The sequence below is a fragment of the Folsomia candida genome, unplaced genomic scaffold, assembly GCF_002217175.1.
Source record: "Folsomia candida strain VU population unplaced genomic scaffold, ASM221717v1 Fcan01_Sc040, whole genome shotgun sequence".
In the NCBI taxonomy this organism is placed as follows: domain Eukaryota; kingdom Metazoa; phylum Arthropoda; class Collembola; order Entomobryomorpha; family Isotomidae; genus Folsomia; species Folsomia candida.
Window position 1 is genome coordinate 155476 of NW_019091232.1, and position 72089 is coordinate 227564.

Here is a 72089-nt window from a genome sequence, read left to right on the forward strand (position 1 = left end):
TAGTGTCATAATGCCTCGCAAAAAAATTAGTGCAAAAGAAAGAATGCGGAGAAAAAGAGAACACGAAGAGTTCCGGAGAACAGAAGCCGCGAAAAATGCAGTTGCGCAAAAATTACAAAGGATGGATGAAAACCTAAGACAGCAAGAGCAACAAAGAGATGCAGCGGGACGAGCCGAGCGCAGAAAGGATTCCATCTACCGTGAAGCGGAAAAAGAGCGGGACAGGATTGACCACTCTACCCGTCGAGCGGACGAGGCTTATCGCGATGCGCAAAATGAGCGGAATAAATTGGAACATGCTACCCGCCGAGGAAACGAGGATTATCGCGACGCGAAAAATGAGCGGAATCGGATGGAACATGGTACCCGCCGAGAAGACGAAACTTTCAAACAGGCCGAACAGCAGCAAAACACAATTAAAAAAGCAATTTCACGTCATAAGGCTCAGACCAATTTTGATATTTTGTGTAAATCTTTCCATTGTGAGATACTTGATCAACCTAAATGGATATGTGGTTCGTGTGGAGGTCTTTGGTATCGATCATCTATGCATCCGACAACAATGGAAGTCGTGAGGAAACTTCATCCCAAGAAACCTTTCACCCATCTAAAAGTGGATGGCAAGTACTTCTTATGTGGCACATGTCACGATTCGCTGAAGAGTGGTGACGTGCCCAGGTTGTGTATGTCAAACGGACTGTATTTTCCTCCCATTCCACATCAATTACAGAGCATGACTAGCTTAGAGGAACGTTTGGTTGCATTGAGGCTACCGTTTGCTCAGATTAGATCGTTAGGGAGCGACCGTCAGTACGGAATCCGAGGGGGGGTAGTAAACGTTCCAAACGACATGGACATAGTCGCCAAAGTTATTCCCCGCCGATTTGATGAGACGAGTACAGTACAGGTTCAATTGAAGCGCCGCATGACTTATAAACATCCATACATGTTCCAAACAATTCGACCATACAAAGTTTTCCATGCAGCAAATTATTTAGTATGTACCGAATTGTATAAAAAGGAAAAGGTATTTCTATCCTCAGACTGGGCTAATAGTGTTTCAACAGACACAGTAGAATATATAGTAAACCCAAGCGATGCTACTCAAAGTTATACAGACATAGAAAATATTAAAGACTTATCTATCAGTGACAAAGCCGAAACTGAAGACAATGATCCACCGTTAACGGAAACTCTAATGCAAGAAGATCAACTAATCATGGCAGTGGCACCTGGGGAAGGAATGCGCCCGTTGTCTTTACTTATGGATCTCGACGCCGAAGAGTTATCTTTTCCATCCATTTACTGCGGCATCAAACGAAAACTGAATCCAGAAGCTAACTTGTCATATAGTGATATTGCAAAGTCCGAACTACGCAGATTTGATCCACGCTGCAGACGAGCAGACAATATCTTATATAGCTACCGTCTCGTTCAAACTCATAGGATCGCTAGTAACATAAACATATGTCTTCGAAAAAAGAAAAAGCGTGGGATCGTGACTGTTGGAAACCTACTTAACAAGCAATGTGTCCAGAGCTTAATTCAACACGATGACGGGTATCGGCTTTTGTCAAACATTGTCAACTCACCGTCATATTTGGAAGAGAAGAAGAAGGACGTAATGGCCATGATTCGTCAACTTGGACTCCCAACATTTTTCATTACAACATCAGCTGCAGAGACGAAATGGCCCGAGTTGATCTCCATGCTCCATAATAGGAAGTATGGGACCGTGTTAACTAATGAAGAAGTTTCTAATATGAAGTTCGATGCTAAAGCGGATCTCATAAGACATGACCCGATAGGATGTGTAATGGCTTACGACAGACGGGAGAAGGCAATGGACAGATTTTTGATCAAGCCAGTGGGTGGAATCTTTCATCCTTATGTACACCAGGACTTCTTTAAAAGGAAAGAAGTTCAACAACGCGGGTCAATTCACACACATAGAATGGATTGGATTAAGGATGCTCCGACGTTTGACAAAGAAAATTCGCTAACTCACCAAGCTTGTTGTGAATTCATAGATGAATTCATAACCTGCAAGAAAGATGAATCCGATGACATGAAGGAAGTCCTGGCATACCAAATCCACAACCATTCACATACTTGCGAAGACAAACGACGAGGATGTAGGTTCGGTTTTCCAATTGCACCTATGAGGACGACAAGAATACTACTTCCGTTACCTGCGAACCAACGCTTGTTGAAGCCGCTTCTCCGCTCGTCGTTTCTGAGTTTGCCGTGACGTCAGCATTTCCGGTCAGACTAACTTTTATGCGAAACCAGCACCCAATATGATAATCAATATTGGAGTCTTCAGCAGACGGGTCTTGACTGCCGGCTTTCACAGAATCTGTTGTAAATATGTATGCATATATACATATGTATAATAATGTTATATTTTTCATTAATTAATCAATATAAATATGGTACCTCGAATCAAGCCGTCTGGGTTTGTCGTTGTCGGTAGAGGCGGTAGGCTTATTCTTTATGTACTTTTTCAATTTCTTGATAGCCTTTTCGTAGGAATCTGTAAATTTATATCTATGCATAATTAAGCTGAATAAACATGAATAAACTTAAAGAAAGAACAATACCGAATGTTCCAACGTATAAAATTCCATAACTCGTCCAATCTTTTCCTGGGAGAGCGCAGGGGTCACTTTGGATACTAGCAAACTTCTTCGGGATAGGGTAAGGAAATTTACACAGAGTTTTATCTTTGGAAATCCAAGTAGACGGGACCACCTCCACCCCTTTTTCAATTTCGAACTCGAATAGTACGAAGTTTTTCAAAGTTTCCGACATATGGTCGATCTTAACTATGTAACATTTTTTTTGTATAAAAATTGAAAATATTGCAGAATGATCGGTAAGAATTTTGTGTGAATATACTACCACCGGTGTACCACGCTTTGGGTTTTTACAATTCCCGGTTACGAACTAATAAACTCTCATGAGATTACTTGTACAAAATTCATGCGAATTTTGTACAAGTAATCTCATGAGAATTTGTACTAAATTACTTGTACAAAACTCGCATGAATTTTGTACAAGTAATTTAGTACAAATTCTCATGAGATTACTTGTACAAAATTCGCATGAATTTTGTACAAGTAATTTCATGAGAATTTAGCAAGGGTGGGCAAGATACAAGGTAATGTATCTTCAAGATACTTTCCTCAAGATACTCAAAATTGAGCCTCAAGATACGATACAAAGTTAAGATACTTTTAACTCACAAGATACAAGTTACAAGATACTGTATCGAAGATACTTGTGTTTTCGGCCAAGATACAATACATGTATCTTGAAGATACAAAGTCAAGATACAAAAGATGTAATGCGTTTGTATTTGATAGAATGATTTATTGAAATATTTTGGCATTCTTAAACATCATTAACTTTAAGCACAACCATTTTCTCAAACAACAAATCACTTAAAGTACGCCTATTTGGTGACAAAATCATTCCTGCGTAACTAAACAGACGCTCAACGAGTGCTGACTGCTGAGGATGGAATCGTAGTATTAAATTTAATAAATAGGTCCTTAATAACGGGATATTCATGCAAAATTTCTAAATCCTCTCGTTTGTCATCCAAATACTGGTGACACTGGATTCGGATTTAATTTCGTTATTACTCTGGTTCGCATTTCCTCATATTGTTCGTCGATCTGCCGACCCAAAGTTCGCCTGGAGACAATTTTTGTGTTCGGATCCAAACCTCGTGTAAATATTGAATAATAAGTGAAGGCACTTAATTATTTTCAGTGTAAGGGAAGGTTCGTAAACTACGTAACGCTGGCTAATACGGGCAAGATAGGATTTTTGCCCTATCCCGCTGCGTTAACCAGCGTTACGTAGTTTACGAACCGTCCCTAATGATTCATTACTAATGAAATGCAATGTACCTTTAACTAATTCCAGAAATCCAGGCTCTTCGATTGTACTAAGTGGGTGAATTCCCTTAACAATAAAGTTGAGTACGAGACGGTCCGTCCTGCTGGCCTTGGCAGTCTATTTGGCTACAGTTTTTATAGAAAAACCAGCACTGAGCAGGGATAATTGGCTGGCGTTATCGTTGGAGTTTTTAGCTTCAAGTTTCTGCTTTTTGAGGGCTGGTTCCAGTGACTTCCTCCGGTCTTCATACTCCTTGACCGAGTCTGGATGAAGCTGCTGGAATTATAATTACCGAATTTCTTAGCAATTGAATATATGGGAATATGAATTTAAAAAATATATACTAACCCATAGATGAGTCAGAAAATTCGCAGTTGATGGAAGTCCGCCACTAATAAATTTGTCCTTTACGCAATTACAACATTTTGCCGTAACAATGCTAGTGCCTTTATCAATTGACTGTACATTAAAGAATGTACCGTCCAAGATAATAGGTAATAATGAGTTATCCATCTCTTCACTAATCCCAGCTGTAGAAGTTGATGCCATTGTGCGCCCTTTATTTATTGCCAATCAAGTTATTTTGCGGAAAACTGGAAGCAAAACTACTTAATGTAGCATCACATGTTGAGATTGTACCATTCGGACATGCTGGGCACAACGGAGCAGAATCTAGTTTCATTATGTGAGCCAAAAAGTAACTTTGTATCTTGGAAACAAATATATTCTCAAGATACAAGATACAAGTTACTTTTCTAAGTAAGTGCTTTCAAGATACAAGATACAAGTTACTTGTAACTTGTAGTTCTTAAGATACAAGATACAAGTTACAAAATGTATCGCCGATACAGTATCGCCGATACATATATCTTGAAGATACAGTATCTTGCCCACCCTTGGAATTTAGTACCAACAAATACGTACTAAATCTTCACTTGTTCCGTTGTACTAATTGGTACAAATTTATTTGTGATAATTTAGTGCGTTTTGTGTGCAAATTTATTAGCAGCACACAAATTTGTACAACTTTTGTACCAATCTTGTACAAATTAATGATTACATTTTTTTATGCACAAAAATTGCATAAACTTGCATTGGGATTCGCAGTAAATTCGCATTGAGGTTACTTGGGCAATCATCATTCCTCCACCGAATAAGTCACCAATCGACCCTCTTTCAGCATAGGCACCACCATTATTTCGCAACGACGAAGGTGAAGAACTTGAGTAAAAAGTGGGTCGCATTTCTTGATCCGGCGAAAGAGTAATAAGTTTCCCGTCCAAATTTAACCGCTGCCTTGACCCGTCCGATAATTTCTGAATGATGGTCCCGTCCTTCGTCACTAGTAGAATTGCTCCGTCTGTCACATGGAAAATTATTTGATAATATCCGTATTTATTACGAGTTTATATGTTCGCATCGAACCTACTGAGGTGACGGCATAACATATCATCGATATGTCAGAAATGTCCAATTTGTCAGACGTTTAAAATTTGTGACAAATATGAGATTACATAGTTCACGTTATCATAAATTGTCAATTTGCTATAAATGTCAAATGTGTGCGTCATACATATGTGCCATACTTAAACGCCAGTCACATTCGAATTGTGACCAGTTGGATGGTCAATTGGACATATTGGACAAACATGACAAATATGACATATGTATATCGCCTTGACACGGACAAGCTCCATCCCTAATAGCAGCTAATTTTTTAACAAATTTGCCAACTACATATGTAAATACCCGCCGTAGATCTGCTCACAAATGAATTTTCACGCTAAACTTTTATCGAACTCGCCATGAAATGAATACCATTGAGAAGAATGATTACCATAGGATTATTCGGCACTGCCATATATCCTACTTTTCAGACCGCTTCCATCCTTTCGTACCAGATTTAGTTGACCATTAGCCTCCAATTGTGTCAAGACTCGATTGACCTGACTTACTGAAACTTTTCCTGTCCGTGACACCGTAACAAGGGGCCCGTTAGGGACTGTGATGTAAGAATCAAAAGTGCGAGACACGTCGATTGAGACCTGTGGATAAATTTACGCTTGAAAAATTAATCTAGAAAACAGTAATAAATAATAAAATAATAATGACGCAATGCACGCGGCCCTTGGTAAAATTTTAAACCCTGGAAACTTATAAACGTACTGTTACAAAGTTTTGCGAACGTTTCTAAGGAAAACTAGCACACACATTTTTACTCAGATCAAGGGCCTCTTTTTATTTTGTAACAGCTTATAAAATTTGGTACATGGGGCAGTTGATACATAAATTATGTAATGCTACAGGGGGAGGGGGTGAGATAAGGCTTCAATGTCATGGTCCATATGTGAAACAGATTTGACGGGGGAGGGGGGGGGGTTTGCAAATCGTGATTTTTGCGTCACACAATTAATGAATGGCCTCCAAAACACATAGATTTAACGATTGCATGAATTGTCATTCGTATTTACATACCTCGTGTGGCGGCTTAATTCGAATATTTCCTTGGTACGTGGACATAAGAATGTTCCCGTTGGGTAGGTTAACCGCTTTGCCTCCATCGCTGGAACAATTAGGCCGGGAATTGGGCCCTTTTGAATGTCCGCCGCCAAATTGGAGGTATAGTCGAGGAACTGCTTCTTGGGCGAGTTGGTCATCATTTTGTTGATGAATGGTTGGGTTCTTGTAGAACGACGATAATAAATATTATCAAATTAAATTGGAGTTTGCATGCTACATAATTATAATAAATATTGAAGGTATTTATTAAGAGTTCGTATTATCGAAACCCCACGTAAAATGGGGATGCGCAAGTTTGGTAACAAATTTTCGCGCCAAATTTTTCGCGAAGTAAATTGCAAACTTGTTTTTCTAATCTTGCTACAGTTGAACGAACTCGTAATTGCCCCCATTCCCAACTAACCAACTTGGTCTTCAAGATCTAAAAATCTCGTCTCAGACGTCCGACTACTGACATGTACACATGACGAGATCCAGGAGACCTCGTCTGGAACTAAGTCTTAATTGCAACTATTCTGTTAGTCTTAATAATGTCCAGTGCGAGACACGATTATGAGGTAGTGAAATATTCGTCCTCGCGATTTCCTCAAGACCAACCAAAATTTCTCACGAAACTAAACCTTGCGCAGAGTTGCATCATTTTAAGTGATTTGAATCAATTAATTTTGCTCAATTGTTTTATTGATTTAAATCAGTTTAAATGCCTAAGGACATTACTACCTTGTCAAAAAGACAATTAAACCGACATGTTCAAAACAGAGTGACCACTATTCTAAGTACAATTAAAACTAGCCGTGTCCACAAACAAGAAATAGTTAAAAATCCCGAAGAAGTGATAGTAGGTGACTCAAGTTCCGAAGTATTTAATTCTGACACATTCAATTGTCATTTTGATGAGTTACCCATATACTTATCTGACTGTGACAGTGACAGTGACTCGGAAGGAGAAAATTACGACTCAGGAGAAAACAATTGTGACTCAAATGAAGAAGAAAACTGTGACACGGAAGTGGAATTATTAAAGCAACAACTTAATCAGTGGTCAAACAAACACGTTATATCTCAGTGTGCAACCAGCGAATTGCTAAAACTTTTAAAAAAACACAATTGTTTTACTAGTCTTCCTTCAGATTCAAGAACACTCAAGGGGACCAGAAGGCACTTCAACGTCAAACCAATTCCGCCAGGGGAGTATGTTCATCTAGGATTATCGAATGGAATACAAAACTATCTAAATAGAGTTAAGCCGCAGGAAACAAAGGTCGAAATTTTGGTTAATATCGACGGTATTCCAATATCTAAAAGTAGCAAAAGCGAATTATGGCCAATACTTTGTGCTGTGAGAGAAAAACAATTCAAGCAACATCCATTCTGTGTTGGTGTTTACCATGGGCCAGCAAAACCTAAAGATCATAATTTGTTTTTATTTGAGTTTGTTGAAGAGTGTAACAATTTAATTAGGAATGGCTATAAATACGGTAATATTGTTTATGAAATCAAAATAGCTGGATTTGTCTGCGACGCCCCGGCTCGGGCATTTATCACCTGCACAAAATATCATTCAGGGTTTTCTGCCTGTAGTAAATGTAATCAGATTGGAGAACGATATTTAAATAGGACAATTTTTTCCACCTCAAGTGGATCATTACGTAAAGATGCAGATTTTTTGTCAGTTGAGGATGACGATGACCACCATCGAGGAAAAACAATTTTAGTAAATTTAAATGTCGGCTTAGTAAGTAAAGTGCCATACGAGTATATGCACTTAATATGCTTGGGTGTAACCAGAAAGTTACTGAATCTATGGACAAGTGGTCCACCGAACTATCTAAAATTTAGTGGATCATTAATTAACGATATATCCGCCGCCTTATTAAAACAGCAGAAGTTTGTGCCCTGTGATTTTAATCGAAAGCCACGAGCACTGGACGAATTACCTCGTTGGAAGGCGACAGAGTATCGGTTTTTCATCTTGTATGTAGGACCAGTTATTCTTGAAAACAAAATACCAGAGCCTTACTATCAACATTTTCTTGCTCTTCATGTTGCGGTGCAAATATTTTCAAGTGACGACTTAATTAAGAAATATGGTGATTATGCAGATAAACGTATGCAGTATTTTGTTCAGAATTTTTCAGTGTTGTATGGTAAAGAGAATCTAAGTTATAACGTACATGGATTGTTACATGTTTATGATGATGTAAAGATTTTCGGAAATGTAAATACTTATAGTGCATTTTGTTTGGAAAATTACTTGGGGAAAGTGAAGAATTTGATAAAGGGTGGAAATCGTCCATTGGTCCAGGTTTGTGGAAGAATATTAGAGCGGGAGCAGTGCCAAGAGCGTGGAAAGAGAGAGGAGTCAGTACAAATTCCCTCCTCCACTTCAACCCAGAAGAAAGTTAATTTTAAGTCTACTTTTTTGCAAGCAGACGAAAGAAATTGTTACTGCAGATTAAAAAGTGGAATTTTAATTAAAATCACAAATATAATTTCAAACTTTAGCAAGAATAGTGTTGAGTTGGTTGGAAAAGAGTGCTGTCCATCTGAATCATTTTATGATAACCCCATCAGTTCAAAATTACTTAAAATAGTGACATTTTCGAACTTCAAAAATCCTCAATCTTGGTCAATCGACCAAGTTGAAGAAAAATATCTCGTTCTTCAAAGACAAAATAATACTTTTGTTGGATTTCCCCTATACACAGAATAAATATGGAGTTTGCTATTGTCAATTTCACCATTACTAATTCCGTCGCTGTAATCCCAATTAATTGGATTTTAAACTCTCAAACTTGGTGGCCCCCTTACAAAAACAACAATCGAATCACGACGGCTGTGATGAAAAAGGAAGACGTCAATCCTGCAAATTGGAATCTTCATCCGATGCGTATTCTCAAGAAAAATGGCGAGTTTCTCTAGTTATTTGCTTCTCTAATTTGTGAAATTTTTATTGTAACGTACTAAAACTATATTAATTCTATTGCAGATTCTTATGACAAGGCACGAGCTGATTTGAAGCGCTCTGAGGAAACCTCCAATCTCGAATCTGAATCAGAGATACCAGATAGCCGAACTCGCCAAAGGAAAGGAAATCTTTTACAAAATTGCAAAAATCGGGAATTTCAAGACAGCGATTCGGAAGAAGGTGAAGCCGTGAATAAAAATGCGACTACCCGTAAAATTCCCCCTCCGCCTTCTTTTGACACTGGAATTGGACTGCTTTGTATTGCGGAAGGCAGCGGAACGTTGCGAACCCCAGAAAATTCTCCTGGTCGAAATATTAGTAAGTAATTATTATATGCCTAATTATGATACATAATTAAGGTCCCATCATTTATATTTAATTTTGTAGGTCCATCTTTGTCGCCAACGTCACCAGCTTCTGCGCCAGACACACGAGATTCTCCAATTCAAGGCAATATCTTAATTTATTATCGCATTAAAAATTATAATAATTTACAAAAATGCAATAATTATAGATTCGTCGGGTGCTGCTGGGATCACCGCTTTTGAAGACTACGTAGTGAAGTCATTGGAACGCCTGCACAAGAAGTCGGATCTGCAAGGAAAACTTCTGGTGCAGTTGACAAAAAATTTGCTCCAGAATCCCTCTAAAAGTGTCCAGCAAATTCAAACTACGTACAAATTTCCATTGAGCACTATGTCTGAACTTGACGACTTGGAAAAGAAGATTGTGGACCCCGTGGAACAGACAAAATTGGTAGGATTACTTTTTACCAAAATTACTAAAGTTTTTATTAGTAAAATTTTGAGTGTGAAGTTTTCTTTTATTTTTAAGGTTGACGACCTTACTTGGTTGGGCGGATCAACACCCCCGGAAGCGATTCGCCTGATTATGGAACACTTATTCACTAATGAGCTTGCCCTTCAATTTGCATGGGAAGGGATACGGAAAATCAATCCGAAGCGACCCTTCAAACAGTTGAAAATAAAAAATGTTATTTTTGGTAATTTATGACTGATTAATCATATTGTATTCCCATTTGAAACTTCGATAAGACTCTTTTAATTTCCTAGATGTGCTCAAAAAGAATCCGTACTTGAAGGGTGTGACGGCGAAAGATTTGAAGGTGAAAGGCGCATCCTGGCTTCAGCATGCACCGGATAGGATTAAAGCGGAGGTATATTTTTATTTTTATTTCTCTTGAAAATTAAGCATAAAATAAATATTTTGACAATAAAATTTTTATTTCTTTTAGATTGCAAAACGTGAAAGAAGTGCTAAGTCTGCTGGTGTTGGAGAAGGTGGTGTCAATTCAGAACTTCAAATTTAACTATAATATTTTTGAAATTAAATTATAATTGTTTGTTTATTGACTTGATGCGTTGGATGAATAAAAAGTAGAGCATTTAATTGAAAATTGTACAATTATTGAAAATACCATTTTGGGGAAAAATTGAGACATTTTGAAGAGCATTGTTATGGCATTTCCTAAAGACATCCTAAAGTGACGTCCTGGGGAGATCAGTAAGTGGGACATTTCGTAATCCTGAAGATATCGCTAAGAGCAAGGTCGTCATTATGATGATATCTGCAGGATGAATTAAGCGCCTGGTCCAGATATCCTCATAAGTTCTTGAGGACCAACCTTGGTTAATTGGGTTGTTTGTTACTTACAATAGGCTCTTGCCGTTGTTGAGGAGGAGAAGGAAAGATTTGTAGGGCTGTGGTCCACTCTGGAAGTCAAAATAAAAAACACATGTATTAGCAGAAGAATGAGATATGAAGAATGAATGAATAATGTTATTCATCATTCATTTTACATGCTATGCTTAACACATGGCGTGTATTGAGAAAATAAGGAGAATTTGAGATAAAACGATTTCAAAAATGAATAATAAATAAACATTTAATTTCAAATATAAAAAAATGAATAATGCATGCACACGTTTTTCTAATTTTTTAACCGAATCAATTTTGAATGTAGAAATATTTTTTGAATTATTTTATTTAAAAAAATATTTTTTCGCGCAAAACTTACCACAAATATTGCTGGGTCAGGAACAGGCTCTCCTAAGACTACCGGATGGGAAATTACTTGTGGGAGGAGCAATGCACAAATTATGGGATTAATTTCGAACCCTACGCAACGAATGGACCCCGTCACCATCTTGATCTACTTATGCAAATCCGTGCTAGCACTTTGTAAATAAAACGATTTTTGCTAAATGGAAATTTTCAAAATTTTATTTTTTAAAGGAAACTTAAGAGGGAATAAGTTCAACCAGAAAAGCTCGGCGATGAGATCGGCGACGTAAAACCAATCGCCCACCTTTTTAGCCCGAGCCAGGGCTTATGTACCCGTTATGTCTGTCTGTCCGTCCGTCCGTCCGTCTGTCTTCGCGATAACTCTTTTTAAACTCAACCGATCGACTTGAAATTTTTACCACATCTATATCTACTCAAAAGACAAATCAAGTTCGAAGATGAGCCGAATCGGTCCAGTGGTTGACCGGTGGGGGTCATGTAGGTAGTGGGGTTATTATGCATCAAATTTTCAAAATTGTCATAGAAAGCTGAAATTTGGTACATAGGTAACTAATGGCTTATAATGAAAAGATATGAAGTGAATTTGCGAAAATTTTTATCTGGAGGGACCCTATGGGGTCACCCAAACTGATTTTTCAAAATCGTTCAATTAAGCCGAAATTTGGTATGGAAGTCGATAACAGCTTATACTGAGAGTTTATGATATACAATTTTGAAAATTTTGACCCAGAGGTACCCGGTGGGGTGACCCATACTGATTTTGCAAAATCACTCAATTAAGCTGAATTTTGGCGTAAAGATTGGTAAACAAATTCTAGTTGTACCCACCCTGGCTCGGGCTAAGCAAAGCTGCACTGTAGGTTTTTACGATGAAATACATGGACGTCCCCTGATAACATTTGTGCTAGGTCAAGATATGATATTTAATATCGAGACAAGTGATAAATGTCAAAAATTCATATGTATGTAGCAGGAATGAGGAAGATGTAATGCGATCAGTATGTACAGTGGCCGTGGAAGGCTGGGGACCGAGGGACAACGTCCCACTTGTGCAGATCAAGGGTTTCGTCCTTTTATTCTGTAACAATTTATAAATTATTTGACCAAAACACCCGGATTTGACGAAGTTATGTAAATTGTCCAAATAAGAATAATTACGTAATAGTGATATTCACGTGGATTTTTATAAATTACTTAATTGTGCAATTTCGTGTAAAAATTGATGTCTCCCACGGCTTCCTCGGTCACTAATTACGTGTGCCTCGCATATTTGCATTCATTAAGGTCACATGCGTATGACCAGCAAGCAACAAAGAAATTTGTTCATTCGTGATAATTATATGTATGTAAAAAATGTGCAATTCAGTAATTATTGAGATACAGCCTGACCTAAGACTAGTCTTTGTACACTCTTGAAAATTATGTTACCCTTTTGAAAAGTAAATCCGCCATAAATTCCAATTATAATTACTCAGCAATACTTAGAGTCTTATAATAAATATGGGGATGACGATTTGTCTCCAAATTATTTAGAGTGTGTGTGCATATATGTGTACAGTAGTGTATTACATACATGCTTCATTGTAATAAAGATCCATCATTGGTTTGGAATTTACAACTTGTAAATATCCAAATATGGGTGCATCGTTCACCAATTTGGCATTCTTTTCACGCTATAAGATAAATTTATTGATCATTGAACTACTTACATTTATGTAAATTTGTCTCACCAAAAACAATACGCTCAAAATAACTTCGGTAGGCAACGTTTTCTTCGTAAAGCAAAACTAACTTACAGAATGATAAAAAATGTGAAATTTGTTATTTACATATATGGGAACATACATAAATTATGTCATGCAAAAAATCGCGAACTTCTAGACCCCCTCTCCCCGTCCTATTGACCACGTGTCACACAGACACGATTGGATCATTGCACTCCCTTCCCTCGTGTGACATAATTTGTTGACGGTCCATATTCGCGAATCGAAATTTTTGTTTTTGAAAAAATGAAACTTTGACGTGTAACCCGTTTTAAAGTTAAATGATTAAATTTTCCGGTCGTAATAAAGTACAAGTTTATAATACACTATTCATATAAATACATCGCCTTGGTATAAGTAGTCCTGTCACCTGTATGAATACGGCTTAAAAACTTTTCTTTTTACTCAATAATATATAGTAGATATGTACATACTTATGTATGCAAATCAGGGTTCGGAAAAACCCAGGGTTTTAATCAAAAAGTAACGACCCAGGGGTTTTAATGGGTTTTAATGGTTTTTTTGGGTTTTAATGGATTTTATTGGGTTTTATGGGTTTTATTGGGTTTTATTAGGTTTTGCACAAGTAATACACTGGACAAAACATTTTCACAACTATTCCAATCCAATTCCAGTCATACATATGTATCTGTTCCTAAATGGTCCTAATAACTAATCATAATTTAATACTACATATTTGCGACCATAATCAATACTTTTTCTTGAATATTTCCTCTCATCATAATGAAATCCAAGTTGACCATAACAGAAAAAATCTGTCTTGTAAGCAGTTAATGTGAAAATGTCCACCATACTTGAAGACACATTTCCAAGCATACATACATACTGGAAATTAGAATAAAATTAAAGCTTTTTCAACCTCCAATAGAACCTAAATATGTCCCTATTGGAGTGCAATGCAAACCAGCAAAAGCTACCAAGGCATTTGTGGTTGAGTAAAAATTCATAACATTTGGAAAGTGTTTCAAAGTTTAGTGTTTCTAAGTTTAATGTTTAAAATTTAAAACAGTTTTTAGCGATCTTAATGTGTATTATTATTTCTGGAAAAAATTGAGTATTGATGAACAACGAAATACATTTTTATGAGCAAAAAAATAATATCTGTAAAAAGCAATTATTATGGTCGAGAGTAGTATTAAATAATATATGATCAGTTAAACATTCCGAAATCACTTTTTTGTACACTTGAAACATATGATGGTTAGGGATGGGTTCGTTGATTTATTCCTGGTTTCAAAACTTACAATATTAAAGAACTAAACTGCTTAGCTGCCGTAAAACAACTTGGTCTCACGTATGATAGATTTTTCAGCTTTTAGAATATAGTTTTAAGGGAAACCCCAGCTAAAAACTATTAAAACCCAAATAAAACCCATTAAAACCCAAATAAAACCCATTTAACATGGTAAAACCCAATGGGTTTTATTCTTCAACCACCCATTAAAACCCAAAAAACCCAACCCAATAAAACCCTGGGTCGGAATACCCTGATGCAAATACGAATAAGTAGATATGAGGATACTGAGTAAACCCAAAACGAAAGATTACTCTGCAAATCATGTATAAAGTACATATGTAAGTACATTATTTACCTTATCTACTGATATATTTTCCAGTATCTCGATTAACATGTATTTCAGTACAACTATATACATGCATTTTCACACTTCTCGTCTCAGCTTTCTTTACAAAGCACACTCAAGAGCGTCACGACAATGGCTGTAAGTTTGCATCTACAACATAAGCAATGACTAATGTTAGAAAAGGCTACTATTTACCGTTTAAATTTTTCAGGCATTCGCAATTATAGGCGCGATTAGTGCTGGAACTCAACTTGTAGCAACTCTATGCGATCTCCAAGTAAAGAAGAAACAGGTAAATTGCTTCTAAATTATTTTGGACATAAAAATAATAAATTATTAGTTTACAAATACGAAAATCGCAAATACTGCCAAAAATAGTAAATGTTTATCCTGTACAAATATTAACCCGTTTTTCAACTGTGTACTCTTAGAAATCTGGTATGGTCAGGCAGGTATTGATCACTCGGTATTAACCTGTTGGTACTAAAATCATACCTGTCCGCAAAATTTCATATCTACAAGGTATCTACAACTTTAATCCTGAGCAATTACTACACGGTATTACTTATCAATCCCACTTTGGTAGAGTAATAAATGAACTTCTTGGTAGTATTTTAATACTGGATTTCTAAGAGTGCACTTTTAACCTGAAATTTCATATTTTTTCACAAATTTCATAAACAAAGACAAGACCGCATATATAAATTACCCATATTATTTATCCAGTTACAGAAAGACATTCTGGAAGCAGATTACGCAAGATTACATGAATCTACCCTTCAGCGTTGCTTGCACCACCACGAAGAGCGGATGCTGCAAATGACTCTGCGCCACTTGGAACGGAAGCACGAAAGAGAAATCCAATTGGAAAGATTGATCTTGGAAATTGATTATCTTATCGAATCTGCCAGTTTGGGAGGAAATGAAAATAAAAAAAATAACCATATCGATAAAACCGATAAGTCTAAAGGAGAAAACTGGTTGAACATCGATAACGATCTCGGCGTGGATCAAGATTTAATGATATCGCTAATTGAGGAAGCCCAAATTCAAGAACTTGACACAAAAGATGATGGAGAAATAGCGTATCAATTGCAACTCATGGAACTTGAAGATGGTATGAAAAATCGGGTCAGTCGGTCAATCAGCAAGTGGTTTATACGTCAATCATTATGAATCGTTATGATCATTCATTCAGTTTTGATGATGGAAATAAGGTTGTGCAAATATTGATAAAGTTCATTCACCTATTAGACAACGTTTCATATCGCATCACAACGTCCGGTTGCACTACCTTTTGCTGTGATTCAGGTCTTTGTAAAAAAGTAAATATGTGCATCCGGTTTGTATTTGGGCAACGGTTTTATCACGTCGTATCGTATAAAAAGCTGAATCGCAAAATTGCAAGGATTCATTTGAGGGAGCTAGCCTTTACTTGAGACTGCTTAAAGTACTGCTAAACTTAAAACGCCGGTTTTAAGCTCCTATCTTAGCAATCAATTAGCTAATTGTCACTTACTTGGGTACTTTATCCCGCAAGTTATAGCAATGGACGGGAAATATGGTCTGCCTTCATTCCTTTCGAATCCAAGCCAGGTAAACTTCACTGAAATATGTAAATTCGTATCATGTTAGGGATTGTGCAGAAAGCATGTGATCGACTTGAGGGGTGGGGAGGGGGGGGGGTCAAGCCATCCTATTCTTCCCATGTTAGGGGAACGGTAACACCTTGGGGGTAGCGGTTAAAATTCTCAAAAAATCGGTCAAATGCTTCATATACGGCCCCTTACAAAATATTAACATTGGGAATGATTTAGGCCCAGGGACAAATGTTTGGAGCTTTAGCTGGAGCAGCAGCCAGTGTTTACGGTACTTCTCGAACAATGGGGTTAGAGGAAAAAAAGGTACGTATTTATTTTATAAATTTTATAAAGTGTTTCAGAAATATTAAGTCAAACGTGTTCAAATTTTGCACAACGGTTAGACAAATTCTACCTTTTGGTTGTGTCATCCTCTTTTTTCCTCAGCATTGAGTAAATTTTACTAATTTTTATTTACAAGGGAACCTCATCCACTGTCCAATCCCGATTGCCTTCCAAATAGCCTTAATCGACAGATAATTTAATGAAACTAAAAGTTTCTCATAGAACATGCGGTGCAAAATCGCGTTTTCGCGAAATATTTAGCGAGAGCTGCACCAAAACGTGCAATTTTCCCAATGCTTTTAACATACCCCACCAGCTTTTTCGAATGATGAAATGAACTTTAGAGAATATTGATAAGTTATATACCTGTCCGCGTAATTTCAGCCCGATCACGAAATGCAAAAAAGTTATGCTAAATAATGCAATTATTTGCCAATTTTTGCAAATTTGAAAACTTTTGAAAAATTTTGAAACAATTTGAAAACTTTTCAAAAAATTTGAAAAAATTTGAAAAAATTTGAAAAAATTTGAAAAAATTTGAAAAAATTTGAAAAAATGTGAAAAATTTGAAAAATTTTGAAAATAAAAATTTGAAAAAATTTGAAAAATTTAGAAAAAATTTGAAAAATTTTCAAAAACTTTGAAAAAATTTGAAAAAATATGAAAAATTTAGAAAAAATTTGAAAATTTTAGAAAAAATTCACATTTTTTCAAATTTTTTCAAATTTTTTGAAAAGTTTTCAAATTGTTTCAAAATTTTTCAAAAGTTTTCAAATTTGCAAAAATTGGCAAATAATTGCATTATTTAGCATAACTTTTTTGCATTTCGTGATCGGGCTGAAATTACGCGGACAGGTATATAACTTATCAATATTCTCTAAAGTTCATTTCATCATTCGAAAAAGCTGGTGGGGTATGTTAAAAGCATTGGGAAAATTGCACGTTTTGGTGCAGCTCTCGCTAAATATTTCGCGAAAACGCGATTTTGCACCGCATGTTCTATAAGAAACTTTTAGTTTCATTAAATTATCTGTCGATTAAGGCTATTTGGAAGGCAATCGGGATTGGACAGTGGATGAGGTTCCCTTGTTAGTGTATAAATAGTTGGGTTAGCATAGAATTCCCTGTGCATTTGGTATTCAAAAAGGTACACTACATATTAACTATTAAATGCAATTGCGACCTTATTTTTGTCTAGCTTAAAAGCCAAATTGATAGCGCGGCAGCGGACAGGGCGCACCAGCAGCGAATGATGGACGAGGACCATCACCACCAAGAAAAAATGCAGGAAGGCCGACTTGCATATCTCAGGCGCGTCCATGCTGATCAAACCGAACTTCAAGCGTACAAGATGGAGTTGGAGTACGACCTGAGCATTAAAGAAATGAAATTAGCGAATCGGCCAAGCTCCGTGACGTACAATCTTAACGTCGGATTTCCCGAGGGACAAGGTATATATATATAACTGTTCATCATCATTCATTTGATTTATTCTCATAGTGAATGACTCTGAACGAAAATGAAATTCCTGTCATTTAAATGAAAATGTCTGAAGGATTTCAGATGAGTGACTGTGAAAGTAAAGATTTTTTGATTATGACAGTAAATGATAGTGAATGAAAATGAATTTTCTGTAATTTGAATGAAAATGGCTGAAGGATTCCGACATTTCGGATGAGTGACTATGAATGAAAGGATTCTTCACTAATTTCATTTTCACCCCATGCTTACTACATGGGGCGAAGAAATGAAGTCCGATGAAGTGCGTAACGAAATGAAATGAATTTGAAAGAAAATGAGTAAATGTGAATGAAAAACTTGAATCATAAATCGGCATGACTTACTTTTGAATGAAAACTACATTTTTGAACAGGTTTGCAAGGTCAAACCAGATGGCGTACGTTGGATCATCGTCCATTGCGTGGCAACCGTAACAGGCTTCAGCTCGGCCCGTGTCACTATCTCGGCAATGAGGAAGATGACGAAGAAGAAGGAGCCCCATCTAGGGCAGTACTTCCTTCGCGGCGGCAATATTAAAAATCTAGATGATCACTAAACCGATGGGGATATTCAGTACTATGTAGTTCGCATGTTAGCATACATAATTATTTAAAAAATTCCGAGCTATGTATGTACATACATAAATACTGGTCTTGCAGTTTGGGAATGAATTTTCAGGCTCAATTTCTTCTCCTAACTTTGTTTTTGGTGGCAATGCAAGCTCGTCCCTAATATCCCCAAAAATATTTATGCATTCTAGTTAAATATCAGTAAATATAGGTAACAGGTATGTACACTCTTAATAATCCGGTAAAGTCACACAGGTAATGATTTCTCGATAATAAATTTGGTAATAATATTTTACCAGGTAGTAAAAATTCGTTACCATGATGGTAAAACTTTATTACCAAGCCATTACCACATGGTACAACTTACCGTTACCACTTTTGTAGAGTAATATACTTGTACGTTTTGGTGACGTTGATTACCAGATTATTTACAGTGTACAAGGGAACACCCTTTTCCTGTAATTTGTGTTAAGTGTTAAAATTATTACACATCTTATTAATAAATTATATATTTAAAATTATGTGTGCAACATTTCTGCGTTTGTAATATGTACAGAATTTATTAGTCAGTGGCATTTAAATTGTATTCCCAGAGCATGTATAATTTACATTTTTCATTTAAAAAAGCTAAACGACCAGCGCCTTACAAATTTGTCCCTATCTGCGTTTGTAAACTACATACATATGTACGTATCCAAGTCGATGAAGGACACAAAAATAAATGAAAGACTTTTTCGATGCGCACCCCCCACGTTATGCTTATTTTAATTAAATAAAGATGGAAAATGAAGGATACGTATAAATGTTTTTCGCATCGATCTCAACGATTTCCATAAAAATTATTACAAATTTAATTTTCGGTGGAAGGGTTCACGTAGTATAGGAATTTAAGAACTGTATGCAACCACACCCCCTTTAAAAATTGAGACAAGAAACTGGGAAAAATGAGAAAGCTAGTATACACTCGGTACAACAAGAATTAGGCCCCAACTTGCATTTGACATTCGAATTCCCCCCTGAATAAGAACATTTTGATGCATCAAAAATTTCAAAATTCGAATATTCGCGCTTTTTTTCCCATACACATAAATCGTTAAAAAACTAATGGTTCCGGTCATTTCTCTTCTGACAACCTGATGCCAGATTTGTCTACGTCAAAATAGCTATATTCTCAGCTTTTGTTGTCCGAAGAGAAATGACCGGAACCATGACTTTTTTGAGGTCAAAGTCTCCGTGGGGGCCATCTTGTATGGCAAAGGCCGTAACAAACATAGAAACTTAATATTACATTATTAATATTATTAATATTAATAATAATTAATTCTGCACTAATTAGTGATGTGATATGATAGATGACTGCAATGTTGACAGAGAGAAAAAAAAGCGAGACGGATACGGCACTGTCGTGCGATGGTGGTGGTATCCACCAGAATCCGAGTTTTTCTCTCTCTGTCACTGAATTTCGTGTAAATATGGAAACAGGGTTTGTCGTACGGTTGCCTTGGGCTACCTCTAAAGGGTTTTTCAAGCTATACATACATATGTACCTACAAGCAACACACGAGATCATTAATTGTGATACATATCTATGGCCTAAATTTAATGCACCACCTGATTAGCTGAAACTGTCCTCTTATTTTGACGCTACCTCCCACTAGCTGAAATCTCCATTATGTCGGTTTGCTTAGCCACTCAATTAGCTAGTGGTAGGCACCCCACTTATCTGGTTCCTAAATTAAAGATATTGGGTGGAATTAAATATACGCTATGATAAGCATTTGGGTAGATAAGCATATGCTCAGCAAGTTTTTTGCTTTGGAATACCTTTAGGCAAAAAATTTAGGAATTTGTGCATATTGAATACAAAAAGTCCTAGATATTTTGCTCAGCACTTGCTTATAATTTGCCTAAGCAGCAAATATTGAATACAAATAAAATTTGACTGGGAAAATTTCTCTTGCCTAGGCATTGCCTAATATTGAATTCCACCCATTATGAACAAATTCCCGTAAAAATGCATACAAACTTTTTTTCTGATTGAAATTAAAAATTTTTACACGACAATACGAGCTTTATGAAGGGGCTAACGACCTTCAGCTCAGGGTTCGCTACCCCGGGTTTTTGTGGGTTGGGGTTTTTGGGGTTTTTGTGGGTTTTTGGGGTATCAAATGTCCGGAAAAACCCTAATGCTTAATGGGGTTTTTGCGGGTTTTTGTGGGTTTTTGTGGGTTTTTCCTGGGTTTTTGTAAAATTTTGGGGCAGATTGAAACAAGATTCTTTAAAATACAACTTAAACCAATTTAAATTTAATTTTCGGATTCAGCATGAAATTCTGAGTACTTTTATGTGTGACTTGAATTTCCAAGTATCATTGCATATTCATGGTTTTATTTCTGTTTTGCTTGTTAAACATGAACTTTTGACTTAATAATCAAAGTCAATTAAAGTTCTGAAAATTCTTTGTTGATTTCGAATAATTAATTGGTTTTACTCTAATATGTAATTTTAGGAATTTTGCTTCAGCCCGCCCCAAAACCTACAAAAACCCACAAAAACCCACAAAAACCCAAAAACCCACAAAAACCCCCAAAACCCCGGAAAAACCCCCGGGGTTGGGTTTTTCTAGAAAAACCCAGGGTTTTCCGAACCCTGCTTCAGGTACGGTTTTGCTCACAAATGTGTTCGTTCGTTCAAGATGATGGGACAAGTACATCAACTCATCAAGTTTGAATTTTACCATCCAAAAAACGGGAAATAGAGGTTATGTAAGTTTCGAAAAAAAGCTCCAGGATGAGTGACTACCACTAGCTAATTTTGTGGCTAAAAAAACCGACATAGTGAAGATTTCAGCTAGTGGGAGGTATCATCAAGACAGGTGGGAAGTTTCTACAAAATAAGTTGGAGCCTAAATCTAAGCCCATATCTATATCTAACAGAACACTTGTAATGGATAGCATGAAAATTAACGTGTACATACATAAGTGAGCGACGAATCTTAGTAATTAATGCTTGTCATTTACATACATACATACATTTATAAGGAACTAGAAAAATAAAAATCAGAAACGAAAAACTGCAAAATAGTACATTGAATCTTTAAGTGTTCATATTATTTTAATTTCTCATATAACATACCGCGTCATAATTTTGCAAAATATTTATTATTATTTATTCCTTCATCTGCTTCGAGATGAATTTCATCTTCAGGCAACCGACATTAAGCGTCGTTTTGTCCTTGGATTTTGAAAGAACACATTGCCCCTCGCACATGTGCACCTGGGAGGCTGGCTGGTCAGGTCCTGAACACTTCAATTTTGACCAGTGACCTGAGTGCCGCAAAAATGCAACTCCTTCCCCTCGTAGTCCTGCGGTCAGGAATAGAGAAACGTACAGATATTTACATGTGAATTTATTAGAAGATTTTATCCGTCTGTCTGTCTGTCTGTCCGTCAGCAGAATTGTTGGATAACATATAGAGATAATCGAAATCGGATCGTACATATAATCCCGGAAGGAGGATTTTATCTACTTTTGGGGGCAATCGTACCACCCCCATTGGCGCCAGGGGGTGTGCCCGGGGCAAAATGAGATTATTACAGACATTAAATCTACATATGGATGAAATGCGGGAGAATTTAGTTTTATAACGATATTGTGGGAGTGGTAGGGATGAAATGAGACTGAAGCTATTTACTTCTTTACATGTATTTACGACGGTTTGTTAAAGGGTTATAGAATTTAATAAACTGCACCTCAGCGGGAACTTTGGCTGCGGAAGGACAAGTGCAGGTCCCCTGTCCCTCAATTAAGATGGCTGTGAGGTGTATCGCAATTCCCAACGCGAGCATTTTTCTGCTGAAGAAAATGCGAAATTGTAAGTTTTACTTTATGACAAATAAATTATAAATTAAATCAAGTTTACCCAAAGCAAAGTGCAAATTAATTTTGATGATGGAATTTTGGGGAAGATTTTTGACTTGAGAGTGGCTGGCTACGTGAAGTCATGAAGTTAGACTAAATGTCTGGATATTTGTGACGGTGAAATTGAGCATAAGACGTAAGAAGAAGACATTCACATTACTACATATATTATTCCATTGTCCGAGAACAATGGGGAAGAATGTGAACGCTTATTAATTACAGTTTGTTGCATAACTCGAGCTATGCATGTCATTCATATATTTAGGAATGACAAATATACATATGAGTAAACCTATTTTTAGCATGTTGGTCGAAATATGTACATTTGTAGCCTCTTCGAAAACGAGCAATATTTCTAACATTTTCCCATAATGTGCTATTTTTGTACAAAATCGTAGGACAAAACGACGGGTAGTCTGGGTTGCAGAGCAGTGACATGAAATTCATCTCGCAGAAGGCGAAGGAAATAAAAAATAAATATTTTGCAAAATTATGATGCACAAATGTTCTAGTAGCATTTATTTTCAAGAAAATTTTTTGTCAACTTTACTTTTTTTAATTCCCAATTTGACCTTCATTATATTTATATATTTTTAGATAAGCGTTACAGAAAGACGGTTCGGTCTCAGGGACGACGCTGACGTTGAAATTCAAAGAAGGCATGGTTTAGCCCGTGTACTACAAGATGTATTTCAATGGACTATAAAACCTTTTGATAACCTAATTTTACTTTTACTTTTACTCTGCATTCATTTTGTTAATTGGGAGCAGAAAATATACAGTACAGATTTGCATGATACAACAAGAATTCCTTGGTTGGATCTTGCCACAACAAATTGTTTACGAATAATGAACCATCCTGAGATATGGGAAATGTAAAACACTTGCCTGGTACACACATCATATGTAATTGCACAGCTTACTGTACTTATATAAATTATATAATTATATAAGTTATACATATAAATCAATTTCATTATATATTTATATCTGATGAAGAATCTAATGCAGACATTATATACATATGTAATAAGTTCATGAAATAAAAACACCAAATTTCTTATAAAAACTTGCTATTCCTTTAGAAAAACTTACCTCCTGCTCGTTTTCATATAATTAGTAACTGAGGATCTGTTTAGATTAAGTTTGGCTTTTTTTGTTTTTGACATTTTCAATTTAGTACAGATATTCATGTACAATTTAAAGTTTGTCACGAAAGATATTATACATATGTAGGAAAACATATACATACATACTTTTAGTAATTAAGGATTGCGTTCGATAAAGCGTTTAAATTTGTATTTAATGGTTGATTTATTCCAGGAGAATCTTCTCCTAGTTTTTACACATTTCCTAGGCTGCACTAGATTTAATAAAATTCTCGTGATTCAAATTGTCTCATAATATTAATCTGATATTTCCATTCATTCAGTCAATGCACAACTCCAAAGGTCGGAAATTCTCCAAATGAGGAAAAATATAAACCGGTTTGCCATATTTATCAATCTTACGGACGACCCTAGTCGGTCCCCCGTTTACTTTAAATTTATGGTGACTTCCCGCATAGTAATTCAAAACTCTGGTATAAAGTCTAAAGGATGCCATCCAAAAAGTGTTGTACATATTGTAAAAATCGCTAGTAATGAAACCGTGGCTTGCTTCAACGATGTGTCTGACCTCATCAGGGGTCACAGTGAGGTAAGAAAGTTCATCCGGGTCAACCATCCCAATCCTCAGTCCGACTGCGGTTGTTTCATTCATAAGGAAGTAAAAGTCTCCAAAGGCTATTTTTAACCTGGGATCTTGAACAGAGGGAAAATGTGCGAAGGCCGTGAACCAAACCCGGCCAACTTTATAGGTCACGCACTCTTGGGGTAGTAGTGTTTTGGTAAAGTAGTACGTGAAGACGACCGATAAGCCTGTGGATACCGGAATTTCTGACTCGTTGCAAAATGTGGTTTGAGTTGCTCCCATGATGTTCAGAGGTGAAGCTGGAAATAAAATGAAAGACTTTTAGTATTTGGTATGGTTTGTAAGAATTGGAATTATGATAAATTGTAGCTTGTAATCTCTTACTTAAAATTTGTAATTTGTTTTCTTCTTCGCGTAATTTGATTACTAAAATAATTCTTTAATTAAGGGTTAATGAATAAACTGATTTTCAAATTATAGTCGATACTTTTATGCGAAGTAACTGTATTGCGACCTTACCAGACGAAGATGGTACGAGTACTAATCAAAAATAATAAATAAATCAATTTTTTCAGTAAATTCAAACACTTTATATTTTTTTTAACGCAGTCGAAATGATGAGTGAATAAGAAATGAACTCAGCATGAATAAAGCTCCAGATTAAATAAATACATTTGCAGAATACGCCCACTAAGAAGGGACAGTCTTAATAACTACTGCCTAAAACCAGAAATTCTCTTTCCTGGAAATTACTCCACGTCAGTCAATTTGACTCAAGAGTAGCCTCCAAAACAACTCTTATTATAATTTTATGGCAAACCGGCAAACTTACATATTTATGCACATACAAGTGTATACACATAGTTCATTGCTGTTTGAAGCGACCGTCAAATAACTTATTCCCAAGTTTAAACCCCACTCTTTTTCTTCATTAGTGGAAAGGGTGAACGAGGACCAATGATTGGAGGAGCGAAAAGAGTGGGGTTTGAATTTAGGAATAAGTTGTTTGACACGAATTATACAATGACACTCTAATGTTGCTGAAAATTATAAAAATTCAAAACCTAAAATAAGAAAGTGCACGTTACCACTGGGGGTATACATATGTATGTATTTAATACGTTACAACTTTTTTTTAATGCATTCCTACAACGGCTACAACGGAGAGTATGATCCGGTCTATAACTTACAATTTCGAGCTGTGTATACTATGTATCATGGAATGTGTAAATGTAATCAAACAAGAAATCTTGACGGAATGAACCAGACAATCAGTATTAAGATTAATGTTTATCATTGGATATATGTATTTACAAGCATACTTACAAATATGTATAAATTATACAGTATAATACCTATATGCATTACGAGTGCACTGAAATATTTTGTTATTGATATAAATCTATAACAGGATTACTTAGATTTATTCAATTTACCTTATTTTTACAAATGTCATACAAAATGTAATTATAAATATCACACATTCAGTCGGAAAGCTAGTCGAATTGCATGTATTTTTCATCCAAGAAAATCTTAGCATGTAAATAGGACGTCAATACATATAGTTGTGGAACTGAAAATTGTTTTGTATTTTTTAAATATGTTTTTCATTTACAGGGCAAGAGGGAAATTTTAGGCACGTACGCTGATATTAAATATGACCTGCGAATGTAGTTTGATGGGGTAAGAAATGCAACAGATTCGGAGTTTAATTTCAGATCAGGACCAGTAATTTTTTAGCCCGACCCAGCATATTAATTTATGTAGTTGCACTTTCAGTATTGTAAGAATTAATATGGTTGAACCGATTTATTTCACTGTTGGTATATATTATGCACATGCGGCTCAAACTGTTAATAAAAAAACATTACAATCTGCTAATGAAATCCATAAAATAAATACACATTTCAGATTTCCACATCTTTTACTTTTACAAAAACCTCTACAATTAAACATCAACATAGGATGAATAACTCATCAAAAAACCCGTAACGTAGAATTTTGCAAAAACCAATTTCTTCTCAAAGCTAACGACCCTCTTCTTCATCTCCTCCAAAATTGTCCCTCTTGGACCTCGGCAGTCTATTTTTTCTCACACCCACATCAATCCCATGCCTTCCCCTCAAATGCAGGGTTAACGCCGACTTCATAACGAATCCTTTTCCGCACTGGTCGCAGGTGAAGGGTCGTTCCTCGGTGTGTGCTTGGAGGACGTGTGCCCTCATGAAGAACGGAGTCTGGAAGGATTTCCCACACTGGGGGCATTTGTGTGGGGTGGGGACGACATAGCCGGGCGTGTGGATCCGCTTGACATGTCCTACCACGTATTCCTTGTTTTTGAACGCTTGTTCGCAAGGGGGGCAAGGGTAGGGTCGCAGATCAGAGTGAGTTTGTAGATGAGAGGTGAGAGCTCGCTTATCTAAAAATGCGGCGTCGCATTGCTGAAAAATCATAAACCATTTTTTTATAAGTGACTAAGTAACAAACATTTTTTTCCAATAACAATTCTACTCAACAATCATGTACTTGTCAAATGAAAAAAAAAACGCTTAGATTGTGACTTTTAAAAAATCTTTATAAACAATTTCCTGATGAAGAGAACGGCTAGTTCTTGAAAGCTTGAAACTTTAAATCAAGTTGTTATCCCCGCAAACCGCCAAGATGTCGGATCATCGGAAACCATAAGTTTGGAATTTTGCAAATTTTAGTAATTATTGCAAGAAAGAAATAATTTTTAGTAGGTTTTTAAAAGTTTGAAATGTCGAGTTTACAAGAAAAACAGTTTGATCCTCGCCGTTCGCTTACATCACATTTATGCGACTTTATCCCGGTGTGTGTCAACTTGTGCTTTTTCAGTCCAATTTGCGTCGTGAACATTCCCCCGCTGCAATTTTAACAGTTTTTAAATCTTAATTAAAAATATTATATGATTAAATAAAATTTAAGTTATCTAAAATTTTACAAAAATTGTAAATTTTTACCAGTCCTCACAAACCACAGGGTCCGCACCATGCACCTTGACACAGTGTGCCTTCAAGGTATCACCTTAAACTTTTCTCCGCAGGTTTCACACCCGTGATGGAGAGATTCGTCGTGCAGTCGGAGATGTGCCTTGAGGGAGGAAAGGATGCGGAAATCTTTTCCACAAACGTGACAAACATGGGATTCCGTAGGATCGGCGTGCCAGTGCGTCATGTGCAGGCCCTAAACTGGGGGTGGGCAAGCAGGGCGGCTGCCCAGGGCGCCGATGTGAAGGGGGGCGCCGCTAGGCGCCCCGTTTTACACTATATATTATCAAGTAATTCTGATTTAAGAAAAAAATAAATTTTCGATGGATGCCAAAATGAATCATCGGTACATTAATAAATGCGTCAATTAACTTTGAAAAATTAACTTTAGTTGGTCAAAGGAGTAGGGTACCAGAACTGTGCAGTGAAATAATTTGGTGCACTTTGCATGTGTCGTAGTAGTAAGTGAAATTAGGACAGGTGAAGGAGGATTCACCTCCACAATCCATTTGCGCTTGCCACACCTATTGTGCTATTCTTATTAACTGGTGACTTACAAAATGACCTGTAAAATTTGACCTATTCAACATAGTTAGCTAAAATCGATAACAGGTGTAGGTCATTATTTCACCATCTACGTTTTGGCCCTGAGGTCTTGCTTCACTCAAGTTTTAGCCACTAATCCGATTTTCCGTCGTAACCGTGAAATTATCTATTTTCCACTCTCTTCTGCTATAGCCTTGCTGATTTTTCCCCATTGACGTTTGAATGCCTCTGGGTTTTTGGTTGAGAAAAAACATTAGAGTATATTCATCTACAAAGAACCCAAAATCTGTACATTCATTGAAAATTGGGGGGATTTTGGGGTTATCCATCTGGAGCATAAAATCGACGACTTGGGCCTCAGAGAATGAGGTGCAAACTCTGGCTCAGAGAGATGTTACTTAATCAGGCCAAAATCAATTTTAATTTTTTCTACAAAGCTTTAGGACCCAGGGAACTGGTCGATTCTTCAGAATTGCGTTTTTTAAATTTTTGGATTTATTGGACCATATGAAAGATAGGATAATGAAATACTACCAAAACTGTCATTGGTTTGTTAGATAGGAGTTTTTAATCGAACTTGCTTTTGACCCATAGTTTATGATTATATTCAGCATCCTTAGTGTTGGGCGAGTCACAAAATTTCTTGCATAGAGTATTTTCAAGGTCTAGATTAACATAATTTGTCTCATGAACTATGAAAACTTTTGTGACATTTCGTGATCAATTTTTTTGCAACTTTCTTTAAGTCAACGCTCTGGATCTTTCACATAGTTGGGTCAAGTTTGTTTTACCCTGACTATAGTCCCCAACTTATGAGCTTTAACTATTGTCAATCAGCTTTGTGAAATTTTGAATTTCCGAGCAACGGCACGGATGGTACCGAAGGAATACGGGTATAGATTTTTTTAATGGGTTTCAATTTTTGAGGGATTATTACTATAGGAAGTCGTTCTGGAATTTTTTCAAATTCCACTTTTTCGGAATCCCTATACATTATATTAATGGTTGTATTGTTGTTATGGATCCTCATTCAGGTTGGAAGTTTTGCCACGTCTTGAGCGAGTCGAATCCGGTGACTGGTTTTTAGTTTTGCAAAACTCGATTTTGGAGTGCTTTACCTTCAGTGCGATTAATCTGCTTCCCGGCCGTTCTCAAAAATCTTTTTGATAGTTTCTTATTGAAAATTTAATGGGCTTTCAGAAAAAAACAACAATTAATTGCGTGGCCCAACTAATTCCACCATAATCTTAAGAATGCGAGGTCACCAGTTAATAAGAATAGCACCATACTTCAAAGCGCGCCACATAATAAACTAGCGGCACTTAAACCTTCGCTAAAAATACAGTTGTGCTTGGACTTTCATAGTTTCTGCACATAACTGATCGCAGATAGTTGCTTTATTATATCCGACACCAAAGTCGACTGAATTTTTTCGTAACTATTTCATGGACTTCCACAGCATTTAGGTCAAAAACGCAGTTCGGTTGATAAAGTCACCCAGGAAAGTCACAAAAATATTCGTAACCAGACTAGCCAATGTAAAAGCTGCTAGGACTATGAGTTATGTGTAATGAGAAATGGATAACAAAAATTTTCAAAAATAGTCTATCAAAGGAACAATAAGTAAGAAAATCCCAAAATCGGATAATCATATTCTACGTACCATATAAAAACTACTTGGATCTGTAAGTATCTGAATTTGAAGTTATCTGAACGGGGACAACTTATATATAAACCATTGGTAGGAAGGTTAAGTAATTAGCTGTTGGATAGGTACATATTAAGTATGTACCTATTATTTTTGCATAAAATTGCATAATTTTTATATTGGAATACTTGGCCTTACCCCTTTCGTTACCACTCTGGGTTTAATCAGCTTATGCAAAACCATAACTGGTTTGTTCCATTTCAAAACAACAATTTCATGGGGCTTCGATATTTCCGATATTTTTTAATTTTTTTGCATAAGTACCATACAAAATTTTAAACTAGACGTGTTTCATGAATTTAATTTAATTTAAAAAGTCGTGGGAATATTTAAATTTAAAAAAACTTTCAAAATTTTCAAAACCAATCACAAATCCTTAATTATCGTTAAAAGACATATTGTGTCCATTTAAGATTAATTTCTGGAGCTTTGTTCTAGTGATAAAAATTTTCAAAATTTGAAAATTGTCAAAAAATAACAATTTTTAATGCAATTTTCAACCTCTTGGTACGGCCAGACCCATAATAATGGCATATAGCCATCGTGCTCCTGAATGCCTTTGGGAAAAATCTTTCAAAATTTGAAAACCAGAACATGCCATTATTATGGGTATGGATTTTATGACAGTTTTTCGAATTTTGCATTTAATACATTAGAGACTCATAGAAGTGAATGTGAGAAAATCTGAACGGTTAAATGGTAGGAAATGTTCCCAAGATCAGTGGTGTAAGTTGTAGCCGAAAAGTATGTATAAAAAGATTTTTCAACACCAAAATCAACAACTGACGGTAAATTTTTGACTCCATTCAATTGGTATTCTTATGAGGTTATTTCTTAATAAGAAAAGCTCAAAAATAATTGGTTTTACCAAATTAATGCGAACATGAAAAATATTGGGAAATGACTGCCTACGGCGCTGACACCACCACAGAACGAAAGGGAAAAGTGAGACAGTCTCATTCAAGGCATGACTTCATGAAAATTTGTTGTTCTGACGTGGAATAAACCAACTACATAAAACTAAAAGTACAGACTTATTAACAAACGATAGAAATTATTTCCCCTTAATTTCAGCTGGTGCTATGCTTGCACCGTTCGAGATAACTGGGGACGGATTTGAATCCCAATTTCAAATCAACTATTTCTCACATTTTGTACTGACCAACTTATTGCTTCCAAGAATTAAGGAGACTTCCTCCCGAAGTGATAAAAGTACTGCTTGTCGAATCGTTAATGTCTCATCTGAAGCGTGTTACGGTGGGCACTTGGACATTAATGAATCGGAGAATTTGTAAGTATACAAGTTCTTTAGAAGGTCAAGGGTTATTAAGATGGCGATATGAAAATGCGTGACAATAAGCCACAGCTGTTATAATGGCACCAGGCAAGAGAAAAAATACTAATAATGAACAAAGCTCAACAATTTCAGTACAAAAGTCTAAAACAGTCAAAAAACGTAAAATTTCTCCAAATCAGAACACCGTAGTAGACAGCGATAGTGAGAATGAAATTATGGAATTAAATTCAGTGTCGTCAATCCCTGAAAATGCGCCATTAACAGTTGCAGTTCTATCTAAACTTTTGCTAGAAAATTCTATAAAGGTCACTGAAAAAATCGACCAACGTTTTGACAGCCTAGATAAGTCGTTAGTTGCACAAAGCAGTAAATTAAGTGAGCTTGAAGAGGAGCTTCAAACTGTTAAAGAATCGTTACATAAAGTGTCAAGTGAAAATCAGCAATTGTGGAAAGAACTATCGAAACTTAATTTAATATTTAGTGGTCTAAAGGACGATGAATTCGAACAGCCTGACGAACTGTATTCCAAAGTTTCTCATGTCATAAGAACTGACTTTTCCTTTGACACTGCTCACAGAGTTAGGCGAAGAAATGGAAATCTCCCAAGACCAATAAAAGTGCGATTTCTATCAGTGCTTCAAAGAAATAATGTACTTACCAATCGTTTTAATGTAAGACACCCAATTTACATTAATGAGGATCTCCCACTCAAAATGCGACTTGATCATAAAGCTATGCGAGAGAAGAGAATGAAACTAATAGAAGAAGGTCTAGACCGTCGCGACATAAAAATGGACTGGACAAAGAAAACTTTATGTGCAATGGGTATGTCCTACAACTTCAATGAAGGAATTCTAGTCGATCAAATACCTATCCCCAACGTGCAATCTCAACAATCCAGAGGCTTATCGAGTAACAAATCCGTCACTAACTTCTCGCAGAACCCTCAAAACCGGTCAGGCTTTTCATATCAAAATAAAACATCACAAAATTTATCAAACAATAATCATACTGAGTCGAAAGCTCAGGATGGTAGGCGTAACCAACGTCTTGAAAGCAACATGACCGCTCCGAACAATAAACCCAATCGCGATCCCTCTCGAACACATGCCTCTGGAGATACTTCTACCTCGATTCCTTCAACTTCCTCAAATCAGCACTCACCTCGTCACCAAATAGGTCAGCACAACCCCTTCACAGCCCTGCAAAATCTTAGTGAAGAGGACGATTTTTTAGGAATGAGCCAGTAAAAACCAAACCTGATCCTGCCCTCAAAATTGCACATATAAATATAAATTCAATTAAAAAGAAATTCCACGACCTATGCTCATTCTTGGCTGTACACAATATTGAAATTCTGTGCATCACCGAATCCCGACTGAAACCAGATCAAAACTTGAGGTCAATTCTTGGATATAATATTTACAGGGAGGACGCTACCAACACAAGTCAAAGAGGAATTGCAATACTAACCAAGTCAGTATTAAAAGTAAAGAAAGTAAATACAAATTCTGTGTCCTGTTCTCCTAATGTGGAAATCCTATGCATTTCTGTTCAATGTAATTTTAATAAATCCTTCACAATCGGATGTATGTATAGACACCCAAAATATACAGCTGACATTTTATCAACAGACTACGAATTTTTTAGTGAAGTTTTTACATTTCTTGGTCAATCAAACAAAACAGTTTGTATTCTGGGCGATTTTAATCTGCGTGATGACAAATCCACATCCCCATTTTATGATATATTATCTGCTAACTCTTTTAAACAAATAATTGACAAGCCAACCAACAATATAAAGAACAATTTGCCAAGATTAAAGAAAAGCTTGCCACATTTGGGCGACATGCAGAAGAAATTAACTTTGATAGGTTTCTTGAAGATCTGGATCTTACTGAAGAAAATTATATTTTCTCAATTCGTTCCAACCTCAAAATTCCCAAAGTTTTTCTTCGACGTGGAACCCATGAAATTTACATAAATGCATATAATAAGAAGCTTCTTTTATGCTGGCGAGCAAACATTGACATTCAATTTGTTTTGGATCCCTATTCTTGTGCCAGTTATGTTGTGAATTACATAAGCAAGTCAGATCGAGGCGTATCGAAACTTTTACGACAGGTTAGCAAGGAAATTAGGGACGGTAATTTTAGTTTGAAAGAACGCTTAAGCTCATTTGCTTTTGCGAAATCCTCAGAGGTATCGGCTCAAGAGGCCGCTTGCTGTTTATTAAAAATTCCTATGACACAAAGTTCGCGTGACGTAACATTTATCAATACGAATAGACCTGACGACAGGGTAATTTTCGTTAAGCCTGCCGACGAACTTGAGAAAATGGATCCAGATTCATGCGACATAGCTCTCAAAGGAATTTTAGAACGTTATGTAGTGAGGCCAAGGGCATTGGATAATCTTTGTTTAGCTGATTACGTTGCAAACTATAACTTTACTAAAGTATCCTCTTCTCTGCGGAAGCAAATTAATCAACCGATCACCTCATTAAGTCTGATTGACAATAGTGGGTACATAACTGAGAGAACAACTTCTCGAATTATCCGATATCGCAGATTCGGTCTCCATCAAGATCCTGAGAATTTTTATAGAGAACAAATTATGCTGTATGTACCATGGCGGGATGAAAACACAGATCTTCTTGATATTGATCATGTTTCAGTTTATCAAAACTTCTTAGATCAAATTACACAAAAACGACAAATATATGATCCATGTTTTCTTGAAACTGAGCTAGAGGTAGGACTCAGTTTATGAGGCAAAAAGATGACGCCAAGTTTGCAACTGCACTAAATAGACTGTCCATGGGAATGCTTGAAGAAGCAGATATCCAAATGTTCAAGAGTAGAGAAATTGGAAAAAACTTAATTGTTCCAGATGATGCAACATGGTTGTTTTACAGCAACGCAGATTGCGATAAATTTAATCGAGAAGCGATAAATCGAGCAAAGGGGCCATTGTACAATTCATATGCCATAGATAGAGTGCAGGGTGGAAAGATTCTAGCCTCCCAACAAGCAATGTTGGAGTCCGCCGAATATTTAAGTTTGCAGCAAACCGGAGGAATGCCATACCACGTAGCTTTGAAAGTCGGCCTTCGATATATGGTTACAACAAATATTGACGTATCTGATGGATTGTTTAATGGTGCTACAGGAAAATTAATGAGGGTAATTGAAAAGCCATTAACTAACGGGCAGAAAGCTGTTAAGATTGTATTTATGCAATTCTCGGAGAAATTGGTAGAACAACTGGCAAGGGCAAATAACTTAGGATTACTCAAACAATTAGAAATTCCGCTGCATTGGACCCCGATCTTCTCGGAAACCAAGGCATTAAATAGTTTTGGGCACTATCAAGGAATGCAAATTGTTCGCCGTCAAATTCCCCTGGTTGCTGCTAATGCTATTTCCATCCATAAATCACAGAGTCTGTCTATCCCAAACACAGTTGCCAATATTCCAACTCGAGGATTGAGAAGGGATGCGATATATGTAGCTATGAGTCGGGCACCTTCGTTATCAGGATTATTTATTGGCGGTACTTTCAATGCTCCACGTGCAATCGATACTTTAAGGCATCCTGTAGCATTAGAGCTTTCCAGGTTGCGAAAATTATCATTCCCATATTCACTCAGATATTTACCAGACCTAGATGATCCCAATAAACTCGTATTCCACAACATTCAGTCTTTCCGAGCACACTATGACGATATTGTTGCTGATAGAAACTACATGGAAGCTGATATGCAATGCTTTTGTGAAACTCGGACATTGATTTCAGATATGGTAGAACTGCCTGGATTTACACTTTTGCATCGAATAGATTCACCGTCTATGCAGTCATCTATTGGAACACTGGTGTTTAGAAGTGACTCATTCTCTGCGAGCATATCAGATTTTCAATACTCACATCGAAATTTAAGTGTCACTAAACATTTGCAAATAGTTCGATGGATTCAAAACGGTGTAAGAATTTGCATGTTATACCGTAGTCCTCAATATAGGACGATGAGTTTTCTACAGGACATCAGAAATCTTTTAACTAGCACAAAAGGCTCTCCAATGATTGTTTTCGGCGACTTCAACCTGAATTTTCTAACCCAAGATGGATGTCAAATGAGGCAGATTTTTTCTTCAATGGGTTTCAGATTAATAACTCCTTTAGAAAGTAGTACGGATGGGAATACATCGATAGATGCATGTCTTTCTAATGTGAATGGCGTTTCAGCTTGGTTCTACGAAAGCTATTTTAGCTATCATAAACCAATTTGTGTGACTTGGCCAAATGTTGTAGATATATTGCCTTCACATGTGGAATTAGAAGATTACCACACCGAATTAATGGAGGTAGATGTAAGCGAAAATGACATAGGCGACGAACCCGAGGAGTCGGAAATGGACATAGAGAACGAAGCTTTATCTGTAGACATTGTAATTTCCGAACCAACCCCTTCAATTCATCTCGGAATTCCAAATTTAGCACAATTCTTCACGTAATCTATGAATCTCCTTCCATTCAAGCATTTCTGAAATGTAATGAAGATCGTCTATCTCGTTGTCTAATAGGATTCTTTCATGCATTAGTCACCCCAGTTTCACTTAGCCACCTTAGAAGCACCAGGCTGGAGTTAGTTGAATGCATGCCATCATACTCAATTGGAATGCAAGATGACCCCCATCTATTTCTCCTTGACCTCCTGCAGAACTTACGCAACTCTGGTTTATCTCTAGAGGAATATATTTCCACTATAGAAACCGAGGTTACGTGCACTTGTAAAAGTAAAGGAACGAGAAATGAATCGTGTACTTCCCTATCCATCGGAAGGTCAACGCAAAATTTACAAGAGTGCGTTAATAATCATTTCACCGGGCAGCAGGAATATCTCTGTGAGAACTGTAAGTTCTCAGGATTGGTTAATTTCAAATCTAACCTGATATTGGCGCCAAGAACGTTAGTGGTTAATCTGAAAATTTTTACAAATCAAGGTACAAAAATTACGGAGAAGTCGTATGCATCAGATGTTCTTACGTTACCTGGCTCGGATAATGTATACGCTTTGACACTTATAGTTAGTCATTTGGGCAATTCCTTAAACTCAGGACATTATGTTGTTAATTATAGACGTGAAAATGATTGGATAATCTATGATGATAACAATGTTTATGTTTCGACGGACTGCGTTGGCGATAGCTATATTTTCTTATACAAATCTACATAATTCCACCTTCAAAACTATCTAACCTCTCGTAAAGTCACCATTGTGATAACACGTAGTTAATATGTATCTCTTATAAACCTTGATTCATACAGTGCATACAATCATCAAGCTGTCCTGATAATGTTGAAATACACATTACCAGGGCACATGGCTCATACAATGATACTAACCAAAACTAGCTTCACGAAAGGTCACAAAAATGGTAAACAAAACTTGATTCATACATGGCATTCTACCATCATCACGCTGCCCTGATAATGTTGGAATACACATTACCAGAACTAGCTCATAAAAATATGCATCATTATCATAATCACTGAAAACGACAATAAAATTATTTGCATTACCTCTCCCTGTATGCCACTACCAGCCCTTATATAATTTTAGGGTCATATATGTATTTAATCTAAGTTTATTCAATTTTCAGATCTTCATCTTTTTGGTTCAATCGGAATATCCAAGTTATTTGATTGGTTCACTAATTGATTTTTTCAGATTCAAACGATACATCAAGGTTCAAAGTTACCCAAGTTCGTTTAAAAAAGGTAGGTGTATTTTATTGCATTTTTGCAATGAAGTCATCGAGATTAGGGTGTCCCAAGTCATTAATAGTGTCTCATTTGAGTGCACTCCTGGTCGGAGTTAAGTACAAGGAAATTATTTCCCAAATGAGATACTGACTGGGACAGGTAGTGGCATCTAATGGCGAGTGGTAAGGGGGTTCATAAATAGAAATAAAATTATCATTTCAAATGGTCTGGTAATGTTGACATTACCAGGGCCCAGATGCGATGTAAGATGTCATGGGTTCATAAATAGAAATCGCACTGGGTCGTAACCTGGCTGGTTACCTGATGAACGGGAGTAGCGACCTGTCTTGGGCTTATAGAGAGCCGAAACCCAGTTGGTGTTGTGTAAAACCATGCAAGTAATTTGAAGTGAAAAGTACGTTTGACGATCACCAATGGTACAGAAAAATCGGATAAAATAGAACCATGCTATTCATATATAATTGCACTAATGGTACAGAAGAAATGGGGCAAACTGTAGTAACGTTAGAAGTAGCTCACCCTGTAATAATGATTTGGTTGTAACTTGCCCCAAAGGTGCACAAAAATGCAACAAAATAGACACATTAGTTTTTGGCAATTATGCACCAATGGTGCAGAAAAATCCAACAAAGTAGAGCAATAATGTTTATGCAACATTGCACCAATGGTGCAGAAATATTAAACAACAGATCAATAATTATTATGCATCGAGGAAAGTCCAAAAATTGTGCATAACTGGTGCAGAATTACCTACCAACGATCACCGATAATTTTGAAAAATTTATGTCAGAATTGTCAAATAAAATCCGCCGAGTAGTATGCACTATTCGTGCGTTATGCATCAAAGCCCCCAATTCTTTCGCATCATTTGGTGTTTCCGATAGTCAGATACCAACGGTGCTATTAATTTATGAAAAAATGGACCTGATCCATTCTTGTGAGTATCAATTGATGCTCATCCAATTGTTTCGCATCAGCTTGGATAACCAACTGTTCAATACGAACGGTGCTACTTATTCCAAAATTGTAGTGCTTTCTCAATCCATTTGCACAATTAATTCGCACCATTTGCGCCACGGATTGTTCGATACCAATGGTGCGCCTAATTTATTCTATAATGGTCAAGGGGATTATTAATTAGCATCAATTGATGCAAAAAACTCGTGAGCACACAGACAGACGGACGGACGGACAAGAGGAATTCAATAGCTCTCGTGCTACGCAGGGCGAGCTAATAAATGCAAATTTCAAAATTATCTATTATTTTCACTTTCATTCATGTGGCTGATAATGATGGAGAATGAATTGAATGCAAATGAATTTCCTACGATTTGAATGAAAAGAGTGAAAGATTCCGTCATTTCAGATGAATGACTGTGAATGAAATGATTTCTCACTCGTTTTATTTTTCGCCCTATGCTTAACACATGTGACGAAGTAAGAAATGAAGTCGGATGAAGTTAAATGAAATGAATTTGAACAAAAATGAGTGATTGTGAATGAAAGCCTTCAGCCAGAAATCTGGATGACTGACTTTTGAATGAAAACTAAGCTTGACTTCGCAGAACGTAAATATATTTTTTCTTTAGAATTTATGAAAAACAAGTTCCTGTTCAATATTTGGTATCAATTTAATTCGCAAAATTCAACCTTGTAAAAATTAAGTGGGGAACAATAATGCCTCAAAAATTAAGGATTTTAACAAATTTATTTTCAGCGAATTTGTACGTCGAAATAGAATAAGTCGGGAATTGTTAATTAATTAATACGATTAGATATGAAAATGACTGATGAATTTTACTTCTCGACTTTGTAACATGCTTTAAAAATTTGCGGAAAATTATTTTTTCCTAATTTATCAAAAAATACGTAAATTACGTAAAAATACGTACATTGGAGAAAAAATTATTGCAAAAACCAAATTTTTGCAAACACCAAAATTGCAAGAATGATTCATCACTATATAAAAACTTTTCCAGGGAAAATTGTTTTTAAAAATTTGGGAAACAAAATAATGTTATAAATCAATAGAATAAGTCGGGAATTGTTATTTGTACGTCGAAATAGAATAAGTCGGGAATTGTTAATTAATTAATACGATTAGATATGAAAATGACTGATGAATTTTACTTCTCGACTTTGTAACATGCTTTAAAAATTTGCGGAAAATTATTTTTTCCTAAGGAGGAGGCACCCTTCTTATGGGAAAACTGCCTGCCGTCGAATTTTCTGAATTTTTGATATGTTGTAGACTTCGATGTGCTGAACAAAAGTCTCCATACCTCCGACCCCAGATTTTCACTGGTTTGACCTCCAACCGAGGTCAAAGGTCAATAGAACTTGGCCATAAATAAAAACATGCAAGATTTTGAAAATTTCTTGTGACTTATGTTGTTGATGGATTTTCAAAATTCCAAATGTTTTTGAAGCCTTGGACCGTTGGGCGAAATATATATTCCCAGATTTTTTAAATTCGACCACACCCCCCGGATATTGAGGTCATAAGGTCAACAAGCGAGATACATTTTTCCAACTAGTTATTTCAGTTTAAAATGGATGTATAATGGCTCGGTTACCAATTTTTGGCGAAATCACGGCGAATTGTAGGGTCATCAAAGGAGAGCTCAGTAGGTCACACCCCTCTAATATGGGCCGTGGTGGGTGTGGTCGAAAGTGGAAACAAATGAGTAAAATCCGTTTCCACCATGGTTTCACAAATTAACCATCCCTATTTAACGTAATTTTGACCGTGTTATCCACCTCAACACAATGACCTTATGTTGTATGACCATGGGGGCAGGGGGTGTGGCTATCAGCGCTTTTGTATCAACTTGATCAATACCTGGCATGCGACATATCATTTTTCTCAGCGTGCCGAGGTGATTACGATGCAATACTTCAAATTTGGAAACCACACCCCCAGTGGGTGTGGTTCCCGGCGACTTTTCCAATCCTTTGCAGATAGGTCATGTAGCATATCATTTTTCTCAGCCAACTGAACAGATTACGATGCAATACTTCAAATTTGGAAACCACACCCCCAGTGGGTGTAGTTCCCGGCGACTTCTACAATCCCTTGCAGATAGCTCATGTAGCATATCATTTTTCTCAGCGGACCGAGGAGATTACGATGCAATACTTCGAATCTGGAAACCACACCCCCTGTGGGTATTGTTCGGCGTGATTTTCAGATCATTCGCATATAAGGCATGTAGCATATCATTTTTCTCAGCGAACTGCATGGATTCTGATTTGATACTTACAATCTCATAACCACACCCCCTGTGTGGGTGTGGTCTTTGGCAGCTTTTCTCGTCCAGTAAATTCGGGCTGTCAATGTGCCAATTGACACGTCGACATATCATAATTGTCATAAATTTCAAATATAACTGACATTTAAAACGTGTCAATGTAAGTATTTGTCAAATTTGGTGACACATTGACATTGACATATTGGATATTTTTGACATTTTCACAAATCTGTCCTTCTCGCAACAATGAGTTAACTACAGTATCATGCATATATGATGATACAGTGTTTTCTACAAAATTCAAATTGTTGGTTCTCCAGAACAGCTTATTATTTTAATCTAATTTGTACACCATTTATTCACAGTGGCTATGAGTACATATGTGCAAAATGTTGAGTTAATTGAATGGAAACTGAACTTTCTATGAACATTTGAGTCTCGAAAAACGTAAATTGCATCGTGCATAAGTGTTGATACAGCAAAGAATTCGTGCGAGGTTACCCAATTCTGAGTTGAACCCTGTACCGAGAAAATTATTCTGAGAAAGAACACATGTTGTTGCTTAAAATAAAAATAATTTCTGGAAGTTTCATTTCAAAATGACAACAAGACTGATGCACAGCGTCGAAATCCGAACCAAAATTGTATCGTGTCACCAAAAGGATTTCACGGTGGACAAATTGGTGAAAAATTTGAAATCCCTATGTCGACCGTCCAACACATTGTCGACAAATGGGAAAATACTGATGCAGTTGTAAATCGTCACTGACAAGGTCGAAAACGCCATACCACTTCACGACAAGACACGGCAATTGTGAGGAAAGTGAGGATGAATCCAGGGCTGTCCGCCCAAAAAATTGCATCACAAGTGAAAAGCGGGTTTGGAATTAATTTACATCCTTCCACGATACAACGCAGACCAAAATCTGTTGAACTTTCCGGAGAAATTGCCAAAAAGAAGACATGGTTCCCAGAGAAAAACCGGAAGAAGCGTTAGGCCAGGGAACTGCATAAGGCTACTTGCACCGTTATCGACTAGAAAAATTTTTTGTTCCCGGATGGGACCAAAATTGTGCTCCTTGGTTCTAATGGAGTTAGATGAGTGCGGTGGAAGGCAAAGGAGACCTTTTTAAAGCGTAATCTTAGACCCACTACGAAACATGGTGGAGGTGAACCAATCAATGGTTTATTCGCTCAAAAGATTAGGTCTAAAAAACCGTTAATTTTGCATGAAGAGTCATGGCATGGGGTAGTATAGCTTGGAAAGGTGTCGGGACACTGGAATTTATCGACGGTGTCATGACTAAGGAGGTTTACCTGGATTTGTTAAAAATAAATATCCGCCAGTCTGCTACATAAGTTGAATTGGCTCGCAAATTCATATTCAAACAGGACGGAAATCCAAAACATAAAGCCAAAATCATCCGCAAATGGCTGAAGGAGACTAAGATAAACACGTTAGATTGGGTTACCCAGTCTCTTGACCTCAACCCCGTTGAAAACCTCTGGTCAGCACTGAAGCGTCGGATCGCGGAACCGAAACCCAGTAACCTTGTATCCCTAAAAGTAGTGATCACAGAAGAATGGGCAAACATTGGTGAAAATGTTACCAAAGGGTTAGTGGAGTCCATGTCGAGGCGCATTCAAGCAGGTATTGCGGCTAACGGTGGTCACACAAAATATCGAAGGGGATGACGTGGCTGTATCAACACTTATGCACGATACAATTTACGTTTTTCGAGACTCAAATGTTCATAGAAAGTTCAGTTTCCATTCAATTAACTCAAAATTTTGCACATATGTACTCATAGCCACTGTGAATAAATGGTGTACAAATTAGATTAAAATAATAAGCTGTTCTGGAGAACCAACAATTTGAATTTTGTAGAAAACACTGTATCATCATATATGCATGATACTGTATGTGGCGGAAATTTTAGGACCATACTTTTATCCTTTTTTTCCGTTTGAGAGTAAAAATTCTTGCATGTGGCAACGCAATGTCTTGCTGACAGTCCAATCCATGCTTTTGCGTTGCCACATGCAAGGACTTCGTCATTTGTTACACAAGATCGTTCGTATTAAATACCACATGAATTTTTACCCTGAAACGGAAAAAAAGGATAAAAGTATGGTCCTAAAATTTCCGCCACATAGTTAACTCATTGTTGCCAGAAGGACAGATTTGTGAAAATGTCAAAAATATCCAATATGTCAATGTCAATGTGTCACCAAATTTGACAAATACTTACATTGACACGTTTTAAATGTCAGTTATATTTGAAATTTATGACAATTATGATATGTCGACGTGTCAATTGGCACATTGACAGCCCGAATTTACTGGACGAGAAAAGCTGCCAAAGACCACACCCACACAGGGGGTGTGGTTATGAGATTGTAAGTATCAAATCAGAATCCATGCAGTTCGCTGAGAAAAATGATATGCTACATGCCTTATATGCGAATGATCTGAAAATCACGCCGAACAATACCCACAGGGGGTGTGGTTTCCAGATTCGAAGTATTGCATCGTAATCTCCTCGGTCCGCTGAGAAAAATGATATGCTACATGAGCTATCTGCAAGGGATTGTAGAAGTCGCCGGGAACTACACCCACTGGGGGTGTGGTTTCCAAATTTGAAGTATTGCATCGTAATCTGTTCAGTTGGCTGAGAAAAATGATATGCTACATGACCTATCTGCAAAGGATTGGAAAAGTCGCCGGGAACCACACCCACTGGGGGTGTGGTTTCCAAATTTGAAGTATTGCATCGTAATCACCTCGGCACGCTGAGAAAAATGATATGTCGCATGCCAGGTATTGATCAAGTTGATACAAAAGCGCTGATAGCCACACCCCCTGCCCCCATGGTCATACAACATAAGGTCATTGTGTTGAGGTGGATAACACGGTCAAAATTACGTTAAATAGGGATGGTTAATTTGTGAAACCATGGTGGAAACGGATTTTACTCATTTGTTTCCACTTTCGACCACACCCACCACGGCCCATATTAGAGGGGTGTGACCTACTGAGCTCTCCTTTGATGACCCTACAATTCGCCGTGATTTCGCCAAAAATTGGTAACCGAGCCATTATACATCCATTTTAAACTGAAATAACTAGTTGGAAAAATGTATCTCGCTTGTTGACCTTATGACCTCAATATCCGGGGGGTGTGGTCGAATTTAAAAAATCTGGGAATATATATTTCGCCCAACGGTCCAAGGCTTCAAAAACATTTGGAATTTTGAAAATCCATCAACAACATAAGTCACAAGAAATTTTCAAAATCTTGCATGTTTTTATTTATGGCCAAGTTCTATTGACCTTTGACCTCGGTTGGAGGTCAAACCAGTGAAAATCTGGGGTCGGAGGTATGGAGACTTTTGTTCAGCACATCGAAGTCTACAACATATCAAAAATTCAGAAAATTCGACGGCAGGCAGTTTTCCCATAAGAAGGGTGCCTCCTCCTTTATCAAAAAATACGTAAATTACGTAAAAATACGTACATTGGAGAAAAAATTATTGCAAAAACCAAATTTTTGCAAACACCAAAATTGCAAGAATGATTCATCACTATATAAAAACTTTTCCAGGGAAAATTGTTTTTAAAAATTTGGGAAACAAAATAATGTTATAAATCAGACAAGCAATAAGAAAATACAAATCTCGGAGATCATTTGACTTGAATAATAAATTTTATAACATGAATTAAATATGTTACTGCTTTAAAATTTATGAAAAAAGTTCGATATTTAATACTTTAAATGCAACCTTGTAAAAGTTCAATGCATCAAAAATGAAGAATTTTAAGCCGGTAACAACTAATTTTTGGCGCAGTTTGACACCGGAATAGAATAATTGGGAGATTTTGATAATGTAAAATATTAGATGAGTATTGCAATTTAAATCCTTTTGTACGTATCGATTTTTTAACATGCTTGAATTTAAATATAAAACTATTATCGCAAATGATTAAAAATTAGCGTAAAGTAACTTCTAAAAATTGCGTGGCCAGGAAATCTAAATACATTAGTAACATCTCATATATCCAGTTATTCCGTCCCAGCGTCAAGCCCTGTACAATAAAAAAAATAGGTTTTTTAGGTTTGTAAAAAAAGCTAAATATTTCTTTAGTACAGATCAAATTCAACCTAGCAAAAATTTAATTGGGAATAATTCTCAAAAATTTAGAATTTTAACTGGATAACAAACCTATAGTTGGACACCGGAATAATTTTGAGGTTATGTATTAATTTCGACGATAAGATCAGGAAATAGTTGAATATCAGACCTTTTACCAATTGATATTTTAACATTTAAGTTCAACCACAAATTAATATTATACATAAAGTGAACGAGTTATGTACTGTGCGGGTGGAGCTTAAACCTACGGCCTCCTGAAATACCTTGTGCTGAGACTAGGGTTTCTCGTGAGTTTAGCTCCATTCGCACAGCACATAACTAACTCACTTCAAGTATAGAAATTATTTTAAAACTGCATTAGTCAGTTTTTAAACTGCCACGACAGGAAACTTATTCCGTTCCCGTGTACACTTAAAAAAATTCACTTGATTTTCTTCACAGTTTGTTAATAAAAGCTCAATAATTATTGAGTATAGATAAAATTCAACCGCGTAAAAATTAAGAGGGGAACAATGCCTCAAAAATTAAGAATTTCAACAAATTTATTTTTAACGCAGTATGAAACCGGAACAGAGCAATTATGAGATGTTCGTTTAATTTTGAAAATTATATGTATATAAGCTGGATAAACGCGACTTTTTTACCTATCGGGTTTGTAACATGGGCAAATTAAACGAAAATTGCTTCTCGGAAAATTATTTAAAAGTTGCCTAAATTGATTTTTAAGCTCTCATCACTCACGAAAATCTAATGATCTAATTATACAAAGCCGACTCAAATTTCTTAATTATTCCGTCCTGGCGCCAAACTCTACCTAACAATGGAAATGGAACCTTCTTCAACCTACACCTAGCGAGTTATATCAAAAAATTAAGTCAAAAATTAGGAATCACGCGACGCTAATTTTTCCTTTGAAGAAAAATATTGGCAGCAAAGTTAAATTTTCGAGTTAAATTTCTCTCGCTTTTTTCCTCAACAAGCCAAAACGTAGGCGGAGACATATCTGTTCACTTTAATTCATTTGACTGATTATGATGGCGAATGATCGTAAATGAAAATGAATTTCGTATTACATTTTAAATCAAATTTAACTTGCAACGCAGCTCTCAACATATTCTCTCAAATTTGGAATAAACTTGTGTCAATCGATCAAATATACCTAAGAAACAAACATTTAACTGGGATTTCCAAATTGTTCGGTACCGGCTTCAAACTCTGTCCACTTAAACTCTGTTTCACTTCTGGTGATATCGTCACATGGAGTAAATTAGCCGAATAACCCGAATAATTTTATTATTTGACACCAGTTATTTTTATTTTGGCATAAAAATCATACGAAATTGAATAATGTAAACGCCAAAATACAATAAATTGGTGTCAAATAATAAAATTATTCGGCTGGTTCGGCTAATTTACTCCATGTGATGGTATCACCAGAAGAGAAACGGAGTTTATAAAACATTATTGACAACAAGATTGCAAGATTAATTTATCACTTCAAGTTAACATTACGTGAAAATTGTTTCTAATAATAATTTACAAAATAAATAATACAGGGGTGGGACAGAAGAAGGAGCCACTTGAATTTTAGGGGTGGCGTGTGATGCACAGTCGCGGCATTTTCAAAATTTGCATGTCATACCCAGATAGTTAACGAAAATTTAGCACTATTCAGATTTTCCCTACGGTTAAAAATGCCCCTGCAGCACCCCCCAGAGTGCGAGGCACGCATAAAAGTGTTTTCCAAAGACATACTGAGCCAGAGAGCCATTGTTAGAAAATTTGCTGCAAATGGATTTATCGTCGATCGAAAGTACGTTTCTAATGTACTTAAAAACGTTGGAATCAAGCGGAGGGAAAAAGCGGTTAGAGCTCCACCCCCACGGAAAGGATACCCAAGATCCGCTTGAACCAAAAAGTTTATCCGGAAAATCAATTTTTCGCCAAAACGGTAAATTCACCAACTAAAAGTTGCATGGCGAAAATGTTAAACGTTAGTAGGAGAACATTTCTAGAGTAATTCACAATGACCTACAGCAAGTGACTCGTAGGAAATCCCGAGATCATGCTCTCATCCCAACTTATTTCTCACAAAATATCAGCCTACACGAAGGATTTTAAAAAAAGTTTGGGTATAACAATTATTCCTACTATAGAAACTCTCGTTAGTTCCTCTGATATCAATCCGATGTTTTTTTGGATTCGAGTACTTAAAACAGAGCCTTCTTGAAAGGAAAACGCGTGCGTTTTGATGCACTTTGGAAAAGTGTTCAGGACGAGTGGTGCAGAATCACTCTGAAAATTGTGTCAAAGGTCATGACTGGTTGGAAAAAGCGACTGAGGCTCGTTAGATAAACTAAAGGGCTTCACACTGAACCAATTAACAAACTTCACAAACGAATAATAAGGCCGGAATAAATTTAGGCAAAGTGGCTCCTTCTTCTGTCCCACCCCTCTGTAATGTGTACTAAAGTATGTTATATGACTGAAATAAAACAAGTAGTCAAACTTTTTCGATTTGTGTAATTAATGTGCTTAAATCTGTCTTTGTTAAGTAATTCGGATTTATCAGGTTTGTGTGAAAATTTCATATGATTCCTAAAATTGTTGGCTTTCTCTACCGGTCTATTGAAAATCTAGCAATTTCAAAAAAATATATGGTTACTTCTCTGACTTTGGGATAAAACAAAATGAAGCACCTGGTCTAACTTTGTCCTAATTTAAGAATTCGCAAATTGGAATTTATTGTATTTGTATGAAATTAATTAAATAAAATTTGAACTGGTTGTAAAGACTTTTAACATGTATAGTTTAATCTAGGGTTGGTAATCTGAAAATATCCGATCCGATGGGATTATCCGGCTATTTACTATAACATGGAACCAACGGATCCGACGGACCCGTTATTTTTGGATCGGATCCAGTTATACTAAATTTTCGGATAAAAATATCCGATCCGTCGGATTGGATAAGATATTCTCGGATCAGATTTAGTATTCCAAGTTTAATCGTTACTTCTTACAATCAGTTTATTGAAGATTTTGCATTGTTAAAAAATAAAATAGATTCAAAATTAAGTTTGTCTTCTGGGTTTATAACAAAATAAAATGACACACGTGGTCAAAATCTGTCCTAGGTTAACAATTTAAACATTTAAATGCACTAGATTTGTATTTTTCTGAAATTTTACCCAATAAAATTTGAAATAATTACAAAAAAATTTGAACTCGTCTAATTTAATCGTCATTTCGCATTTTATTGAAAAGCTAGTGTTGATTAAAATAATTCAGGTGCCAAAGTTATACCATTTTGGGTTTTAGATAAAAATAAAATGACACATTTTATCAAACTTTGTCTTTATTTAACAATTTGTAAATTTGAATTTATTAAATTTGTGTGAAATTTTAATCGATAAGCTTTTGACATAATTTGCAAAATTTAGTTGTCGTTTCATGTGTGATTGGAAAGCTATCCTTTTTATAAAATAAAATAGGTGCCCAATTCGGGAGTATGCTGGGTCTTTGGAGAAAATGGAATGCCACACGTGGTCAGTGCCCGCGGGGGGCAGAGGGACAATGTTCCCACAGTTATTAGACCCCATAGATATAGAGTAGAGTAGATTCGGCTACTTTTGAAAAAAGCGTCTCGGCATGGAGGAGAATTTGGGGATAATTTGGGGATAACGCATGGTTGCACGGTAGCGCATGAAATGCTTAGCACGCTTGCACATCATTAAAAAATTATTATTTGACACCTGTTATTTTTATTTTGACGTTTAAATCATACGAAATTGAATAATTTAAACGCCAAAATAAAAATAAGTGGTGTCAAATAATAAAATACGGAGTTTAACTAGCTTGGTTTATGTTAGACCCATACTGTACAAACCCCTTCTTCGACAAACCTGCAATGTTAATGTCCCCAGATGTCCCACCACGGCTTCCTCGGCCACTACACGTGGTCAAGATCTCTACTTGTTTAGCTAAACGCAAGTTTCGAATTCTTGTGTCGATGTGTGTGAAATTTCAAGAAATAAAATTTTACACGATTAAAAAAATTGTCACCTTGTTTAAATTAATTTAATTGAAACTAGTTAATTTTAACGTCGTTTCGGGTTTTGTTAAATCTATTGTTGCATAGACTAAATAAGGTCCGAAACTAATCTATTTTGGTTAGTTTTTACTTTTTGGATAAAACAAAATGACACCCGTGGTCAAGATCTATCCTTATTTAGTTAGACGCAAATTAGGAATTCTTAAAATTGTGTGAGATTTAAATATTATAAATAAAATTTTAATCGATTACACAAATTTATAAGTTGACCGTCGTTTCGCGTTTTTTAAAATCTAGTGTGACATACATAGAATAAAACAGGTCCGACGTATTCTCGTAAGTTTGTTGAAAAAATTGTAAAAATATTGTTAAAAAATTTTTAAAAAAATTGTTTTTAGTTTTCTTTCTGAAAATTTCGACTTTTGTGATCATTTTAAGCGCAAAATTGTGCAAATTCAACAGACACCCCAAAAATTATAAAGGCATTAAGTTGGTCGAGAATGAAGATTCTGTCTAGTTGTAAGATTTTAGTTGGTAACAATATACCAAATTTTGATCTATCACTGGAAACAATCTTTCCTTGAAAATTGATTTTAACAATTTCGTAACATAATAAGAAAATTTGAGAAGTAAACGCAAATCTCGAAATTATTTTGGTCCAATTGTCGAACTGCAAACCTTTGAAAACAAGTTGGACACAACATAAAAAGTTGTCCAATTTAAAATTTCTCGCTGCAGCGATACTTCCCGTGAAACAACAAATTTTTTGAAAATTCACAAAATTATGATTTCACAAGTCTATGCAATGGTAAGATCTGACTATGTTAAGCAAACACACATTTCTAAGTTATTCCGTTCAGCTCTAGCGACTGAAAAATCTTTAGTTTGTAAAAAAATTTCAAAATTAGGATTTATCATCCCAAGCAAACTTTCCGTGAAATTTTGGTTAATAATTTGTCCAGCATGTTATTAAAATTCGGATAAAAGCTTTTCGGAGATCAATTTACTTGCATAGACAATTTTGCGTCTAATACAATACGATCTCATCCTATACCTTAACAAATTTCTAAACTTGAAATATCCAAAAATTTGAGAGACTTAAATCTAATTATATTAAATTATTCCAAATTTACAAATTATTCAGTTTCGGTGTCAAATTCTATCCGTCTGAAAAACTTTTTTGTTGGTAACAAAATTGCAAAATTTATTTATCATTGCGAGTAAACTCACTGCAGGTGAAAATTGTTTTTAATAAATTGTACAAAAATGCAACAATTCAGAAAATAAGTTAGAGCAAATTTCTTTGATCAATACACTTGCGCATAAGCAATTACACGATACGATATGTGATACGATGCATCACGTGAGCGTATCGTTTTTTTAAAAGAATTTACCCAGTAGTCCCTTAATTAGTGTTACAAGAACAACTTATTGTAGCTAACCCAGTTTATCGAATTTCGAAAAAATAAGTCCAGAACTGAAAAGCCAATGAAATTTCGTGTAGGAAACATTATTCACTTTTCAAAATGTCAATCTCATAAGGCGACACGAGCCCGGAGTCTTGGTATCCACCACTCGATCGGAGTACGCACGCGTTCCAGCGGGGATTGGCCTCATTTCTATACCGTTGAATTTTTTATGGATTCCAAACTTATACGGCGCTTAGCACATACATCCAGCTAAAGTTTAAAAAATATGCCATACTCCAGCAGGTTGAGGTTCGGCGACAATCAATTTTTTTCTTGATCCGAAATGGAGTCAGGAATTTTAGATTTCAACCACCCAATTACCATCTTGGCCTCATGAACAGAATCTGAGCCCTGTTTGAATATCACGGCCATATTTTTGAATAGGTATTGGTTTAGTGGTTCCACAATTCGCTCGGGAACTTGAACAAATAATTTTTGGCACGAAATTTCACCCCCAGAGGAAAATAAATCACTTTTTCGGCGCAATTCAACTTATGCCCAATCAAAAAATCGTAAAACCAATATGGTGGGTAAGGTGAACATTTTTGAAATTTTTACGAATAGTCTAGACCGGTGGGGTGTAGAAACGGTATTTTTGCTATTTTATTTGGCTTCACCCACAAAGCTTGGATCATCTGTTTAAAATATCAGTTTCCATTTTCCAAATCGCATAACGCATGAATAGCGTCAGGGTTCTGATGGGTCTATTTTTACTTGTCGAGTAGCTAGGAAGTGTTTCTCCCCATGACTTGAAGACATAAGTCCAAGGTTTAGTTTAAGGGCTCGGGACTTGCTTTTACTTCATCCGTTCATTTGTGAGGGAAATTTTCTTAGGGCTCGGCATGGATTCGGACGAATCCATTTTTTCGTGACTTGGTGAATTTTGGTGACCTTTTTGACCTTCTCCTTCCATTTCTATTTCGGTCATCGACACTGCCAGTGTCAGGGGATCATTTTATGGTACGGTCGACCATCTTGCGATCAGTTCCGAATTTTGCTTAACAATTGAAAAATGACGATTTGTTTGTCTACCAAAATGTTGTTGAAAAATTGCAACACGTTGTTTCTCCTGGCCTGTCACTTTGGAACCTTGGGTCACAAAAAACTTCGATGCATGGTTTCTGATAGACAAAAGCATGGAGATTTCAATAAAAAATAGCACAACTTTCTAAAAAAATTCTTCCCATGCTTAATTTACCCGCGAAATCTTGTAACAGCAATTGAGGGACTACTAGGTATGAAAAAGGTTCAATATTGTTGTTAATTAAATTCGTAAAATGTAATCCTGTAGAAATTCAATGCTTCCAAAATTAAGCCGCGAACAACTTATTTTTAGCGCAGGAAATTATTTTTTTAATAAATTTGTATGATTTGATATATAGAAGGTTAAGTGATTGTTTATGCATAAATTAGTACAGGAAATTATCTCAAAGTTGCTTAAGGCTACTGTGGATGACGCGCTAGCGCGTTAATCTTACTCTGCCCCTATCCAATGTTTTTAAATGAAATTTCTAAAATCGAATCAATTCTATGCGTTTTGAGACAAATGAAACTTTTGATATTTTAATTTAAAGATAATCTTTTGTACTACAAGCAAATCGTTCTGCAAAAAAATTGGCCAATTCGTTTGCCATTTTTCACAATACATTTCCTCAGAAACAAGTTGGGATTCCATGCAAAATAACCTATCAGAACAGCTTTGCTTAGCCCGAACCAGGTCCTAATTAATCCTAAGTTATGTTTCGACTCCTTACTAAATTTTAGCTCAATATATAAACTCCTAGAAATCGGTATGGGTACCACTTATTACCCCTCCGGTTACTTTTTGTTCATCTTTGACTTCATTTAATTTCATGAGAAGCCATTAGGTATCATCGTTCCAAATTTAACCTTTTTACGACAAGTTCTGAAAATCGGTATGGGTCACCCCAACGGGTCCCGGCATATGAAAATTTTACCAATTTCACTTCATATTCTTCCATTAGGGGCCATTAGCAGCCTCTATACGAAATTTCAGATCGATTGGATGATTTTGAAAAATCGGTGTGGGTCACCCCCTCGGGTACCTCCCCGGTTGCCAAATTTTCCAATTTCACTTCATATTCTTTCATTAGGAACCATTAGCAACCTCTATGCCAAATTTCAGCTGTCTACGACAATTTTGAAATTTTGGTGCGTAATACCCCACCCACTCATATGACCCCCACCGGTCCAAAACTTTTCCGATCGAACCCATCTTCGAACTCGGTCGTTGCATTGCCCAGATACATGTCTGTACCAAATTTGGTCCAAATCGGTCAACTCCTTCGAGAGTTATCGAAAGACAGACGGACGGACATGACAATTACATAAGCCCTGGTTCGGGCTAAAAAGTTATGTTTTAAATTCCCAAAATTAAAATTTTACAACATTTCTGAAGCCATGTGAAAAGTGGAACCTAACTATATTAAGTAATCGAAGATATCGAAATTATTCTTTTTCGCGGCCAAACTTGTACATTTCAAAATTTTAGTCGCCAAAGCCAAAATTGCAACATTTATTTCAAAATAGCAACTTTACGTGAAAATCTTATGCAAACTAATCTAACTCTAATTTAATCATATTAAATTATAGAGTAATAATAAATCACTACCATAGCGTTGAAAAAAGTACCTCCAACCACTTTTGTAGGCCGAACTAAAAATTTCGACACCTTAATTACCATCACCTTCCGGGTCTAATATTTCTAAAACGCTTACAAATCTCTCAATTCAACAAATTTGGGAAATGAAGGTACTTATAAAAGGTTCATAAAAATCCAATCCTAAATTAATTAATTAATTGAAATAAATAAATTAAAATAGATTAAGCAATTTAATTCTGAAGGTTTTATTTTATCACTTATAAATCAAATTATATTAATTAATCCCACATTTTCAATTTATTTCGTTCTGGCGTCAAACTCTGTACATTTAAGAAATTTAGATTTGAACCTAAATAGCGTCAAGCGATCTCAAATATAATTAGTATGTAATTTGCAAATGACACTATCTGCAAATGCTCAAGCGGAGATAATTGAATAAAAATAGGAGAAAGCGCACCCCCAAGGCTGGCAAATTTTTCATTTTCCAAATTTGGTGCGCATTTTTCTCGTTTTGGATGCAAATCATACCTGTTCAAAAATTTAGTTTTCATTCAAAACTCAGTCATCACGATTTAAGACTGAAGATTTTCATTCACATTCAGTCATTTTCTTTAAAATTCATTTCATTTTACTTCATCTGACTTCATTTCTTACTTTGCCCAAGTATTAAGCATAAGGTGAAAAATGAAATGAGTGAGAAATCCTTTCATTCAGAGTCACTCATCTGAAATGACGGAATCTTTCACTCATTTACATTCAAATCACAGGATATTCATTTTTATTCACTATCATTCACCATCGTTATCACTTAAATGAATGAAAGTGAGCAGGTATGATGCAAATATCTCCGCCAAACCTGCGCATTGGCAGATAGTTTCATATGGAAATTTCATACTAATTATATTTGTGATCGATTGACGCTAGTTTGGCCCAAATCTGTGAGCATACGTTAGGAGATCTGCATTGTTAGTGTAAAATTTATTTAGGTTGATGTAGGTTGACACCGGAGCTAAGGAGTAATTTTTGATTAATTGACAATATTAAATCTGTACTGGATTATGAGATTATGTTTTTTACCTGTAAATTTTCTTACATTTTTAAATTAAAAGGAAAATTAGCACAAGAAATTATCTAAACCTTTATAAACTAGTTTCTAAGTTCGTAATTCATAGTCTTGCCGGTGAGGTGAGTTGAGGTGAGTTGAGGCGAGTTTTCTGAACAACTCACCTCACCTCAAATTTAAGCGAGGTGAGTTGGGTTGTCACAAAACTCGCCTCAACTCAACTCATCCTCACATCAAGTGAGGTGAGGTGAGTTGTGAGTTTGTGCGATCTCAAGCCACCCCAACCGGTATGCTGACTGCACACGCTTCAACTCGTTAGTTGCCTCACCAACTCACTCACCTCACCTCACCACAATCTGAGCTAACTCATTTACAAGTGAGGTGAGGATTGGCCGATGGGTAGTATGTTAGCATTGGTAAATACAAAATGCATAAAAGATAGTATTAGTGAGGGCTCTAGCGACGAATAATTAACCACCACGATATAAAAGATACAGAAAGAGATGTTCCACGTCACTCACAGATGGAGTAGGAGTTAACTCTGCGAGTTTGCCATTTAGTTTAACATTGAGGGCTTCTGGCGACCTCTCGTATGTGACGTGGAGAGTCATCCCCCTTACTTGCTTAGCAAAGAGCAGAGTGCTTCTTCTAATTCTTTCTATTCTATGGGATTGGCCCAACTCACCTCACCTCAAACTCACAACTCATGTGAGTTGAGGTGAGTTATCCTCACCTCACCGGCAACACTAGTAATTCATATGACCAAGAAGTAATCTAACTCTATCAATAAATCCCAAATATTCAAACTATTCCGTTCCGGCGTCTATACATTCAAAAAAAATTATGCAAAACCCAAAAATTGTTCGATTTATTCCTCGCTGCAAATAAACTTTCCGTGAAAATCGTATTAATATTTGAAGCATATTACTAAAATCAGATTTGTGATAAGTAAAGTCAAATCTCGGAGATCATTTGGCTTGCATTTAAGCAATTACGTAATTATATGATATGCATCATGTCAATTGAATGAATGTTTTTTTAACAATTTATGACAAAAACGAAATATGTCAATTTTTGTTACTGGTAAAATTCATTTTTCTCCCGCAATGTGACGTCGGAAGAGAAGAAGTTGTTAATTTTTGATTAAAAGAAACGCTCAGATTAATCTTTACTCAGGACAATTTTTACGCTTCGATTTTGTAAATTTTTCGTAAATTCTGCACACTTAAAAAATTTTGTTTGGCAACAGAATTGCAAGGGTTATCTGTATCAATGCAAACAATAACGATTTGCAAATTTGCGCTTATTATTCGATACATACAAACATACGTGAATATACGAGATAAATCACGCCATCGTTCGTAAGCATGTAACCGTGTAAACTTGCAAACAGAAAGACATGCCTAACATCTTCGTTAGGTTTTGTCCGTTCTTAAGCAAAAATTACCTTCGAGATGTTCTTAATTTTCGTAAAAAGTTCGTAAATTTACGTAGTTACGAACTTACGAAGGCTAACATGAATAGCCCCATCGTTTCTTTAGAATTTATGATAAAAGCTCAATATTTTTTGTGAATTTAATGTATAACCTTGTAAAAATTAAGTGGGGGTCAAAAATAAGAATTTTAAGCGGGTGCAGTTTTTTAACCCAGTTTGACGACGGAACATAATATTTTTGATATGAAATGGGCTTGTAAGTACGAATAGATATTACCCTGATTAAGGCGTTGAGTATGCCTGACAATTATTGTAGTGTAAGTATGAAACTATTAAAAACTTGAGTAAATTAATTTTAATTTGGCAAGCGAAGCATAAATCTAATTAAATTAATCACTCCAAAATGTCTAAATTATTACGTTCCGGCTTCAAAGTCTGCCTACTTAATTAAAATTAGTTGGTAACAATATTGCAAGATTTATTTATTTATCAGTGCAAGTAAACTTTAGGGGACAATTGTGTTCCTAATTTGCAAAATATTATGCCAAAATTTGCATCGAATTTAAATAAGAAAACGGAAATCCGAAAATTATTTTGCCATACATCGCCCAACTGTAAAGACCTTCGAAATAAGTTGAGGAGTTATCGAGTATAAAATTTCTCGATGCATTAACACGTTGGGTGAAAACATTTATTTTGAAAATTCATAAAAATATTGCGGACGAATTTCTAATATCAAAGTCAAGTAACCAATCAAAATTTTTCGAAATTTTTAAATTGTAAAAGTTCCAAAATTTAAAAAGCCACATGTTTTGGCTAGAAAGTAATTTAAAATTAAAGTATTGGGCTCAAATTAGTGAATTCTGAAAGGCAAAAAAATTGGGAATGCGTATTTTTCTAGTGAAGAAAGTAAAATTGGTCCCGTGTGCATCTGGATTTTAAATGTATATAAAAGACCTACATTTTGATTTCTCTCGCTATGCTCGTTAAAAAATCGAATTATTAGTTCTTGGACGATTTTAAAATCTGATTACAGCTTTTCACGCCTCGGAAAAATTATTTTCATAAAATATAAGACCATATTAGAAAAATACGAGGAAAATGTGACAAAAATATGAGAAAAATACGAGAAAAATTAGGGGCGCTAAAATGTTTTGCCCGGGCAAATATTTGGGGTCGCACGGGCACTGGCTACTTTGCGAAGTTTTTTTTACCTATAAATTTACGTAAATTTGCGATAAACATGCGTAAATTAATCAAAAATTAGCACAGACAATTATTTAAAAGTTTTTAAGAATTAATTATTTTTAGGCGAGATCCTCCTTGGCTTCCAACCGTGCACGACGTGTCTCTCTCTCGCTCTGCAACTGGATTCTCTCTCTTCCATCTGGGTCGCGGGTGTGCCAGGGCAAGTGAAGTGTGTCCCAGGCTTTTCGCCATGTGAGCCTCGTCCACTCACACCCCCCACCTGCGTGCCTGGTGACACCCCCTGCCACACCCGTCCCAGCAACGACAAGCTGAGCCATCAGGCGAAGATGGATTCGCCGGACCCAGTGCACGGGAGGATCTACGCCATGGAGGACTCCCCCAGGTAGGTCATTGTTTGGTATGTCGGGGTGGTGACTGTGGGGGGTGGTTGGTGGAAGAGTGAGGACGGGGTCGTGCATGGCGGTGGGCAGCGTAGTCGGGCCTACGGGGGTCCCATGACCCGGTTGTGCTGTGAGGGGTGAAGGGGCAAGTGGGTAGTGTCGCTCGGCCCTGGTCACACTGTGTGACCGTGAAGGGGACACGTAGCCCGTGCCCGAGAGGGTGCTAAGGTAGTTCGTGGTCCGTGGACGCCCCGCCCAACAACCTTCACTCATCATGCTTCCGCCGTCACGACGCCGTCCTCATTTGGATATCACCACTATCTCATGGAATCTACCTATGATCTCTATCATTCATTGTCCTATCTGGTGTCCAGGTAGTCAGAGCCGAATGGACCTCTGGGCCACATTCCCAGAGGTGATGGAGGTTTTCCTAACTCTTCACCATAGTTAGGTTTTTCCTCCATTCCTGACTACCTACCTATTTGGATATCTACATTTGCACATATGTACAACTCTGTAATTTGTAATGATGAGGGCCTCGGCCATATCAGATGAGAAATAAATAAATCTATCTATCTATCTAATTATTTTTAGGCCTGCACAGCGAAAGGAGGTAAAACTATCTGTTTTATTATGTTGATCAATTCAAAATTTCCAACATATTCCGTTCCTGCGTTAACCTCTGTGCACATAAAAAATTAGTTCTAGCAAAAAAATTGCAAAATTTAGCTGAATCACTGAAAATTTACTTGAATTGAAGATTGTTTTGAATAATTTACTAAAATTCAAATCAAAAAAGAAAAATTTCTAATTTCGGAAATCATTTGCGTAAGGAATTACATAAAAAATATGTTGTGTATCACGTGGATTGGATACAAAATTTTCTTATAATTTATAAACATAATCAAAATATGTGAATTTTTTGAGTAAAATTTAACCTTGTAAAAATGCAAAGCGTCAAAAAGTAAGAATTTTAACTGCATGAAGAATTTATTTTTTGAGCGCAATTTGATACCGGAACGGAATAATTTGAATAATTTGTATAGGTATAATATTTGTACAGGTATAATAATAATTTGAGTTTTTGAATTAGTCGATCTAATTAGATGTGAAATTGTTTGTGAAGTTTGTTACTTATCGATATTTTAACATGCTTAATAATTAAATGCAAATTAGTATAGGAAATTAGTAAAAAATTGGGTATATTAATTTTTAAACTGGTAAGTAAGGGAGCGGGAAAGCTAGTTTTAAATCTAATATTCTGTATTAATCGGGTAAAAATCGTTTTTAATAATTTGTAAATTAGGCGAAAATTAGTATTTGGGAAATTATTAACACTTTGTGCAAATAAAATTTTAAATTACTATTACACATTTAGCACAAATTCTCATACCGGCAAAAAATCATGGAGAAATTGCAAACAGTCTGCATTTTTGCACACACCGTTTTTTTTGCGAGATACTTAAATTAAAAGAAAACTAGTACACGAAACTATGAAAAAGTTGCGTAAAATAGCTTTTAATTTGGGATAACACACTCTTACAAAAATCAATAACCGTTGGTATTGATCCGTGACTCTACCGCGTGGTATTGATCCAGTCTTGAATTAATAATACGTGGTAAAAAATGTAATACCAATTACTATTAAAATTATTACTATGAGGTATAATTTCAATACCTGTTCTATACCAATATAGTATAATCGTTTAATACCAAAGCGGTAGAGTCACGTATCAATACCGGTAGTTTTTTTCAATATCTTTTTTTTCAAATAAGTTTCTAAGAGTGCACCACAAGAAATCAAAGCATATTAATATAAGTACATTCAAAATTTCCAAATTCTTTCGCCTACACGTCAAACTCTGTCCCGGCAAAAGCTTTAGTTGCAAACAAAATTGTAAAGTTCACTTTCACTTTATCACGGCAAACAATCTTTCCCTGAAAACTGTTTTTTATTATTTTATAAAAAAAATAATACTCAAATTTGAATCGAATTATAATAAGTAAACAAGAATCTCAATTAAATAGGATAGAGAAGTAAAGGAATCTAAACAATCATATTAATTATTAATAAATTAGAAAACAAATTTGTTTTGAAAATCTCGAAAGTTATCCCTGATGGAAATAATTTTGAAAATTCACAAAGTTTCTGAAACACGCAGTCTAGGTCAGCTCACATCTAATCATTTTTAGCGTAAGCAAACTTTCAAATTATTCTGCAACGGCGTCAAAATCGGTCCACCAAAAAAAGTTAGTTGTCAACACAATTGTAAAATTTTGATTTATCACTGCAAACAAACTTCTCATGAAAATTAATTGTAATAATTTATAAAACAATGCTTAGATTTGTATCGAATTATAATCTCAAAATGGTTTTGCCACACATCCGGTTCTTTACAAAGCTCGATATTTCTTACAACAGAGATCTCCCAAATTATGGACCAAACTATCGACGACAAATTTAATTAGTATGAAAATTGCAGTGGGTTGATATATCTATCCACATTTATCAATCGGAAATTTCCAAATTATTGAGATACGGCGTCAAACTCTCTACTCCTAAAAATTTTTAGTAAGTAGCAAAATTGCAAGATTAGGACTTATCACGGAAAGCAAACTTTACACAAAAATTGTTTTTTAACTTCCAAAACATAATACTGAAATTTTAATCGAATTATTAGAAAGAAACGCAAATCTGAAAGCTATTTTACAACATATTGTTTAACTTTTGAGATCTTTAAAATAAAGTTAATAGCAATTATTTTAACAAATATCAAAATTATTTTGCTACACATCGTCCAACTTCACATTCAAAAAAGAGATTAGACCAAAATAAATAGTTACAAATTCTCGTAAAAAAATATTTTGAAAATTCACAAAATTCTAATGTGGCAAAGACTAGAAACTTGTTGGGCAGGCTAGACTCAAGCAACAATTAAGTAAGTAATAATAATAATTTTAAACTTTGAAATTTTAAAATAACTACTCAAACTCTATTGGACCAGCTAACGGAAGCAGCTAACAGAAGCACCTAACTATATTAATAAATCCATCATTTCCTAATTATTCCGTTCCGGCGTTAAACTCTGTACAATTAAAAAAAATTAGTTCTGCAAACCTAAATTGCAAGATTTAAATATTTTTTAATAAATAAAATTTCTGAAAATTGCTTTTAGTAATTTTTACAGCATGTTACTAAAATCAGATTTGTAATAAGTAAACTCAAATCTTGGAGACCAATTTACTTGCATAAGCAATTATGTATCTGATACGATAATATGTCGATTTTTACAATTTTTGTTAGAAAAACTAAATATTTAACCAGTAAAATTCAACCTTGTACAATTAAATGGGGAACAATATCTCGAAAATTCAGAATTTATTTCTAGCGCAGTTTGACGGCTGAACATTATAATTTGGAAATATTGGTTTAATTGATGCGAACCAGGGCCCTGACGAGGGGCTGCCAGGTGGGGGTGTTCCCCAGGGCCGGGCCCCGAAGGGGGCCGGGCCCTGGTGTCCACTACAAAATTTCACGGAAAATTATTTAAACGTTTCGAAGATTTTGAGCAATTTCGTAGCGTGCCAATATCGAACAGAAATAAACAATAATTACCCTAAAATTAAAACATAGTTAAAAAAAACTCTTTTCACTTTTGTGAGCCTAAAATAATTTATCCTTGATTCTTTCAAATTATTAAAATGGAGAAATTATGGCGTGAAAATTATAAGCCCAATCTATGCATTCTTACTTGGGCTGACCAAGTAAAAAATGCATCATAACCTTTTTTACCTCTCCGAAAACACTAAAAAAGCTAGGGCAGGTGTAATCCCCAGAAGGTATCGGGTAGTTGTGTCCACTAAAATTATTGTACGAACAAGTTCGCTACCTATCACAAGTCCTTAATTGCTTCGAAGATTTTGAGCAGCCACATTGGGTTTAAATGTCGAATCTACAAAGACACCTATGCCATCACATTGTCGATCATAAAAGAACAATAGCTAACAATGGTTATGTACCTACCTTGGAATAAAAGGTAGAATTTAAGCTGAAAATCTGGGGCTCCGGACGAGTGGGTGGCCGACAAACTGTCTCGTCAACATCATATTGGTCGACAACCAGCTGGTCCCCAATCTCAGCTCGTCGACAAAATATTTGTCTTCACGATTTCGGTACCAATGGGTTCGGCAGGCGTGTTTCTCCCAGATTTTTTTGCAACATGTACATTTTCACACATATTTATATGTATTAAATGAATAACCTTTAGTTCAATTAAAAACTCGATCATCGATTTTTAACTTCAAAATAAATAAAACTATTCCATATCCACATCGAAGTCAATTGATTTGCAGTCTTCCTGCATAACGCATTATTCGGTTATGGGAAATGGAGTTGTTTTAAGTAATTATTTTAAAATTAAAAACGATGGTTTTTTTCTTATCGGCCCGAGTTTTGAACTAAAACTTTGTGTATTTGATAGATGTGCGGAATTGTGCATGTTGCAAAAAATCTGGGAGAAACAAGCCCGGCGTATCAATTCTAAGTCCACATACCGTGATAGAAAAATGTTAATTTGGATCAAATATGGTAATATTTTTAACTTATGCGACTGCAATTTTCACTTATCGATGTAATGCTATCTTTTGGCAGAATTTCTGGATAAGTAGTAATAAAATTATACATCTTCCCATGCAAGGATTACTTAAAACTTGTAACGTTGGTCGACTAATATGTTGTCGACCACTTTAAGTTGGGGACCAGTATGACATGTTCGACATATACACTGTTTCGACCAATTTTCTGCCGACCACATATCTGTTTTGTCGACTAATCAGGTTTCGACGAAACGTTTGTCGACCATTCGTCGCTAACCTGAAAATTTTGTGTAAGACCCTATGTCACATTGTCACAGGGCGAAAACAGGACATGCTTGATTTTACTAAATTACTAAAGCAGGAAATTGTGCAGTCAAAATGATAAACCCAACTTCGATTTCGATATTTTTTCTGACCAAATAAAGAAACGTACCGGGTAGATTTTGTATCACCGAAGACATTAAAAAATCTGGAGCTATTGCACCTATTTGTACACAATGCAGATGCATACCAGGTCCTTCGGTGAAAATGATAGTTCGAAGAACAAATCAAAATAATTTTTTAAAAATTCTTAAATAGTTCAATTTTCAAACTTTATAGCGCGTAAGGTATAATAACGCAAATTGTACCCATGCGGGTTTTGCGGCCCTACATTTTTAAACGAAGTTCAAAGTCTGGGCACTACTATGTCGGCGTTTAACAAAGTTGAAAAAGACCTAATTAAACTAGGACCCTTGGATATCCTGAAAATTCTACATATATACATATTAATGGTCTCGCGTGTGCGTATCTAAACTTCGAGATGGCACTGAGGATGTTTCTCAGTCTGCCCTTTTCTGTTCCGTCAAATGAGGGGCTATTTTGCAGATGAAAATAATTAAGAATTATCTGAGGTCAACAATTGGCAAGAACGATTGAATGCCTTTGATTTCGAAGTGGTTATAAGTAATTTCGCCTCCAAAAAAGATTGCACAATCATAATTCTGTAACGTTGAAGTAAGAAGTGGTTGAAGTCAACACAATCAATATATTGACATCTTGTTAATTCTTTTCCTGACTTGCTTACGATCAGAATTGTTTTAAAGATACCTTTTTAGACTCAAAATTTCACGCACAAAAGCCAAATAATAAATGGGGCCGGGCCTAAAAAATCCCCAGGGCCGGGCCAGGCAAGTTTGGGCACTGATGCGAACAGATGTACTTTGGGTAAATTTGTGTACATGATTACAATGATCAATTTATCAATTTATTTGCATAAGCAATTATTATCGTGAAAATATATTTACTTTACCATTTTGTACAAACAAACTTTACAACAAAATTGCTTTCAATAATTTGTAAGACAGACGTAATACTCAAATTCAGATAATAAGTAAGTTCGCATCACGTAAATATGTTTTCCATAGAATTTATAAAGAAAAAGTTCAACACTCGGTCATCGGCATCAATTTAATGCGTAAAATTGAACCTTTCAGAAATTTAGACGGGAATAATGCTTCAAGCAAGATTTAAAATGTGCTGATTTTGACAATTTAAATGATGAGCCTACGTGTCTTTAACTTTTTACAAGCTTTGTAAAACCTGAACTTCGCTGCGGTGCTACGTGCTACTTACTTTTTGGCCTGATTTTTAATAACTTGTTTTTAGTAAATTATAAAACATAATTCTAAAATTTGAATGGAATGATAATAATGAAACGCAAATTTTAAAATTATTTTCTTACACTTTATCGATAAGACCTTCAAAGTAAGTTAGGAACGAAACCATTATTTTGAACCTTCATAAAATGTCTAACAGGAAAATCCTGATGATATCTAACCGCATTAAACCATCCCAAATCTCCAAATTATTCCGTACCGGCGTCAAACTCTATCAACTTAGAAAATTGTAATTGTTAACAAAATTTTCAAAATTTGGATTTATCATTACAAATTAATTTTCCGTGAATATTGTTTTTTATAATTTGTACAACATAATACTAAAATTTAATTTAAAATTATATTATGGAAACGCAAATCTAAAAATTGTTAGCTACATTCAACTTACAATGCGATGGTGTGAAGTGTACCCCTCCGATTTGGTTAAAATTTTGAAATTATGTGGTCCATGTCAATACAACCAGCGTTTCTTGAGGCAGTTTGTGCGATGGTTAGAATTAGTCAAAATATTGGCGGTGAAAGTTGAAAAACGGGTGATTCTTCCCAGGCAGAGAATGCAAATTCAACATCCATTCTCTTCCCGTGCTAAAAATTGCACATTTTTCAACTTTAACCTCAAATATTTTGGCAAATTCTGACCATCGCACAAACTGCCTGAAGAAACGTTGGTTGTATTGACATGGACCACATAATTTCAAAATTTCGACCAATTCGGAGGGTTACACTTCACACCATCGCATTGTTAGAAGGAATACATACGACCTTTTCGATGCCGGATTTTGATGCCCTTTGGATATGTTGCAGGTCTATACGGGTGTAGGAAAAGTGAAGGAGGGTTAAGGTCCATGGGCCTTGATTCGCCTGCCACACCCCTTTGAAGGGACGTCCAATGTCAAATTAGCCGCCCTAAAAAATTCGTCAAAAATCGAATTTTGCTCGAATTTTTATATTTGGAAATTCTTGATCCTAGATAGTTGCTTTATCATATCCAACATTATTTTGAAATTCAAATTTCGAGACAATTGGATTTGTTGTGAAAATGTAATTTTAACGAAAATTTAATAAAATTAAAATTTTAATGAAATTTTTCATTAACAGTGTAAATGAAATCTTTTTATCTTTTCCAATCCTAAATTTCCAAATCATTCCGTACCGGCGTCAACCCCGGCCTTTAAAAAATTACTTGATAACAAGATTGCAAGATTTAAGAATTTATTATTTCTGCAAACAAATATTCTGTGAAATTGTTTTTCGTAATTAGTAAAAAAAGACTAAAATTCCGATAATACGTAAACGGAAAATCTGTTTGCAAATCTGGGAACTGTTTGCAAGTTTGACGATGCACGTAAAAAATTTTATTATATCTTAAATGGGCTAATTAGTTGTAGGTATGTACCAGTTTAAGCCATTGAGGTTAAGGAATCTAATTAGATTAATCAATTCAAAATTTTCAAATTATTAGGTTCTATTACTTTCCATGAAAAAATTGCTTTAAAAATTCACCCAATTATAATTTCATACAATTCCTAAAAGCTAAGTATTCACCTCATGTTTTTCGCGTCAAAACACACTTTTCGGGCGAAAAGTGAAAAAATGTCGCCCCCATTTCGTCTTACGGTATTCACCTCGGAAAATATTTCGGGTGAAAACTTGCGACGGTTTTTCGCCCGACCGAAATTTACTTGATTTTTTCGGCAGAAGTGAAGCGAAAAAGTTTTCGCTTGAAAATCGTTTTCGGCCGAAATTCGATGCGCCAATTTCAAATTTTGAATTTATTTTTCTTTCGTAAATTCAAATTATTTTACAACTCTTATTTCTTTAACTAGTTTTAAGAAATCTTAAACTTGAATTAAAGGTTTTAATTAATGTGTTTATAATTAAACTATCTAAGTGGTTTAATTCTCAGTTGAGATCGTGTCTACCGAAAATTTCCGAGAGGTGAATACCGTGGCCTTTTCAGGCAGAAATTATTCAAGAAAATATATTAGTTTTCGCCCCAAACTTAATTCCCTCGCCGAAATATTTCGGTTGAAATTTTCGCCCGGAATTTTTTCGGCCGAAAAAAAAGTAGGTGAATACTTAGCTTTAAATTATGGAAATCTTTTTCATAATTTGAAAAATAACAAATTCTAAAATTCAGATAAAAAAGAGAAGTAAATCTTAGAGATCAATTGCACAATCAATTTTGTATTTAATACGATGTGCATCACGTGAATGTATATTTTCTAAAAACTCTTTAGTTCCTTTCAAATTTTTATAAAAATTTGTAAACTTTAGATTTGTTGATACGATTATAGATGTATTTTAATTTCGCTTTTTACTTTCAGGCTTTGTAAAATCGTTATAAAGTTAACGAAAAATTAGTTTTTAACATTATACACTACCCCCTTACGGACCTGATTACATTAACAGATCCCAAATTCCTACATTATTCCGTTTCGGGGTCAAACTCATACTTATTCAAAAATTTCAAGAGTTTCTATTCAAAAGTCCGTCATCCCGGTTTCTAACTGAAAATTTCCATTCACATTCATTCATATGTCATTTTCTTTCAAATTCATTTTATTTCACTTTATCGGACCTCATTTCTACTTCGCCCCATGTATTGAACAAGGGGTAAAAAATGAAAGGAGTGAAAAATCCTTTCGTTCGCAGTAATTCATCTAAAATGACGGAATCCTTCAGTCATTTTCATTCAAATGACAGGAAATTCATTTTCATTCACTATCAAATGAATAAAAGATAACAAATTGATTTTTAGCACAGTTGAACGACATCGCGCGGAAGAATTTAGAGATTTGAGATTAATTGGGCCGATTGTGTAGATCCATAGCTATTTTAACCTGCTAAAAAACGAAAAGAAATTAGTACATGAAATTATTTAAACCTTGCGTAAAATAATTTTTAAAATCCTACAACGATCTTATTGTATAAATCGACTTAAAATTTCGAAAATATTAATTTCCGGCGTTAACCTCTGTACCCTATAAAAATTTTAGTTGGCAAAAAAATTGCAAAATTATGATTTATCCCTGCAAATAAACTTGAAAGTCGAGTGTAGAATTTCTCAATGTTTTATATGATTTATTTAATTTCCTAAAATTATAATGTCATAACTTGTCTGGCATGTAATCATCCAAATCAGATCTAATGGTATCCAAGTAAATACAAATGTTCGAATTATTCTGTAACGGAATCAAACTCTGATAACTTAGAAAATTCTAGTTTGTAATAAAACAACAAAATTTGGGTTTGTCACGGCGAGTAAACTTTGCGTGAAAATTGTTTTTTTACGTGTAAAAAAATTATACATCAAATTCGAATCGAACTATTAAAGTTACATACCTGTTCAGAAATTCATTTTTCATTCAAAAATCAGTCGTCCCGATTTCTGACTGATGAATTTCGTTCACACAAATTCATTTTCGTTCAAATTCATTTCATTTCACTTCATCTGACTTCGTTTCTTACTTCACCCTATGTACAAAGCATTGATCGAAAAATGAAAACAGTGAAAATCGTTCGTTCACAGTCATTCATCTAAAATGACGGAACCCTTCAGTCATTGTCAGGCAAATGATTATAAGAAATTTATTTAACATCATCATAATCACTCAAATGAATGAAAGTGAACAGGCATGTCTCAAAGATTTTTAACTGGATAATAAATTTTGTTTTGAACTCAATTTGACATTGGAATTAAATAAGTTCGAAATTTTGAATCAATAGTTCCGATTAGATGAATATTAGTGACGTTTTTTAGCAAGTTAAACGAGATTTCGCTTTTTGGAAATTATTAAAACGTTGTGCAAATTGAATTGCTCAATTGATTGCAAATTTGTAAATTTTAATTACCCGTGTTCAAGAGAATGTATCTAATCATATTAATCCATCCCAAATTTCTTAATTTTTCCGCTCCGGCGTCAAACTCTGTACATTAAAAAAGATTTAGTTCCAAACGTAAAGTTAGCAGACCATTTGACTTGCATATAAGCAATTATATGATTATACGATATGTATCACGTGAATGTATCGGTTTTTAAGAATTTCTGAAAAAAGTTCAATATTTCTTATCAATTTGATGCGTAAAGTTTACCTTGTAAAAATTAAATGGGGAACAATCCCTCAAAAAGTTAAGAATTCTAAGGAATTCCAAACTGTCAAAATTTGAAGTGAATATTTTTTTTAATTGGCAACCTGCTCTACAAATTTGTCGTCCAGAATTTTAAAATAAATTCCCAGAAAAAAAAGATTAACAATGTGCTGCTATGTAATTTTGGCGATGAGTCATCGAGTCCTACGTTAAAGTCACAAGTTACGGTTTGGGAATTCATTTTAAAATTATGGACAACAAATTTGTGGGGCTAGTCGTTGACAATTAAAAAAATATCCAGATATTGCCAGTTTTTGAGGAAAAAGTTTTTAATTTTGTGAAGCCTTTAAAAAAATTGGAACTAATTGAAAATGTTGAAAATGTGGCTTAAAAACCTTGCCGCTATTCCATTAATCGACTTCATGAGTATCAATTTGTCGTTCAAATTTTAAAATAGATGAAAATTCTTAGAGCCGAGATATAATTACAAATGTTGATTTTAACGACTTAGGTGACGAATCATTGAGTCTTACTTTAAATTGTTTTTAATAATTTGTAAAAACAATACTAAAATCTAGACCTAATCACTTAATAAGTAACTCATATCTCAAAATTATTCTTGGAATATGCTATCCAACTCTACATTCAAAATAAGTTGGTTGCAAAATAAATAGTCATCCGTTGTAAAATTTCTCGCTGCAGCGAAAAAAAAATATTATTTTGAACATTTCACAAAATCATGGTTTCTTAAAATTTCGAAAATCTACACCTAGAATCTAAACGTTTCAAAATCACAATTCTTATAATTTTTCTGTAACGGCGTCAATCTCCATCGGCCAAAAAATATTTTATTTTGTAACAAACGATACGCATCACGTGAATACATCGTTTCTTCAGAATTTACGAAAAAGCCTCAATATTTGTTTCATTCTAGGAGTAAAATTTAACCTTGTAAAAATTCAATGCAACAAAAATGTAGAATTTTAATCCGGTAATAACTTATTTTTGGTTGCATGTCACTTTTCATAATGCAATTTGTATAACAAAAGGTTCCCCTTGAATCGAATTTTTCTAACGTTTTAAAAATACTCGAGCCTAATACAAAAGAAAATATTTCTAAATGATCCGAAATTCCATTCGGTAAAAAAGTTTGAGTTTCGATAATAATGGAAAATTCATTTTGACAAAAACCACGACGCATCTCACAGAAGTCTCAAAATTTTGCAGTTTATGTCAAAATCTAGGCAATTTAGTACAGGAGGATATATGTTTAACGAAAACGCCACTGAACGCACTACCAGAAATGTCTGAACGGTATATACATCTACATTATAAGCTGAAAATGTCTGTTGGCAACGGAAGTGAAAGTAATTTGCCGAAACGGAAGTGGAAACGGAGAAAGTTAAGTTACGAATGACGCGAAACCGACATTTCGAGCTAATTATTAATGTAAATACAATAAAAAATTAATTCCGTGGAATTAATGAACAATCCCACTCAAGTTTTAAGATAATCAAATAAGCTCTCACCCGGCGGGAGACGGGCTTATCCGCTAGTATCTAATAAAAAGAGAAGAATACGCACCCCCCCTAGGCTGGCAAATTTTCCAGTTTCAAAATTTGCTGCGCAGTTTTCCCGCTTTTTATTTGCAAATATCTCCGCCAAACCTGCGCATTGGCAGATAGTTCCATTTGCAAATTTAATACTAATTATATTTGTGATCGATTGACGCTAGTTTGGTCCAAATCTGTGAGCATACCTTGGGAGACCTCCATTGTGAGTACAAAATTTATTTAGGTTGACACTGGAGCTTAGGAGTAATTTTGGATTAATTGACAAGATTAAATCTGTACGGGATTATGATATTATGTTTTTTACCTGTAAAATTTCTTACATTTTTAAAAATTTATCACCAGATATTATTTAAAATTTGTATAAATTATTTCGTATAAAGTTCTTAATTCATACGACCAGGAAATAATCTAACTACATAAATAATCCCTAAATACTCAAATTATTCCGTTCCGGCGTCAAACTATCCATTCAAAAAATTAATGTAAACACCAAAATTAAATAATATTTGAAGCATATTACTAAAATCAGATTTGTGATAAATAAAGTCAAATCTCGGAGATCATTTGGCTTACATAAGCAATTGCATAATTATATGATACGCATGCATACCTGTTCACTTTCATTCATTTGAGTAATTATTATGGTGAGTGAGAGTGAAGGAAAATGAATTTCCTATGAGATGAATGAAAACGACTGAAAGACTCCGTTATTTTAGATAAATGACTGTGGACGAAAGGATTTTTCATTAATTTCATTTTTCACTATGCTTAATACATGGGGTGAAGTAAGAAATGAAGTCGGATGAAGTGAAGTGAAATGAATTTGAACGAAAACACTGAATGTGAATGAAATTCACTAAACAGAAATCTGGATAACTGACTTTTGAGTGAAAACTAAATTTTTGAAACAGATATGTATGCATCATGTCAATTGAATGAATGTTTTTTTAACAATTTATAACAAAAACGAAATATTTATCAATTTTTGTTACTGGTAAAATTCAATTCAACCCTAATAAAAATTAAGAATTTTAACTGGATAAACAAGTCTATTTGTAGCGGAGCTTGACACCGGAACAGAATAATTTGGAGATTTAGGATAAATAAATACGAGTAGATTTTTTCAATTTTCCCGCATAAATACATAGCAATTTTAAACTTTACACGAATTAAACAGTATTACCAACTAATTTTTTCAAAATTTTAAGGTGAATACAAATATGAAGTGAAATTTTGAAAATACTTACAGTAACAGTTTTTTTACAACGGAACTTATGTTTTTTGATAAATAATGGGCTAATTGATACGATTAGATGTCCTCCTGATTAAGTCCTTGACCATACTGAAAATTAGTTTGTGTTGAAAATTATTCACGAAGTTGAGTAAATTAATTCTTAACCACTGCACTTGCGAGGGACACCAATCTAATTATATTATATCAATTACAATTTTCTAACTTATTACGATCCGGCGTTTAACTCTGTCCACTTCAAAACATTTTTTAGTAACAAAATTTGAAACTTTATCTGCACCACTGCAAGTAAAATGTTTGTCACAGTTGTTTTTAATAATTTATAAAACATAATACTAAAATTTGATTCGAATTTTAATGATTAAACGAAAGTCTCAAAAAATTTCAAAATTTGAATTCATCACTGCATGTAAACTTTCCGTGAAAATTTGTTTTACTAATTTGAAAACAAATAAGACTCTAAAATTCTGGTCTAATTATAGTAAATAAGTAAATGCAAATCTCAAAATTATTTTTAAAATACACACATCTTCCAACTCTGAGACTTATTTAAATTTATTAATAATTTGTAAAGCAATACTCTAATTTTATTTGTCGTCCAATTCTAAAGACATTAACAAAAAGTGGGGCACAACATAAAAGTCGTCCAATTTAAAATTCCTCTGTGCAGCGATCTTATCCGTGAAATAAGATTTATTTTGAAAATTTCCATAATTTTAATTTCTCGATATTTGTAAACGCTTTTCTTACAAATTGCATCTATCTATTTAGCATTTAGCAATCGCAAATCTCAAAATGTTTCAGTGACGGCATCAAGCTCTATATACTTCGAAAAATTTTTACTGGTGATAGAAATTGCAAAAATTTAGATTTATCACTGTAACTAAACTCTCCGTGAAAATTGTTTTTCATAATTTGTAACAAGTAAGACCATTTTTTAGGGTTGACAAATCCGTTCCGAATTTTCAAATCCGGATTTCGGATTATCCGTTTTTCTTGGGACCCAAATCCGGATTTACATCCGGATTTGATTTATTTCTTGTTATTATATATTTCCTTAATATTTGAACGAATCAGATAGATGTCAGATAGTTGAATTATTAAATTCAATTGAAATCTCAGCTTTTTTAGAAGTTTCAATATTTCTGAAAATTTTCTGACGATATAGGTAATTTCTGGACATTTTCCTCAGTTCATGAACTGAAAAAATGTTGAATTTCAAAAAAGTGAGTTTGGTGCCGCATATGATAAATAAACTATATTTGGAATGAATAGATTGCTAATTTTTATTAAATTCACACTTCTCGTAAAGATTTGTACCTTTACATCGTAAATAAATATGAATCTTTAAGTTATGGAAATCCGGATTCGTCTCTAAATGAAATCCGGATTTCGAAGTATCCGAAATCCGAAAAATTCGGAGTATCCGGATTTGTTAGCCCTACCATTGTTCTGTTCTAATTATAATAAATAAAAAAACACACATTTAAAAATAATTTTTACACACATCGTCCCAGTCTAACGAAAGAGCTTAGAAATAAGTTGGGACCTAAATTAATTGTCGTATATAGAGTGTAGAATTTCTGTCCTTGAAAAATATTTGTTTTGCAAATACATAAAATTTTGATTTCATAAAACCTATAAACCATAGAAAAGAATTGATCTAATCATATAAATAAACTCGCACATCTCCAAATTATTCCAGATCGACGTCAAATTCTACACACTTCAAAAAATGTTGATGTGTATCAAAATTATTTTGGCACACATCGTCCAACTCAAAAGACCTCCATAATAAGTTGGGGGCAAAATAAATTGTTATATCGAATTTAAAATTTCTCTCTGCAGCAATACTTCCGGTAAAATACGAGTTTTGAAAATTCCTAAAATTATAGAATCGTGAAATTTCTAAAATCTAGATCTCACCACATATTGGGTACTCGCAAAAATCCACATTATTCTGGAAGCGCTAACCTAACTCTGTCCAGGTGGAAAATTTTAGTTGGTAACAAAATCCCAAAATTTGGATTTATCCTTGTAAACAAATGTTCCGTAGTAATTGTTTTTTAACTGTTTGTAAGACATATATTAAAATTTGAATCGAATTATATTTTTAAAAAACCCAAATTCCACAATGATTTAGCCACACACTGTCCAACTCTGCATTCAAAATAAGTCGGGACCAAAATAAATTGTGATACTGAATTTAAAATATCTCCCTTCGGTAATACTTTCCGTGAACAAAAAAATTTTTTTAATTCTCAAATTTTAATGTAATAAGGTTCTAAAAGATAATTATCCGAACATGATTTAATCGTATTTAGATAGAACTATCAAATTTCCGAAATATTCGGTAACGTCGTCAAGATCAATTTTTTAGCTGTAACTAAACTTACACGATTTATTTATCACTGCAAACAAACTTTATGCCAAAATTGGTTTTAATACTTTGTAAACATACACTCTAAATAATTTTGATTAAAATTTACTCAATTTTGAGTAAAATTGCCACCAA

The 72089-nt window shown here is 35.1% G+C and overlaps 2 protein-coding genes across 3 annotated transcripts; one reads left to right on the forward strand and one right to left on the reverse strand.

Moving 5' to 3' along the window:
- Window positions 1-14848: 14848 nt before the first annotated feature.
- Window positions 14849-19336, forward strand: LOC110861340. 2 transcript variants are annotated; one of them, XR_004833167.1, is made up of 7 exons: window positions 14849-14948; window positions 15022-15102; window positions 15537-15941; window positions 16628-16714; window positions 17934-18186; window positions 18609-18826; window positions 18914-19336. XR_004833167.1 is itself a non-coding variant. In XM_035844648.1 (6 exons), exons 1-6 carry the CDS (start codon window positions 14943-14945, stop codon window positions 18770-18772), a joined length of 996 nt encoding a protein of 331 aa, XP_035700541.1. In that variant the 5' UTR covers window positions 14849-14942; the 3' UTR covers window positions 18773-19336. The 2 variants fall into 2 exon arrangements, 1 of the variants encoding a protein (XP_035700541.1); XM_035844648.1 differs by having other exon boundaries at window positions 18609-19336.
- A 7108-nt stretch (window positions 19337-26444) lies between these two features.
- LOC110861306 (zinc finger protein 558) lies at window positions 26445-27612 on the reverse strand. The gene is made up of 3 exons (XM_022110411.1): window positions 27491-27612; window positions 27223-27301; window positions 26445-26858 (listed from the first exon to the last, which is right to left on the reverse strand). Exons 1-3 carry the CDS (start codon window positions 27610-27612, stop codon window positions 26445-26447), a joined length of 615 nt encoding a protein of 204 aa, XP_021966103.1.
- Window positions 27613-72089: the final 44477 nt, after the last annotated feature.

What these genes read in the sequence shown, in the direction of transcription:
- LOC110861340 (XM_035844648.1), top strand. An exon ending in AAGATGGTATGAAAAATCGG is followed by an intron (nt 15,942 to 16,627) that starts GTCAGTCGGTCA and finishes GGAATGATTTAG; the next exon opens with GCCCAGGGACAAATGTTTGG. An exon ending in CGGATTTCCCGAGGGACAAG is followed by an intron (nt 18,187 to 18,608) that starts GTATATATATAT and finishes ATTTTTGAACAG; the next exon opens with GTTTGCAAGGTCAAACCAGA.
- LOC110861306 (XM_022110411.1), bottom strand. Translation starts at nt 27,612, where the DNA reads ATGACGCACTGGCACGCCGATCCTACGGAATCCCATGTTTGTCACGTT. An exon ending in GACGAATCTCTCCATCACGG is followed by an intron (nt 27,302 to 27,490) that starts GTGTGAAACCTG and finishes TTAAAATTGCAG; the next exon opens with CGGGGGAATGTTCACGACGC. An exon ending in TAAAGTCGCATAAATGTGAT is followed by an intron (nt 26,859 to 27,222) that starts GTAAGCGAACGG and finishes ATGATTTTTCAG; the next exon opens with CAATGCGACGCCGCATTTTT.